The sequence below is a fragment of the Zea mays genome, chromosome 2 (genome assembly GCF_902167145.1).
Source record: "Zea mays cultivar B73 chromosome 2, Zm-B73-REFERENCE-NAM-5.0, whole genome shotgun sequence".
In the NCBI taxonomy this organism is placed as follows: Eukaryota; Viridiplantae; Streptophyta; class Magnoliopsida; order Poales; family Poaceae; genus Zea; species Zea mays.
In genome coordinates this window covers 187,904,401-187,976,489 of record NC_050097.1, presented here as the reverse complement: position 1 = coordinate 187,976,489, position 72,089 = coordinate 187,904,401, and the positions used below count along the sequence as shown (strand labels likewise).

The window sequence follows — 72,089 nt, the reverse complement described above, 5'->3', positions numbered from 1 at the left end:
GAAGGATTCTCTAAGATTGCCAAGCCTATGACATCGCTTTTGGAGAAAGGAAAAGAATTTAAGTGGGATGAGAAATGTCAAGAGAGCTTTGATCAATTGAAGGAAAAATTGATGTCACCTCCGGTATTGATTATGCCAGATCTGCAGAAGGGATTTGACATTTATTGTGATGCATGTGGCCAAGGACTTGGATGTGTGCTCATGCAAGAAGGACATGTGATTGCCTATGCATCTCGTCAGTTGCGGAAGCATGAACTGAACTACCCCACCCATGACTTGGAATTGGCAGCGGTTGTGCATGCACTGAAGATTTGGAGACACTACATTATGGGAACTAAGTGCCAAGTATACACGGATCATAAGAGTTTGAAGTACATATTCACTCAGAAGGATCTCAACCTTAGGCAACGCCGTTGATTGGAGCTCATTAAGGATTATGATTTGGAGATTCACGATCACCCAGGCAAGGCAAATTTGGTTGCAGATGCCTTGAGTCGGAAGGAACATGTTCACTCCGCTTTCGTTGTCCAGCTACCTGATGAATTAGCAAAAGATTTTGAGAGACTCAACCTGGGAATTGTTACACATACAGAAGGAATTACCATTGAATTGGAACCTACCTTGGAGCAAGAAATTCGTAAAGGTCAGATTGGTGATGCCAAAATCCAGGAGATCAAGGATCTGATAACTGAAGGTAGAGGCCCGGAGTTCACAGAGGATGAGCAAGGCACGATTTGGTTCAAGAATCGGATCTGTGTTCCCGACATTGAAAGTCTTCGGGAAACTATATTGAAGGAGGCACATGATTCAGTTTATTCTATCCACCCTGGAAGTACAAAGATGTATCAGGATTTGAAGCAAAGTATTGGTGGTATGGACTAAAGAGAGATGTGGCTGCACATGTGGCTATGTGCGATGTATGCCAAAGAGTTAAGGCTGAACACCAGAGGCCAGCCGGACTGTTGCATCCACTGAAGATACCTGAGTGGAAATGGGAAGAGATTGGCATGGACTTCATTGTTGGATTACCCCGCACGTCTGCTGGATATGATTCTAGATGGGTGATTGTGGACAGGCTAACTAAAGTAGCCCACTTTATTCCGGTGAAGACCACTTATTCAGGAGCCAAGTTGGCAGAGTTGTACATGGCACGACTTGTTTGCCTACATGGTGTGCCAAATAAGATTGTGTCAGACCGGGGATCACAGTTTACCTCTCGATATTGGAAGAAGTTGCACGAGTCATTGGATACAAGATTGAATTTTAGTTCGGCTTACCATCCCCAGACTGATGGGCAGACTGAGAGGACTAACCAAGTACTGGAAGATATGTTAAGAGCTTGTGCCCTTAAGTATGGTGGTAGTTGGGATAAGAGTCTACCGTATGCAGAGTTCTCTTACAATAATAGCTATCAGGCCAGTTTGAAGATGTCACCGTTTGAGGCTTTATATGGCAGAAAGTGCAGGACTCCCTTGTATTGGAATCAAACTGGTGAAAGGCAGTTGTTTGGGCCTGAGATTATACAAGAAGCAGAAGAACAAGTTCAGCAAATAAGGGAGAATTTGAGAACTGCACAATCCAGGCAGAAAAGTTATGCTGACACCCGGAGGAGACTACTTGAGTTTAAGGAGGGTGATTATGTCTATTTGAAGGTGTCACCACTCCGGGGTATGAGAAGATTCAAAGTCAAAGGAAAGTTGTCCCCTCGCTTTATTGGACCCTTCTTAATCTTAAAGCGAGTGGGAGAGGTTGCATATCAATTGGAGTTACCGGATCATCTTTCGGATGTTCATGATGTATTTCATGTATCTCAGCTGAAGAAATGCCTCAGGGTACCTGAAGAACAATTACCAATGGAAGACCTTAGTGTTCAAGAAGATTTGACTTATGCTGAGTACCCCATCAAGATTTTGGATACTTTGACTCGAGTTACAAGGAATAAGGTTATAAAGATGTGTAAAGTGCAATCGAGCCACCACGGTGAAGATGAAGCAACTTGGGAAAGAGAAGAAGAGCTTCGTATAGATTTTCCCCACCTTTTCCCTGGATCTTCTTAAATCTCGAGGACGAGATTATTTTTAAGGGGGGTAGGATTTGTGACACCCAATTTGTAATGTGTAAGAGATAATATAAAAGGGGACACAATTTCACTTCATCCATATGTGAGTTTGACTTTTATGCATCATCACATGTGAACACCCTATGTAAAAAAACAAATAATTAATAAGATAAAAGCCACTAAAATATGTATCATGCTGGTGTTCATTTTTTTGTGTGCATCTTGTGACCATATAAGAAATCATATGAAAGGAAAATATTAAAGTCCCAAAGTGGAATCCAGAATATAAAAGAAATTATATAAGTAGAAAAAAAGAGAAAATATACAAAGATATAAAGATAAAAATAATATATATCTAAAAATATTTCCAAAGTTGGTACTCTTGATTTTACAATACAATTTGAGGATAAATTGAGCCCCAAAGGTTTGAATTAAATTTGAATACAAATGGGATTTGAAAAGAAAGAAAAGAAATGTAGAAATAAAAGAAAAAGAGGAAGGGGTCTTACCTGGGCCCAGACCTCGTTTTCGGCCCAATGCCTGTTTCCACCCGCGCGGCCCAACTTCTACGCTTCCACACGCGCGCGCGGGATACCCACTGACACGCGGGCCCTCCGCGTCAGCCAACCCACTCCAGGTCGCGCTCGCCCTCACTGCCACTGTCTTTATGGGCCCACGCATCAGCCGCAGTCTCGCACTCGCGCTCTGCCTCTGGTACGCGGGGTCCACACGTCAGCCGTCTCCCACCTACCGCAACGAACTCCTCCGAGCATGGCGGGCGCATGGATTCCGGGATGATCGTTGAAGCGCTCCGGCCGTGGCCACGTTCTTATAGGATCTGGAACCGGTCCGCCTCCTTCCCCTCTTTATTCTGCCCTCGCGATTTCCCCACCGCACCGCCTGCGCCGCTCCAGGGATTCTCGCCGAGCCGGGTGAGTCCGCCGCCAAAACCTCGCACCACATCACTGCTTCCCCTGTTTTGTGCCCGGAGGACCTCGCGGATTCGTGCGCAACCTCATCGCCGACTATTTTGGACTTGTGGCTGGCTCGGGCCACCTCGATTGCTCACTGGTGTCCCAGCTCCGCCTCGGATCCGCTTTGCATCGTCGACTGGCCGCAACACGGTTCCAATTGCCGGTAACAACTTCCCCTATGACTCACCGTAGCTCTGCATTTGTATAGTTTACCTACAATCGGACTCTGGGGCCCTGAAATCGCCGTATCGAGTTACTCCGGCGAGGAGCGCCGCCGTAGCGCGTGCGGCAACCTCGCTGCCGTGGCGTGTGGTTGGGGATGAGAGCCTAGCCGTCGATTGAGCAATCAAGGGTGCAGGTTAGATCGGGAGGGTGGATCAGGCCAGGGTAAATGCGGATCGTCCGATCGCGATCGGACGGGTCGGGGCGTTCGCAGGAGATTTTAAATCCAAACCGTAGATTTGTAATCGTGCGGTGCCTACTGGGTACCGATTTGTTTCGAAGCCGGTCTAATCGTAGCCGTAGAACTTTAATCCAATGGCCGGGATTGGCCCGTACCTCTTCGCGGGTCAACTTTTCTAAAGAGACCCCGAGGAAAGTAGTAATCAACCCGCCATCCACTCGTACTGTGCTCTGGGTCTTAGAAATTTTACACTGCAACCCCTGATCTCTCTGGAAAATGAGGCCCAGTCCATAACTGTATTAAAATCAGACAAAATAAATTATAAATGGATTTTTAAAATGAAAATAAATACTAGAACTTGATAACTCCATAGAAAATTCATTTTAGCTCCAAATTGACCCATTCCAATTTCTAAAATTTTGTAATATTATTCTCTATCATTTAGAATCACTGTTTTGACATGAACTCTGTTAGAAAATTAATTTATCATCTAATCCTATTATAATCACCTTAAATCTTAGGAAATTCATAACTTAAATTCTATAACTCCAAATTCAGTGATTCCAGTTCCTATGATCTCATTTTAATGTGTAGAATTTTACTGTATATTTTATTCATCTGTTTGGTGTGATGTTGATTTTGGCTATACTATGTATGCATTGTGTTGATGCGAGTAGACGAGCAAGCCACTGTGGAAACTGAGGTTCAACAAGTAGAAGTAGCTGAGCAGGAGCTCATTGAAGGCAAGTTGTGCCCTTGATCACTTACTTTTCCCAGCCATGTTCTTATTAATTTTAATGATCTGCATAGGTTAATTTTGATGGGAGCCTTTATGTTACCCCAGTTTTGATTACCTCTATACCTTGTTCACCCCTGAAATATTTTTGGGTAGTACTTGCTATTGCTTTATGTGGATTGGGTATGGAGATACACTACTCATGATTATTCTGTTATTATCTTGTTATTATTACTGTTCATGTTAAGATCATTAAATTAATGGGAACATGGAGCGACCACCCGGGAAAACAGTGCTACCACAAGGGTTTAATGGGACGCCCTTGGCTGATTAACTAGGAAAGCTAGTGGAGGGCTACCTTACCCGAAAGGGGCAAGGGCAGTAGGGGAGTGGTCAGTGTAGGGAGGTCCCTGGTTGATTTTGCTGCGATGGCGGTCAGCCAGGAACCCTGCATTGGAACTTCCTATAAACTGTAGCGGGTAGTCTGAAGCTAGTGGAACTTTGTAAAGGCCTCGTAGTGTTATCCTGCCTCGCTTCCTTGGTAGAGGTGTATGGGATTCATGACCCCTTGGCAGATGGGTAACACGGCTTGTGGGTAAAGATGCGCAACCTCTGCAGAGTGTAAAACTAGTATACTAGCCGTGCTCACGGTCAAGAGCGGCTCGGACCCTCACATGATTAATTTATGGAACTTAAACTTAATCTGTCATTTCATTGCATTTGGGATTATTTTATTATTACTTTTACTTATTATTTCTAAGGGTTTGGTATTTACTTACACTTAGTAATTGCTAATAAAATTTTGACCAACTTATAAAAGCAATGCTCAGCCTCAGCCTCTATTTCATTGATCAGCCTTACACTTCATGAACTCCCACCTTTGGTGAGTTCATGTCACATTATTCCCCACGACTTGTTGAGCTATGAACGTATGTGAGCTCACCCTTGCTGTCTCACACCCCCCCCCACAGGAGAAGAACAGGTGGTCGAAGAGGAGCCGCCTAACACTGAGGAGTTCGATCTGATCTAGGTGGCGTTTCTCAGTCGACATTGGCGCCAACGATCCTTAGTTCGTTTTATATTTATCTTTATTTTGTAATAAGTCTTCCGCTATGTAATAAATACTCTGATGTTTTATGACATTTATCTCTATACACTCTGTTATTATATATGTTGTCTTCTTGGCGCATGTATGAGATGCACCCGGCTTTGTCCTTTAAAACCGGGTGTTACAGATTGGCTCAATTCCAAGCAACCTTTACACTTACATTATGCAAACTAGTTCAGTTATGCACCTCTATATTTGCTTTGGTTTGTGTTGGCATCAATCACCAAAAAGGGGGAGATTGAAAGGGAATTAGGCTTACACCTAGTCCCTAATTAATTTTGGTGGTTGAATTGCCCAACACAAATAATTGGACTAACTAGTTTGCTCAAGTGTATAGATTATACAGGTGTAAAAGGTTCACACTCAGCCGATAAAAAGATCAAGTTTTGGATTCAACAAAGGAGCAAAGAGTCAACCGAAGGCACCTCTGGTCTGGAGGCACCGGACTGTCCGGTGTACACCGGACAGTGTCCGGTGCACCACCGGACAGTGTCCGGTGCACCAGAGGACTCCAACTCGAACTCGCTACCTTCGGGAATTTCTCAGGCCGGCGCGCTATAATTCACCGGACTGTCCGGTGTACACCGGACAGTGTCCGGTGCTCCAAGGAAGCGCGGCCTCCGGAACTCGCCAGCCTCGGGAACGCGCAGCAGCCGCTCCACTATAATTCACCGGACATGTCCGGTGTGCACCGGACTGTCCGGTGCATCCTCGGAGCAACGGCTATTTCGGTGCCAACGGCTACCTGCGGTGCATTTAATGCGCGTGCAGCGCGCGCAGAAGGCAGGCACGCCCATACTGGCGCACCGGACAATGAACATGAGATGTCCGGTGTGCACCGGACATCCAGGCGGGCCCACAAGTCAGGAGCTCCAACGGTCAGAATCCAACGGCAGTGATGATGTGGCGGGGGCACCGGACATGTCCGGTGTGCACCGGACTGTCCGGTGCGCCATCGAACAGATAGCCTCCACCAACGGTCAAGTTTGGTGGTTGGGGCTATAAATACCCCAACCACCCCCACATTCATTGCATCCAAGTTTTCCACTTCTCAACCACTTACAAGAGCTAGGCATTCAATTCTAGACACACCAAAGAGATCAAATCCTCTCCAATTCCACAAAAGGCTTTAGTGATTAGCAAGAGAGATTTGCCGTGTTCTTTTGAGCTCTTGCACTTGGATTGCTTCTTTTCTTTCTCACTTGCTCTTGTGATCAACACTCAATTGTAATCAAGGCAAGAGGCACCAATTGTGTGGTGGCCCTTGCGGGGAAGTTTTATTCCCGGCTTTGATTTGAGAAGAGAAGCTCACTCGGTCCGAGGGATCGTTTGAGAGAGGGAAGGGTTGAAAGAGACCCGGCCTTTGTGGCCTCCTCAACGGGGAGTAGGTTTGAGAGAACCGAACCTCGGTAAAACAAATCCGCCTGTCTCACTTCACTATTCGCTTGCGATTTGTTTTGTGCCCTCTCTTGCGGACTTGATTATATTTCTAACGCTAACCCGGCTTGTAGTTGTGATTATTTTTGAGAATTTCAGTTTCGCCCTATTCACCCCCCCCCCTCTAGGCGACTTTCACTGGTATTGGTTTCTCAACCACCGGCAAGTCCATCAAGAGTTCACGCAACCATTCTGCCTCAACGGTTGCTGTGTCAAGTGCAGCTAGCTCGGCTTCCATGGTTGACCTCGTCAAAATGGTCTGCTTGCATGACCTCCATGACACCGCACCTCCACCAATAGTAAAGACATAACCACTGGTGGCATAAAGCTCGTCTGCATCAGATATCCAGTTCGAATCACTATATCCTTCAAGTACTGCATGCTGACCAGAATAGTGAATTCCATAACTCATTGTACCTTGCAGGTAGCGCATAACCCGCTCAAGTGCATGCCAATGATCAGTCCCGGGGTTTGACATGAACCTACTCAATTTGCTCACAGCAAACGAGATATCGGGCCTTGTTGCACCAGCAAGATACATGAGTGAACCGACAATCTGAGAGTATCTCAATTGGTCTAAACCAATTCTCTTGTTCTTTCGCAGTGTCACACTGGGATCATAAGGTGTTGGAGAAGGTTTGCACTCAGAGAAGCCAAATAGCTTCAAAACCTTTTCAACATAGTGAGATTGTGAGAGAGTAATCCCACCATCTGCCTTAATCAGCTTGATGTTTAGAATCACATCAGCTTCTCCCAGATCTTTCATATCAAAACTCTTTGATAGAAAAGACTTGACTTCATTGATCACATCAATGTTTGTGCCAAATATCAATATATCATCAACATATAAGCACAATATAACTCCTTCGCCCCCACCACAGCGATAATATACACACCTGTCTGCCTCATTAATGGCAAAGCCTGCAGACGTTAGAGTCGTGTCAAACTTCTCATGCCACTGCTTTGGTGCTTGCTTCAGACCATACAAAGATTTCAATAACTTGCACACCTTGCTTTCTTGACCCTTTACTACAAATCCATCAGGCTGTTCCATATAGATTTCCTCGTCCAACTCTCCATTAAGAAAAGCTGTCTTTACATCCATCTGATGAACAAGGAGACCATACGAGGCAGCCAAAGAAAGTAGTACTCGAATAGTGGTCATTCTAGCAACAGGTGAGTAAGTATCAAAGAAGTCTTCTCCTTCTTTCTGAGTATAGCCTTTAGCCACAAGCCTAGCCTTGTACTTTTCAATTGTACCATCAGGCTTGAGCTTCTTTTTAAACACCCACTTACAACCCACAGGTTTGCATCCATATGGTCGATCAGTGACTTCCCACGTACCATTTGAAAGAATAGAGTCCATCTCATTATGAACTGCTTCTTTCCAATCATCTGCATCTGGAGATGCAAATGCTTCTGCAATGGTAGTAGGAGTATCGTCCACAAGGTACACAATGAAATCATTACCAAAGGATTTTTCAACCCTTTGTCTCTTGCTCCTTTTAGGAGCATCATTGTCATCCTCCTCTAGGACAATTTCATGTGGCTGTTCAAAACTCTCAATAGGTGTACTATGTTCAGGAGTTATCTCAGAAGAGTATCTAGAATTGCTATGAATGTCTTTCATTGGAAATATATGTTCAAAGAAAGTAGCATCACGTGATTCCATAATAGTATCAACATACACATCAGGAACTTCAGATTTAACTACTAAAAATCTATATGCTATGCTACACGAAGCATATCCAAGAAAGACACAATCCACTGTCCTTGGACCAAGCTTGCGCTTTTTATTAATTGGTACATTGACTTTCGCCATGCACCCCCAAGTGCGCAAGTATGAAAGTGATGGTTTTCTCCCAACCCACTTCTCATAAGGGGTTTTCTCTTCTTTGCCCATAGGAATTCTATTCAGAACATGACATGAAGTCAGGACTCCCTCCCCCACCATGCCTTAGATAAACCACAAGTGTCTAACATGGCATTCACCAGGTCAGTCAACGTACGGTTTTTCCTTTCAGCAATCCCGTTTGACTCGGGTGAATAGGGAGGAGTCCTCTCATGAATAATGCCATGTTCTGCACAGAAATCGTCAAAGACTTTGGGAAAGAACTCGCCACCACGATCTGATCTAAGACGTTTGATCTTTCTCTCTAGTTGGTTTTCAACCTCAGCCTTATAGATTTTAAAGTAGTCTAAAGCCTCATCTTTAGTTTTAAGCAAGTATACATAGCAAAATCTAGACGCATCATCAATCAATGTCATGAAGTATCTCTTACCACCTTTTGTCAACACACCATTCATCTCACAAAGATCAGAATGTATGAGTTCTAGCGGTGCCAGGTGTCTCTCCTCAGCAGCCTTATGAGGCTTTCGAGGTTGCTTCGACTGCACACAACTATGGCACTTAGAACCTTTGACTATGGTGATATTCGGAATTAAACTCATGGTTGCAAGCCGAGACATAGAGCCAAAATTAATATGACACAAACGAGAATGCCAAATACTCGCAAGATCATCAACATTAGCACAAATATGGTTCACAGACTTATTATTGAAATCTAACAAAGAAAAGCGGAACAAGCCTCCGCAATCATAGCCTTTACCAATAAATTGTCCAGACCTGGACACAACTAATTTATTGGACTCCAAAACTACCTTGAACCCATCTCTACATAGAAGGGTTCCGCTAACGAGATTCTTGTGTATAGAAGGGACATGATGCACGTTCTTCAGCTGCACGATCTTTCCCGAAGTAAACTTCAGATCCACCGTGCCAGTGCCATGAACAGAAGCATGTGACCCATTCCCCATTAGCACGGAAGAATCCCGGGCGCCCTGATAAGAAGAGAACAAGTTAATGTCAGAACACACATGAACATTAGCACCAGTATCAAGCCACCAACTAGGTGATTGAAATACTGAGAAGATGAAAGGTAGATTACCATACCCTTTGTCTTCCTCATTGCTAGCGATCACTGTGTTGACATTGCCCTTTTTGCCACGGCGATCCGCTCGATCAGGACAATCCTTGGCAAAATGACCCGCCTCGCCACATGCGAAACATGTCAATTCAGCCTTGTTCTTCTTCTTCTTGAAGTTGGTAGTTTTATTGGGCTTGTTAGATTTTGGCTTCCCTTTGCCCTTGTTGTGGTTCTTCTGAACCATGTTGGCGCTGGAGTGGCCCTCGCCTCCTTTAGATCCCGTGTCCTTAGCCCAAGCTTTCTCCTCAACATCCAGAGACGCTATCAGATTTTCAACTGATATCTCTTGTCTCTTATGTTTCAGAGCTGTGGCGAAGTTCCTCCATGTAGAAGGCAACTTTGCAATAATGCACCCAGCCACAAATCGGTCAGGAAGGACTATCTTAAGGTGGTCGAGCTCCTTGGCTATACACTGTATTCCATGAGCTTGCTCTACAATAGAGCGATTATCAACCATCTTATAATCATGAAAGCTCTCCATGATATACAGGTCACTGCCAGCATCTGATGCACCATACTTAGTAGTAAGTGCATCCCACAACTCTTTCTCGTCTGTGTACTGCATGTTCGCATCAACCAGACGGTCAACAAGGGCGCTAAGAACGGCTCCCGTGAACATAGTATTGGCATGGTCGTACTCTTTCTCCTGTTCAGGAGTCAGTGGACCCTCAGGTCTGCCTTTACTAACATGGAAGACATTCATAGCAGTAAGCCAGAGCGTGGCCTTGACTTGCCATCTCTTAAAGTGCATACCATTGAACTTTTCTGGCTTGAGCGCATCGGCAAAAGCAGCCATAGAAAAACTAGGAAATTGTCTACAATAAGGTTTTTGGATTGTTGAATAATTAGACAAATTCCAGTTTAAATTCCGAATATAAATCATGACAAAATCACAAGCACTGAAACAACAAGCCAAATCAGATGATGCGTACTGATTAGACTTACTGATAGATGGCACGCGCCGGAATCAGCAGGGTCGACGATGTCGAAGTAGCGAAATCAACAGGGTCGACGAGGTCAGCAGATCACGAGCAGTCGCGTGAAGACGCTTCCCAAAAACCTTATTCGCCCTCTCCCAGTGCAGGATCTAGAAGACGAAGGGTTCCGGAGACCTGCTCTCCTGATCGCAGATGCACCTCTGTGGTCGGGACGAAGGGAACTAAAAGGCGGCTCAGATATGAAGAGAGGCGAAAGCGAAACTGGGATCTGGGATGATTTGGAGGCTGGCTGCTGGGCTCCTTTTATAGGGCCAAGTCCGTGACCCCGTGCTTATCCGCCCACGAAAATCTCGCAATCAGTTGAGATTTTATAGCGATCGGTTAGGATAAGCGTAACAGCCAAGAAACCAAAAAATCAAACGGCAAAAGGTAGCCGCGCCCCCGCAAGGCGAGGGGCCGGATTTCGGCGGACCATTCACGCGCATGTCGTGCGCCCGCGCCCTTCGGCCCGGCCAGGCGAGCGAGCGCGCGCGCGTTTTGCTCTCCACACTCTCTCCTCTCATCCATGACTTGGTGAGTGAGTGTGGCTTCCATATTTAAACTAGCTCTACTACACTAGAGCTAGCAATATGGTGCTAATGGTTCCACCTATCCTTTAGCCATCCTCTTGTATGGGCTTTTGAGATTTTCTGGGATTTATTTAAATATCTTAATTGGGCCAAGCCCATAAATCCTAACAGTCGGCAGTCAGCAATAAGTACGTACGTGTGCCGGTGTGCGGGCTGCCCTGACCCTGACGATAGCACCGCGCGCCATGCAGTCGGTGGATTGGCGCGCGTGTGTACGGAGCACAAGGAGCACGTAGTAGTATGGCAGGCAGGCTAGCTGCAGCGAAGTGATAAACTGGCAGACTGAACGAAAGCCAATGGTGTAGCCGGTCATCCCTCTTGACCTTTTTTTTTTGAAAAGAACGGCATCGTCGAAGACAGTGCACATTACTAAGAGTTTATACACTGTTTCCTAGGGTATTCATTCGAAACCACGGGTGTAACACCTCAAATCTTAATGTTAGGATTCAAGAAAATTTTCCAAAGAACTTAATGTCATTTAATACATATTTTCTTCCTTTGAAGTTATATTCTTAAAAATAAATAAAACTGATATTGAATTTCGATATTTCAAATTTAGATTTGACTTTTTAATTTGAAATGTAATTTTGAAAGTCAGAAAAATAAAAAAAATAGAAGAAGAAGAAAAAAATCTATTTAATTGATTAGAAGTTGGGGAGAAACACTGTGGATAGTTGATCCGAGAATGTATGGCCAGGATTAGGTGTAAACTTGATCAAATTAAGTCTCGGGCAACGTACAAATGATTCCATTGTACTACTACTCGTTTCTGCAAAGCACGCAGGCACTACACGCACGCAGCGACGACCACCGGCAGTAGTGGGCACCGGCACTGCGCGCGCGCGGGCGCCAGGATGCATGCCACTATTCCAGCAGCGCATTACTCCCCTGCACCAGCAGTAGACTAGTACTAGTGATGTTTCCAGACCAATAACTTCTCGATACTGTAGTTCGTTCGGTCCCGGCCAGCCGCGAGGCTCAAATTAATTAAGGCTGGACACGTACGGGGCCGGGCAGACGCAGAGGCTGTCTCGCGCTGACGACCAACACCCGAGGCTAGCATATATGTTAGTTTAGGTTTAACGGAGGGAGTACAAGATAGACATTATTCCAACTCTCTACAACTGCCATGAGAATGTGAGTAGTTCATTCTTTGGCACAAGATAGACATCTTATTGAGTACTCCTTCATTGTAAGCTGACAATATGCATGCTTCATCGGTTGGAGTATCCATTTTTGCATGCATGATTTTATGCCCGGCAATCCAGTGCCCGATGTAGGACCTGACCTTCCAGTGCCTAATGTGCAACAGTCCCAAGGAATTCTACATAATCAATCAAATGGTAAGACATCAAAATAGTAGAAGAAGTAGAAATGGAATGAAGCAATAGAGTATGTCAATAATATATACAGGGGTACATAGACCAAATCAAGCTTCACGAGAAATAACCTATATAGGAGAACCCCATGGGCTTGGTCGTGAGCGCAGGGACTCAACAATCAAAATCTAGAGGAGGCCTAAAGCCAGGAGGATTTTAGAAGCGCAAATATAACAAAGATCTTATCAAAGCAGAATATATGAAAAAGATCTCACAAACAGATAAGCAGGTGCGGATATGGGCCCTGGGTCATCTGGGCCGTGGCCCGGGTCATAGCCCAAAATCAATTTTATATATGTATAGAATTTCTGCCCAAAAGGAACCCTAACGGGCCTAACACAAAGGCCTCCTTCCCAGCCGATGTGTTGCCTGCGCATCCGCGCGACTTACGGCGCCGCCTCCAACTCCTGGCTTGGCTCTGGCTGCGATCTCCGGCGTCCGTTCGTCGTCCGCCCGTCGCATCCGCCGTTCGCCCTCCAACGTTTGTGCTGCCATGCATCGTTCACGCCCGGCGCCTCTTGTAATACCCACTTTATAAGGAAGAATAAAAGGAGAAATTGTTTCCTTTATATATGTATGTGTACCTCTAGTTATCATTACATGTGACCACTCATGTAAAAAAAGTAGATCCTTAATAAGACACAAATAAACCATTGCATCATATTGGATTTTTTGTTAAATAAAAATGATAATGAGAAGAGTATTTGAGGAAAAAAAAGAGAAAGAAAGGGATAAAATAAAATATAAAACAAAGTTTATAAATACACAAACTTAACCATACTGGTATGATTAAAAATCTAATTTGAGTACAAATTCAAAGTCATACTTGAACTTTGAAAGGGAATTAGGTTTATACCTAGTTCCTAAATAATTTTGGTGGTTGAATTGACCAACACAAATAATTGGACTAACTAGTTTGCCCAAGTGTATAGATTATACAGGTGTAAAAGGTTCACACTCAGCCAATAAAAAGACCAAGTTTTGGATTCAACAAAGGAGCAAAGGGGCAACCGAAGGCACCCCTGGTCTGGCGCACCGGACTGTCCGGTGTGTCACCGGACATGTCCGGTGCACCAAGGGGACTCAGACTCAAACTCGCCACCTTCGGGAATTTCCAGAGGCGACTCGGCTATAATTCACCGGACTGTCCGGTGTACACCGGACAGTGTCCGGTGCTCCAAGGGAGGTCGTCCTCAGGAACTCGCCAGCCTCGGGTTTTCACTCCAGCCGCTCCGCTATAATTCACCGGACTGTCCGGTGTGCACCGGACTGTCCGGTGCGTCTGCGGAGCAACGGCTACTTCAGGCGCCAACGGCTACCTGCAGCGCATTTATTGCGCGCCAGCGCGCGCAGAGGTCAGGCACGCCCATGCTGGCGCACCGGACAGTGAACAGTGCATGTCCGGTGCGCCACCGGACACCCAGGAGGGCCCAGAAGTCAGAGCTCCAACGGTCAGAATCCAACGGCAGTGATGACGTGGCAGGGGGCACCGGACTGTACGGTGTGCACCGGACTGTCCGGTGCGCCATCGAACAGACAGCCTCCCAACGGCCACTTTTGGTGGTTGGGGCTATAAATACCCCAACCACCCCACCATTCATTGCATCCAAGTTTTCCACTTCCCAACTACTACAAGAGCTCTAGTATTCAATTCTAGACACACCAAAGAGATCAAATCCTCTCCAAATTCCACACAACGCCATAGTGACTAGAGAGAGTGATTTGCTTGTGTTCTTTCGAGCTCTTGCACTTGGATTGCTTTCTTCTTTCTTGATTCTTTCATTGCGATCAAGCTCACTTGTAATTGAGGCAAGAGACACCAAACTTGTGGTGGTCCTTGTGGGAACTTTGTGTTCCAAGTGATTGAGAAGAGAAAGCTCACTCGATCCGCGGGATCGTTTGAGAGAGGGAAGGGTTGAAAGAGACCCGGCCTTTGTGGCCTCCTCAACGGGGAGTAGGTTTGAGAGAACCGAACCTTGGTAAAACAAATCCGCATGTCTCACTTCATTATTCGCTTGCGATTTGTTTTGCGCCCTCTCTCGCGGACTCCATTATATTTCTAACGCTAACCCGGCTTGTAGTTGTGATTATTTTTGAGAATTTCAGTTTCGCCCTATTCACCCCCCCTCTAGGCGACTTTCAATTGGTATCAAAGCCCGGTGCTTCATTAGAGCCTAACCGCTCGAAGTGATGTCGGGAGATCACGCCAAGAAGGAGATGGAGACCGGCGAAAAGCCCACTACAAGCCACGGGAGCACTTCATCGGAAGAGTCCCGCACCAAGAGGAAGGAGAAGAAGAAGGACTCCTCCAAACGAAAGGAGAAAAAGTCTTCCTCTTCTCACCACAAAGAGAAGAAGGAAAAATCTTCTTCCCACAAGCCGCATCGGAAAGGCGACAAGCACAAGAGGATGAGGAAAGTGGTCTACTACGAGACCGACACTTCATCAACATCGACCTCCGACTCCGATGCGCCCTCCGTCACTTCTAAGCGCCAAGAGCGCAAGAAGTATAGTAAGATCCCCCTACACTACCCTCGCATTTCCAAACATACACCTTTACTTTCCGTCCCATTAGGCAAACCACCGACTTTTGATGGTGAAGATTACGCTAGGTGGAGCGATTTAATGCGATTTCATCTAACCTCGCTCCACAAAAGTATATGGGATGTTGTTGAGTTTGGTGCACAGGTACCATCGGTAGGGGATGAGAACTATGATGAGGATGAGGTGGCCCAAATCGAGCACTTCAACTCTCAAGCAACAACAATACTCCTCGCCTCTCTAAGTAGAGAGGAGTATAACAAAGTACAAGGGTTGAAGAGCGCCAAGGAGATTTGGGATGTGCTCAAAACCGCGCACGAGGGAGACGAGCTCACCAAGATCACCAAGCGGGAAACGATCGAGGGGGAGCTCGGTCGATTCCGGCTTCGCAAAGGGGAGGAGCCACAACACATGTACAACCGGCTCAAGACCTTGGTGAATCAAGTGCGCAACCTCGGGAGCGTAAAGTGGGATGACCATGAGATGGTTAAGGTTATTCTAAGATCTCTTATTTTCCTTAACCCTACTCAAGTCCAATTAATCCGTGGTAATCCTAGATATACTAAAATGACCCCCGAGGAAGTTATCGGGAATTTTGTGAGTTTTGAGTGCATGATCGAAGGCTCGAGGAAGATCAACGAGCTTGATGATGCCACCACATCCGAAGCTCAACCCGTTGCATTCAAGGCAACGGAGGAGAAGAAGGAGGAGTCTACACCAAGTCGACAACCAATAGACACCTCCAAGCTCGACAATGAGGAAATGGCGCTCGTCATCAAGAGCTTCCGCCAAATCCTCAAGCAAAGGAAGGGGAAGGACTACAAGTCCCGCTCCAAGAAGGTTTGCTACAAGTGTGGTAAGCCCGGTCATTTTATTGCTAAATGTCCTATATCTAGTGACAGTGACCGAGGTGACGACAAGAAGGGGAGGAGAAAGGAGAAGAAGAGGTATTACAAGAAGAAGGGCGGCGATGCCCATGTTTGTCGCGAGTGGGACTCCGACGAGAGCTCAAGCGACTCCTCCGACGACGAGGACGCCGCCAACATCGCCGTCACCAAGGGACTCCTCTTCCCCAACGTCGGCCACAAGTGCCTCATGGCAAAGGACGGCAAAAGGAAGAAGGTAAAATCAAGATCCTCCACTAAATATGAAACCTCTAGTGATGAGGATGATGCTAGCAATGAGGAGGATAACTTGCGCATTCTTTTTGCCAACCTTAACATGGAACAAAAAGAAAAGTTAAATGAATTGATTAGTGCTATTCATGAAAAAGATGGCCTTTTGGATTCCCAAGAGGATTTTCTAATTAAAGAAAACAAGAAACATGTTAAGGTTAAAAATGCTTATGCTCTAGAAGTAGAAAAATGTCAAAAACTATCTAGTGAGCTAAGCACTTGCCATGACACCATTGTCAACCTTAGAAATGAAAATGCTAGTTTAATTGCTAAGGTTGAGTCTCATGTTTGTGATGCTTCAATTCCAAATCTTAGAAATAATAATGATGACTTGCTTGCTAAGATTAAGGAATTGAATGATTCTCTTGCTAGCCTTAGAGTAGAAAATGAAAATTTGATTGCCAAGGCTAAAGATTTTGATGTTTGCAATTCTATTGTTTCCGACCTTAGAACTGAGAATGATATGTTACATGCTAAGGTTGTTGAATTAAAATCTTGCAAACCCTCTACATCTAATGTTGAGCATATTTCTATTTGTACTAGATGTAGAGATGTTGATATCAATGCTATTCATGATCACATGTCTTTAATCAAACAACAAAATGATCATATAGCATTATTAGATGCAAAAATTGCCGAGCATAACTTGGAAAATGAAAAGTTTAAATTTGCTAGAAGTATGCTCTATAATGGGAGACGCCCTGGCATCAAGGATGGCATTGGCTTCCAAAGGGGAGACAATGTCAAACTTAATGCCCCTCCAAAGAACTTATCCAACTTTGTTAAGGGCAAGGCTCCCATGCCTCAGGATAACGAGGGTTACATTTTATACCCTGCCGGCTATCCTGAGAACAAAATTAGGAGAACTCATTCTAGGAAGTCTCACTCTGGCCCTAACCATGCTTTTATGTATAAGGGTGAGACATCTAGCTCTAGGCAACCAACCCATGCCAAGTTGCCTAGAAAGAAAACTCCTAATGCATCAAATGATCATGCTATTTCATTTAAAACTTTTGATGCTTCTTATGTGCTTACTAGCAAATCCGGCAAGGTAGTTGCCAAATTTGTTGGGGGCAAACACAAGGGGTCAAAGACTTGTGTTTGGGTACCCAAAGTTCTTGTGTCTAATGCCAAAGGACCCAAAACCGTTTGGGTACCTAAAGTCAAGAACTAAAATTGTTTTGTAGGTTTATGCATCCGGGGGCTCAAGTTGGATACTCGACAGCGGGTGCACAAACCACATGACAGGGGAGAAAAAGATGTTCTCCTCATATGAGAAAAATCAAGATCCCCAACGAGCTATCACATTCGGGGATGGAAATCAAGGTTTGGTCAAAGGTTTGGGTAAAATTGCTATATCTCCTGACCATTCTATTTCCAATGTTTTTCTTGTTGATTCTTTAGATTACAATTTGCTTTCCGTATCCCAATTATGTCAAATGGGCTACAACTGTCTATTTACTGATGTAGGTGTTACTGTCTTTAGAAGAAGTGATGATTCAATAGCGTTTAAGGGAGTGTTAGAGGGTCAGCTATACTTGGTAGATTTTGATAGAGCTGAACTCGACACTTGCTTGGTTGCTAAGACTAACTTGGGTTGGCTCTGGCACCGCCGACTAGCCCATGTTGGAATGAAGAATCTTCACAAGCTTCTAAAGGGAGAACACATTTTGGGACTAACCAATGTTCATTTTGAGAAAGACAGGATTTGTAGCGCATGCCAAGCCGGAAAGCAAGTTGGCACCCATCATCCACACAAGAACATCATGACGACCGACAGGCCGCTTGAGCTACTTCACATGGATCTATTCGGCCCGATTACTTACATAAGCATCGGCAGGAGTAAGTATTGTCTTGTAATAGTGGATGATTATTCTCGCTTCACTTGGGTATTCTTTTTACAGGAAAAATCTCAAACCCCAAGAGACCTTAAAGGGATTCTTGAGACGGACTCAAAATGAGTTCGGCTTAAGGATCAAGAAAATAAGAAGCGACAACGGGACGGAGTTCAAGAACTCTCAAATCGAAGGCTTTCTTGAGGAGGAGGGCATCAAGCATGAGTTCTCTTCTCCCTACACGCCACAACAAAATGGTGTAGTGGAGAGGAAGAATCGAACTCTATTGGATATGGCTAGAACCATGCTTGATGAATACAAGACTTCGGATCGGTTTTGGGCGGAGGCAGTCAACACCGCTTGCTACGCCATCAACCGGTTGTATCTACACCGAATCCTCAAGAAGACATCATATGAACTCCTAACCGGTAAAAAGCCCAACATTTCATATTTTAGAGTCTTTGGTAGCAAATGCTTTATTCTTGTTAAAAGAGCTAGAAAATCTAAATTTGCTCCTAAGACTGTAGAAGGCTTTTTACTTGGTTATGACTCAAACACAAGGGCATATAGGGTCTTTAACAAGTCCACTGGACTAGTTGAAGTCTCATGTGACGTTGTGTTTGATGAAACTAACGGCTCTCAAGTAGAGCAAGTTGATCTTGATGAGATAGGTGATGAAGAGGCTCCATGCATAGCGCTAAGGAACATGTCCATTGGGGATGTGTGTCCTAAGGAACCCGAAGTCTCCAAGAACACAAGATCAACCTTCCTCCTCCACGCAAGCATCTCCACCAACACAAAATGAGGATGAAGCTCAAGTTGATGAAGTAGAAGATCAAGCAAATGAGCCACCTCAAGATAATAGCAATGATCAAGGGGGAGATGCAAATGAGGAAGACAAGGAAGAAGAGGAACCAAGACCGCCACACCCAAGAGTCCACCAAGCAATGCAACGAGATCACCCCGTCGACACCATCCTCGGCGACATTCATAAGGGGGTAACTACTCGATCTCGGGTTGCACATTTTTGTGAGCATTACTCCTTTGTTTCCTCTATTGAGCCACACAGGGTAGAGGAAGCACTCCAAGATGCGGATTGGGTGATGGCGATGCAAGAGGAGCTCAACAATTTCACAAGGAATGAGGTATGGCATTTAGTTCCACGTCCTAATCAAAATGTTGTAGGGACCAAGTGGGTCTTCCGCAACAAGCAAGACGAGCATGGTGTGGTGACAAGGAACAAAGCTCGACTCGTGGCCAAGGGGTATTCACAAGTCGAAGGTTTGGATTTTGGTGAAACCTATGCACCCGTAGCTAGGCTTGAGTCAATTCGTATATTATTAGCCTATGCTACTTACCATGGCTTCAAGCTTTATCAAATGGACGTGAAGAGTGCCTTCCTCAATGGACCAATCAAGGAAGAGGTCTATGTTGAGCAACCTCCCGGCTTTGAAGACAGTGAGAATCCTAACCATGTCTATAGGCTCTCTAAGGCGCTTTATGGGCTCAAGCAAGCCCCAAGAGCATGGTATGAATGCCTTAGAGATTTTCTTATTGCTAATGGCTTCAAAGTCGGAAAAGCCGATCCTACACTCTTTACTAAAACTCTTGAAAATGACTTGTTTGTATGCCAAATTTATGTTGATGATATTATATTTGGGTCTACTAACAAGTCTACATGTGAGGAGTTTAGTAGGATCATGACACAGAAATTCGAGATGTCGATGATGGGGGAGTTGAAGTATTTTCTAGGATTTCAAGTCAAACAACTCCAAGAGGGCACATTCATTTGCCAAACAAAGTACACTCAAGACATTCTAAGTAAGTTTGGAATGAAGGATGCCAAGCCCATCAAGACTCCCATGGGAACGAATGGGCATCTCGACCTCGACACGGGAGGTAAGTCCGTGGATCAAAAGGTATACCGGTCGATGATAGGTTCATTGCTTTATTTATGTGCATCTCGACCGGACATTATGCTTTCTGTTTGCATGTGTGCAAGATTCCAAGCCAACCCTAAGGAATCACACCTTACGGCCGTAAAACGAATCTTGAGATATTTAGCTTATACTCCTAAGTTTGGGCTTTGGTACCCTCGGGGATCCACATTTGATTTGATTGGTTATTCGGATGCCGATTGGGCGGGGTGTAAAATTAATAGGAAGAGCACATCGGGGACTTGCCAGTTCTTGGGAAGATCCTTGGTGTCATGGGCTTCAAAGAAGCAAAATTCGGTCGCTCTTTCTACCGCCGAAGCCGAGTACATTGCCGCAGGCCATTGTTGCGCGCAATTGCTTTGGATGAGGCAAACCCTGCGGGACTACGGTTACAAATTAACCAAAGTCCCTTTGCTATGTGATAATGAGAGTGCAATCAAAATGGCCGACAATCCCGTCGAGCACAGCCGCACTAAACACATAGCCATTCGGTATCATTTTCTTCGGGATCACCAACAAAAGGGGGATATCGAGATTTCATACATTAACACTAAAGATCAATTAGCCGATATCTTTACCAAGCCACTCGATGAACAATCTTTTACCAGACTTAGGCATGAGCTTAATATTCTTGATTCTAGAAATTTCTTTTGCTAAACTTGCACACATTGCTCATAAATGTACCTTTGATCATGTCTCTTTTATATATGCTATGACTAATGTGTTTTCAAGTGTATTTCAAACCAAGTCATAGGTATATTGAAAGGGAATTGGAGTCTTCGGCGAAGACAAGGCTTCCACTCCACTCTACTACTCATCCTTCGCCGACACTCCGCTCCACTCTCCGTCTTTGGTATAATCCTCACTCCTATGTTTCATTTGCCAAAGGGGAGAAAATAGTCATCTATAGGGCTCTAATGATGCCATTTTTGGCGATTCATGCCAAAAAGGGGGAGAAATGAGCCCAAAGCAAAAGGACCGCACCACCACCCTAATTTTAACATATGATTTTGAATTGGTTGAAAATTTCAAAATTGGTATCTCTTTGTGTTCTAAAGGGGGAGCAAGTAGTATTTTCAAAACTTAATATCTTAAAACCCTCTTGAACACTAAGAGGGGAATTTATTTGAGGGGGAGTTTTGTTTAGTCAAAGGAAAAGCATTTGAAACAGGGGGAGAAAATTTCAAATCTTGAAAATGCTTTGCAACTCTTATTCATTTACCTTTGACTATTTGCAAAAGAACTTTGAAAAGAATTCACAAAAGAATTTTGCAAAAACAAAACATGTGGTGCAAGCGTGGTCCAAAATGTTATATAAGAAAGAAACAATCCATGCATATCTTGTAAGTATTAATATTGGCTCAATTCCAAGCAACCTTTGCACTTACATTATGCAAACTAGTTCAATTATGCACTTCTATATTTGCTTTGGTTTGTGTTGGCATCAATCACCAAAAAGGGGGAGATTGAAAGGGAATTAGGTTTATACCTAGTTCCTAAATAATTTTGGTGGTTGAATTGACCAACACAAATAATTGGACTAACTAGTTTGCCCAAGTGTATAGATTATACAGGTGTAAAAGGTTCACACTCAGCCAATAAAAAGACCAAGTTTTGGATTCAACAAAGGAGCAAAGGGGCAACCGAAGGCACCCCTGGTCTGGCGCACCGGACTGTCCGGTGTGTCACCGGAAATGTCCGGTGCACCAAGGGGACTCAGACTCAAACTCGCCACCTTCGGGAATTTCCAGAGGCGACTCGGCTATAATTCACCGGACTGTCCGGTGTACACCGGACAGTGTCCGGTGCTCCAAGGGAGGTCGTCCTCAGGAACTCGCCAGCCTCGGGTTTTCACTCCAGCCGCTCCGCTATAATTCACCGGACTGTCCGGTGTGCACCGGACTGTCCGGTGCGTCTGCGGAGCAACGGCTACTTCAGGCGCCAACGGCTACCTGCAGCGCATTTATTGCGCGCCAGCGCGCGCAGAGGTCAGGCACGCCCATGCTGGCGCACCGGACAGTGAACAGTGCATGTCCGGTGCGCCACCGGACACCCAGGAGGGCCCAGAAGTCAGAGCTCCAACGGTCAGAATCCAACGGCAGTGATGACGTGGCAGGGGGCACCGGACTGTCCGGTGTGCACCGGACTGTCCGGTGCGCCATCGAACAGACAGCCTCCCAACGGCCACTTTTGGTGGTTGGGGCTATAAATACCCCAACCACCCCACCATTCATTGCATCCAAGTTTTCCACTTCCCAACTACTACAAGAGCTCTAGCATTCAATTCTAGACACACCAAAGAGATCAAATCCTCTCCAAATTCCACACAACGCCATAGTGACTAGAGAGAGTGATTTGCTTGTGTTCTTTCGAGCTCTTGCACTTGGATTGCTTTCTTCTTTCTTGATTCTTTCATTGCGATCAAGCTCACTTGTAATTGAGGCAAGAGACACCAAACTTGTGGTGGTCCTTGTGGGAACTTTGTGTTCCAAGTGATTGAGAAGAGAAAGCTCACTCGATCCGCGGGATCGTTTGAGAGAGGGAAGGGTTGAAAGAGACCCGGCCTTTGTGGCCTCCTCAACGGGGAGTAGGTTTGAGAGAACCGAACCTCGGTAAAACAAATCCGCGTGTCTCACTTCATTATTCGCTTGCGATTTGTTTTGCGCCCTCTCTCGCGGACTCCATTATATTTCTAACGCTAACCCGGCTTGTAGTTGTGATTATTTTTGAGAATTTCAGTTTCGCCCTATTCACCCCCCCTCTAGGCGACTTTCAAACTTCAAATTGGGTACTAGTTTCATACTCATATTTTGAAGTTCAAATTGGGAATTGAAAAAAAATAAAAAGAAAAGAAAACAGAAAACACAAAATATAAAAAGAAAAAGATTAGACACTGAGCGGGCCGATTTCACTCAGGCCGGCCCAACAGCGGACTCTCCTGCGCGGGCCACTCGGCTCACCGCGCGCCAGCCCACTCTACGCACCTTCCTTTTCTTTTTCTTTTGAGACACTTCCATGTGGGGCCCGCGCGTCATCTCTTTCCTTCTCACCGAAACAGCCGTGCGCGCGTGGAGCTCAACAAACCTCGCAGATTTCGGAATCGCGTTGATCCCCTGCTGGCAATCTGGTGTGCCCGGGCTCGGCTCCCCTTCGCCCAGAATAAATAACCATGCCGTGGGGCCCACCGGTCGGGCTTATCCCCTAGCTCACAACAAATCCCGCGGCGCGGCAAAATCGGAGCGGCCAGCATTCGAGGCTTCACGCGGTCCTCAGCCATGTCGTTTCTTCAGCCGGAGCATGCATATATATGGAGAATCATAGGCCGCCTCGACCCATCGACTTGACTTGCAACACCTTCGACAAAGAAGCACCAGATAGGGAGAAACAGCAGAGAGGGAGAAAAGGGGATCCGCCGTCGATGATGAAGTCAATGTCATGGATATGCGCCTGCGCCGTCTTCGAGGGCTCGCCTTTGGCTCTGGGTGTTTCTCCTGATCTCCTGGAGGGTTTCTAGCGTCGCGTGGGAAGGAGGAACCATGGGGCGCCATGAATTGCTCGGAGGACAGACACATCATCGCGGCCTCGTACATCGACGTGGTCACCCGTATCTGCTTCACGAAACCTGGTAGGGATCTTCTCAATTGATTTGTCTCCCTCTATAGACCGTGTAGGACCAATCGGATTAGGGGGCATGGCTCTGGGGTGGCGGCTTGGCCAACTCCGGCGGGTCCTCCACCGCGGGGATAGAAGCGCCGCCGCCTGCTAACCATCGTGAGAAGAAGACAGGGGGGTTGATCTTCGATCTCGGTTTGAACGGCTAGGGGCGTATAGAGTTGAGAGAGGTTGAGAACCCTAGATCTTCGATCCAATGGTCATGATCTCCTATCGGCTTATAACAGCCGTATCAGATTTGGGCGGTTGGAACAAGATCCAACGGCTCAGATGGCCCCGTACCCCTTCGTCGTGGTAGAATAGCACAAGAGACCCTCCACTTTTCCAAAACCAACCCGCCGTCCTAGCGCTGGTACGCTGTGTCTTGGGAATCTTTCCCCGAGGACCCTGTGTTCTCTGGTTATTTTGTGCCCAGTCCAGAGAATTATAAATTAAGTAAAAACAATTAGAAAATGATTATTGATGCAAAAATAAATGCTAGAATTTGTTTAATTCATAGAAAATTCATATTAACTCCTTTTGAGTCCATTCCAATTTCTATAATTTTATAAGATTATTGTTTATCATATAATGTCACTGATTTGACATGAAAATCACATTAAAATTTATATCCTAAGTAATCTTATACCAAATACATAAAAACTTTGAAAATTCATAACTTCCCCATTTTAATTCCAATTTGATCCGTTCCAGTTGCGTTAGCATCATATGAATATTTACTATGCAATAACAATATTTATTATACCATATCTCATTATTTTATAATTAGGTCTTTATTTAACTTATGTTAGTTAGTCATGTTAATGTGCTCATCGTTATCTATTAAAATATGATCTATGATCAATTTATAACTTAGATTAAAGTTGAGATAATTATTTATAGAATAACTACTCATATGATTTATACTAACCAATTTATAATATAGTTTAATATTTTAATCACACAAATCTCCAGAAAATCATAACTCCTTAATCGTAACTCCGATTTTAGTGGTTCTCGATCCCGATCTCGTAGCGACGCGTAGATTATTAATACATAGTTTATTCTTATGTTTGATGTAGTGTTAATTTTGCCTATACCATGTATGTTTGTATTACTACGACTAGCAGCGAGGTCACGAGAATATGAAGATCATCCCGGTACCTGGAATCTCAAGTCCCAGGCATGTTGTGCCCTTGATCACTTCTTTTTACCCACTCATGTTCTAATTAATCATAATGATCTGCATAGGTTAATTTTGATGGGACCCAATAGGTTACCCTAGTTTGATTATCTTTATATCTTGTTTACCACTGAACTTTTTGGGTAGTACTTGCTAGTGCTCTATGTGGTTTTGGGTATGAAGATACAATATTCATGATCACATTTTTATTATCAGTTGTTATTTACTGTTCATGATAAGATCATGATCATTATGTTAATTGGAACATGGAGCGACCACCCGAGAAAACAGTGCTACCACAAGGGTTTATGGACGCCCTTGGCTGATTAATTAGGAAAGCTAGTGGAGGACTACCTTACCCGAAAGGGGCAAGGGCAGTAGGGGAGTGGTCAGTGTAGGGAGGTCCTTGGTTGATTTTGCTGCGATGGCGGTCAGGCAAGAACCCTGCATTGGAGCTTCCTATAAACTGTAGCGGGTTTTCTGAAGCTAGTGGAACTTTGTAAAGGCCTCGTAGTGTTACCCTGCCTTGCCTCCTCGGTAGAGGTGTATGGGAAGTCGTGATCCCTTGGCATATGGGTAACATGACTTGTGGGTAAAGATGTGCAACCTCTGCAGAGTGTAAAACTGGTATACTAGCCGTGCTCACGGTCATGAGCAGCTCGGACCCTCACATGATTAATTTATGGAACTAAATTCAATTTGTCATATGCATTGCATCGCAGGTGATGTTGTTGTTACTTTTGTTCTACTACTTAATTGGGTTGGTATTTACTTATACTTAGTAACTGCTAATAAAATTTTGACCAACTTTAAAAGCAATGCTCAGCTCTAACCATCTTCTTTGGTAAGCCTTACACTTCACATGAGCTCCCACCTTTGGCGAGTTCATGCACATTATTCCCCACAACTTGTTGAGCGATGAACGTATGTGAGCTCACTCTTGCTGTCTCACACCCCCCACAGGTCAAGAATAGGTACCACAGGACGAGGCGCATGGAGGATGCTGCGATGTGTTCGTGAGAGATCTAGGCCGTCGTCTCCCAGTCAACTTTGGGTTGCTGGACCGTTGTCTCCTTATAATGTAATTATTTATTTTGTATAGAATTCCTATTATATAGTAAAGATGTGACATTCGATCCTGTGCCATGATTCATCATATGTGTGAGACTTGGTCCCATCACACCTGGTGATTATGTTCGCGCCCGGGTTTTGGTGCCCCGAAACCCGGGTGTGACAGAAGTGGTATCAGAGGAATGTTGACTGTAGGACGAAACCTAGATAGAACTGGACAACCCTTACCTACTTACCTTACTCTGATTCTTTCTATACTTATCTTGATCCTGTCTCACCTTCTACTGTTCTACTCTGATTAACCTTACCTTTGCTACTCTGAATCTTTTCTAAACTTATCTTAATCATTCCTCATCTATTTCCGCTTTACTCTGATCATTCTTACCTTTTCCTTCTAAAGACAAATGTGGATTTCACACTTTGAAATCCCGTGCCTAAAGTGACCTTTAGGAATAGGAGACCTAATCTTAGGGACAAAAGCAAAACTATTTTTGTAGATATCGGTATGCTTGAGTGTTTGTTCTTATGATACTTGTCTGATTTGGATCTTTGATTGAGTGTGATGAATTGTGGAGTAATATCTACAATTGCATCTACATATACATCTAGGCATAAGGGAGAATATTTATAAAATAGACAACACAGATTATCCCCCATCAAAGTATATCTAGCTTCATAAGATCCAACTTATCTTAAAAGATTCTCTCTTATCTTAATAGATTCATCTTATCTTGAAGGATTCATCTTATCCTAACCACTTTACTTATGTCATCCTAAAGTAACAACTAGGATCTAATCCAAAATAATGATATCAGATCTAAGTTATATCCCACCATGATCATGAGCTAACCCAACCAATAGAGTCTTGATGGATTGTATAATCTATCTGTCGGGGACCATAATTAGGGGTACCCTCAAGACGCCTAATTCTCAGCTGGTAACCCCCATCAGCATAAAGCTGCAGAGGCCTGATGGGTGCGATTAAGTCAGGGATCAGTCCATACGAGCGACTCGATCACGCCTCGTCCGAGCCTAGCCTCGGGCAAGGGCAGCCGACCCCGAGGGGTTTCCGTCTCGCCCGAGGCCCCCCTTTTTAAACGGCAGACACATCTCCGGCTCGCCCGAGGCCTTGCCTTCGCTAAGAAGCAACCCTGACTAAATCACCGCGCCGACCGACCGAGTCGCAGGAGCATTTAACGCAAAGGTAGCCTGACACCTTTATCCTGACGCGCGCCCCCCGGCAGAGCCGAAGTGACCGCCGTCACTTCGCCGCTCCACTGACCGGTCTGACAGAAGGACAGCGCCGCCTGCGCCACTCCGACTGCAGTGCCACTTGACAGAGTGAGACTGACAGGCAGTCAGGCCTTGCCAAAGGCGCCATAGGAAACTCCGCTCCGCCCGACCAAGGGCTCGGACTCGGGCTAGGCCCCGGAAGACGGCGAACTCCGCTCCACCCGACCCAGGGCTCGGACTCGGGCTAGGCCCCGGAAGACGGCGAACTCCGCTCCACCCGACCCAGGGCTCGGACTCGGGCTAGGCCCCGGAAGACGGCGAACTCCGCTCCGCCCGACCCAGGGCTCGGACTCGGGCTAAGCCCCGGAAGACGGCGAACTCCGCTCCGCCCGACCCAGGGCTCGGACTCGGGCTAAGCCCCGGAAGACGGCGAACTCCGCTCCGCCCGACCCAGGGCTCGGACTCGGGCTAGGCCCCGGAAGACGGCGAACTCCACTCCGCCCGACCCAGGGCTCGGACTCGGGCTAGGCCCCGGAAGACGGCGAACTCCGCTCCGCCCGACCCAGGTCTCGGACTCGGGCTAAGCCCCGGAAGACGGCGAACTCTGCTCCACCCGACCCAGGGCTCGGACTCGGGCTAAGCCCCGGAAGACGGCGAACTCCGCTCCGCCCGACCCAGGGCTCGGACTCGGGCTAGGCCTCGGAAGACGGCGAACTCCGCTCCGCCCGACCCAGGGCTCGGACTCGGGCTAGGCCCCGGAAGACGGCGAACTCCGCTCCGCCCGACCCTAGGGCTCGGACACCGCCCTGGCCTTTGCCGACGACCTCCGCCTCGCCCGACCCAGGGACTCGGACTCGGCCTCGGCCATGGAAGACAGACTCGACCTCGACTTCGGAGGAGCCTCCACGTCGCCCGACCTAGGGCACAGGCCCGCCACGTCAACAGGAAGCGCCATCATCACCCTACCCCGAGCCGACTCGGGCCGCAGAGAACAAGACCGGTGTCCCATCTGGCTAGCTCCGCCAGATAGGCAATGATGGCGCCCCGCTAGCCCTGTGACGACGGCAGCTCTCAGCTCCCTTACGGAAGCAGGGGGACGTCAGCAAGGACCCAACCGCTCTGACAGCTGTCCCTCCGCCAGGCTCCGTTGCTCCTCCGACAGCCACGACATCACACCAGCAGGGTGCCAAGATCTCTCCGGCTGCCACATTGGCATGTACTTAGGGCGCTAGCTCTCCCCCGCTAGACACGTAGCACTCTGCTACACCCCCATTGTACACCTGGATCCTCTCCTTACGCCTATAAAAGGAAGGACCAGGGCCTTCTTAGAGAAGGTTGGACACGCGGGGACGAGGATGGGACAGGCGCTCTCTTGGGGCCGCTCGCTTCCCTCACCCGCGTGGACGCTTGTAACCCCCTACTGCAAGCGCACCCGACCTGGGCGCGGGACGAACACGAAGGCCGCGGGATTTCCACCTCTCTCACGCCCGTCTCCGGCCACCTCGCTTCCCCCCTTCGCGCTCGCCCACGCGCTCGACCCATCTGGGCTGGGGCACGCGGCACACTCACTCGTCGGCTTAGGGACCCCCCGGTCTCGAGACGCCGACAGTTGGCGCGCCAGGTAGGGGGCTGCTGCGTGTTGACGAGCAGCTTCCCGTCAAGCTCCAGATGGGCAGTCTCCAACAACCTCTCCAACCCGGGACGGTGCTCCGTTTCGGGAGTCTTGAGTTCATGTCCCTCGACGGCAGCTACGACATGATACTCCTTCCACCGCCGCGCGACAACGACAATGGCGGCCGACAACCCACCCGCCGGCGGCGGAATCGACGACATCTTCCCCGCATGGTGGAAGAACAACATTCGAGCTCGCCCCGTCCTCTCCCCCGCCAACGGAGGAGGAGGCGGGGCAACCAAGGCCAAGCGGGAGGCCGCGCTTCGTCGGCTGTCGAGCGAATCGACGTCCCCAGCGCCCCAACGGGGGGCACGTCGGGCGTCGACCTCGCGTTTGAGACGAAGGCGAGCGCCGTCCCCCCGCGACACGCCAATCCCGAGCAGGTGGACGACGCCAGCGCGCTCGCGAAGGGCCTGCAGGACGTCGCCCTCGTACCTAAGACGACGGCGCAATCAGTCCCCGACGTGACTATGTCGCTCCTCATCGACCAAAAGGTACTGACTGATTCCCATCCTACGTCATTTCGACTCGGCCTCAACCCGCCTAGCGACCTCGCTTTGGCGGGCGCTCTCGTTGAGGCGAGTGCAACCCCTCTGGGGTTTCGTATGCGGTCGCCTTGGGACCAATTGACGGACGTCTCGACCTACGGGCCCCCTGGGTCCGAGGAAGATGACGATCCCAGCATCTGTTGGGATTTCTCTGGATTTGGCAACCCCAGTGCCATGCGGGACTTTATGACCGCATGTGACTACTGCCTCTCCGACTGTTCCGACGGTAGCCGCAGCCTTGACGACGAGGACTGCGGCCCAAGCCGCGAATGCTTCCACGTCGAGCTAGGGGATCCCTCCGAAGGCAACCATCTCGGCATGCCGGAGGACGGTGATCTCCCTAGGCCGGTGCCTCGCGCCGACATCCCGCGGGAGCTAGCTGTGGTCCCCGTTCCGGCGGGGGGTCACGACCCACAGCTCGAGCAAGTCCGCGGGGCGCAGGCCAGGCTCGACGAGGGAGCAGGAGCGCTCGAGTCGATCCGCCGGGACGTCGGGCAGGTATGGGCGGGCCAACCCCCGGCCGGAGAAATACGTCACCTGCCCCAGGGTTTCCAGCACCGCGTCGCCAACGACGTCAGGGTCAGGCCGCCACCCGCATCCAGCGGGGTCGGTCAGAACCTGGCAGCCGCAGCGATGCTCCTCCGCGCGATGCCTGAGCCATCAACCACCGAGGGTCGGTGAATCCAGGGAGAGCTCAAGAATCTCCTGGAAGGCGCTGCGGCTCGACGGGCCGAGAGCTCTGCCTCCCGAAGGCAGGGATACCCCTCGGAACCTCATGTCACGACTTCTCGATTCATGCGGGAAGCCTCGGTCTACACCGGGCGCACGCGCAACACCGCGCCTGCGGCCCCGGGCCACCTCGGCAACGAGCACCATCGTCGCGACCGTCGGGCCCACCTCGGCGAAAGGGTGCGCCGAGGCTACCACCCCAGGCGTGGGGGACGCTACGACAGCGGGGAGGATCGGAGTCCCTCGCCCGAGCCACCCGGTCCGCAGGCCTTCAGCCAGGCCATCCGACGGGCACCGTTCCCGACCCGGTTCCGACCCCCGACTACTATCACAAAGTACTCGGGGGTGACGAGACCGGAACTGTGGCTCACGGACTACCGTCTGGCCTGCCAACTGGGTGGAACGGACGACGACAACCTCATCATCCGCAACCTCCCCCTGTTCCTCTCCGACACCGCTCGCGCCTGGTTGGAGCGCCTGCCTCCGGGGCAGATCTCCAACTGGGACGACCTAGTCCAAGCTTTTGCCGGCAATTTCCAGGGCACGTACGTGCGCCCCGGGAATTCCTGGGACCTCCGAAGCTGCCGGCAGCAGCCGGGAGAGTCCCTCCGGGACTACATTCGGCGATTCTCGAAGTAGCGCACCGAGCTACCCAACATCACCGACTCGGATGTCATCGGCGCGTTCCTTGCCGGCACCACCTGCCGCGACCTGGTGAGTAAGTTGGGTCGCAAGACCCCCACCAGGGCGAGCGAGCTGATGGACATCGCCACCAAGTTCGCCTCTGGCCAGGAGGCGGTCAAGGTTATCTTCCGAAAGGACAAGCAGCCCCAGGGCCGCCCATCGGAAGAGGCTCCCGAGGCGTCTACTCCGCGCGGCGCCAAGAAGAAAGGCAAGAAGAAGTCGCAAGCGAAACGCGACGCCGCCGACGCGGACCTTGTCGCCGCCGCCGAGTACAAGAACCCTCGGAAGCCCCCCGGAGGTGCTAACCTCTTCGACAAGATGCTCCAGGAGCCGTGCCCCTACCATCAGGGGCCCGTCAAGCACACCCTCGAGGAGTGCGTCATGCTTCGGCGCCACTTCCACAAGGCCGGGCCACCCGCAGAGGGTGGCAGGGCCCGCGACGACGACAAAAAGGAAGATCACCAAGCAGGAGAGTTCTCCGAGGTCCGCGACTGCTTCATGATCTACGGAGGGCAAGCAGCGAATGCCTCGGCTCGGCATCGCAAGCAAGAGCGCCGGGAGGTCTGCTCGGTGAAGGTGACGGCGCCAGTCTACCTAGACTGGTCCGACAAGCCCATCACCTTCGACCAAGCTGACCACCCCGACCACGTGCCGAGCCCGGGGAAATACCCGCTCGTCGTCGACCCCATCATCGGCGATGTCAGGCTCACCAAGGTCCTGATGGATGGGGGCAGCTGCCTCAACATCATCTACGCCGAGACCCTCAGGCTCCTGCGCGTCGATCTGTCCTCCGTCCGAGCAGGCGCTGCGCCCTTCCACAGGATCATTCCTGGGAAGCGCGTCCAGCCCCTCGGACGGCTCGACCTTCCCGTCTGCTTCGGAACGCCCTCCAACTTCCGAAGGGAGATTTTGACGTTCGAGGTGGTCGGGTTCCGAGGAACCTACCACGTGGTATTGGGGAGGCCATGCTACGAGAAGTTCATGGCCGTCCCCAACTACACCTACCTGAAGCTCAAGATGCCGGGCCCCAACGGGGTCATCACTGTCGGCCCCACGTACAAACACGCGTTCGAATGCGACGTGCAGTGCGTGGAGTACGCCGAGGCCCTCGCCGAGTCCGAGGCCCTCATCGCCGACCTGGAGAACCTCTCCAAAAAGGTGCCAGACGTGAAGCGACATGCCGGCAACTTCGAGCCAGCGGAGACGGTTAAGGCCGTCCCTCTCGACCCCAGTGGCGACACCTCCAAGCAGATCCGGATCGGTTCCGGGCTCGACCCCAAATAGGAAGCAGTGCTCGTTGACTTTCTCCGCGCAAACGCCGACGTCTTTGCGTGGAGTCCCTCGGACATGCCCGGCATACCGAGGGATGTCGCCGAGCACTCGCTGGATATTCGGGCCGGAGCCCGACCCGTCAGGCAGCCTCTGCGCCGATTCGACGAGGAGAAGCGCAAAGTGATAGGCGAGGAGTTCCACAAGCTAATGGCAGCAGGGTTCATCAAAGAGGTATTCCATCCCGAATGGCTTGCCAACCCTGTGCTTGTGAGAAAGAAAGGGGGGAAATGGCGGATGTGTGTAGACTACACTGGTCTCAACAAAGCATGTCCGAAGGTTCCCTACCCTCTACCTCGCATCGATCAAATCGTGGATTCCACTGCTGGGTGTGAAACCCTGTCCTTCCTCGATGCCTACTCAGGGTATCACCAAATCCGGATGAAAGAGTCCGACCAGCTCGCGACTTCTTTCATCACGCCCTTCGGCATGTACTGCTATGTCACCATGCCGTTCGGTTTGAGGAATGCGGGCGCGACGTACCAGCGGTGCATGAACCATGTGTTCGGCGAACACATCGGTCGCACAGTCGAGGCCTACGTCGATGACATCGTAGTCAAGACAAGGAAGGCTTCCAACCTCCTCTCCGATCTTGAAGTGACATTCCGATGTCTCAAAGCGAAAGGCGTCAAGCTCAATCCTGAGAAGTGTGTCTTCGGGGTGCCCCGGGGCATGCTCTTGGGGTTCATCGTCTCCGAGCGAGGCATCGAAGCCAACCCGGAGAAGATCGCAGCTATCACCAGCATGGGGCCCATCAAGGACTTAAAAGGCGTACAGAGGGTCATGGGATGTCTCGCGGCCCTGAGCCGCTTCATCTCATGCCTCGGCGAAAGAGGTCTGCCTCTATACCGCCTGTTAAGGAAGGCCGAGTGTTTCGCTTGGACCCCTGAGGCCGAGGAAGCTCTCGGGAACCTGAAGGCGCTCCTTACAAAGGCGCCTATCTTGGTACCCCCAGCTGATGGAGAAGCCCTCTTGGTCTACATCGCCGCGACCACTCAGGTGGTTAGCGCCGCGATTGTGGTCGAGATGCAAGAAGAGGGGCATGCATTGCCCGTTCAGAGGCCAGTTTACTTCGTCAGCGAGGTACTATCCGAAACCAAGATCCGCTACCCACAAGTTCAGAAGCTGCTGTATGCAGTGATCCTGACGAGGCGAAAGTTGCGACATTACTTCGAGTCTCATCCGATAACTGTGGTGTCATCCTTCCCCCTGGGGGAGATCATCCAGTGCCGAGAGGCCTCGGGCAGGATCGCAAAGTGGGCGGTGGAAATCATGGGCGAGACAATCTCGTTCGCCCCTCGGAAGGCCATCAAGTCCCAGGTATTGGCGGACTTCGTAGCCGAATGGGTCGACACCCAGCTGCCGACGGCTCCGATCCAACCGGAGCTCTGGACCATGTTTTTCGACGGGTCGCTGATGAAGACGGGAGCCGGCGCGGGCCTGCTCTTCATCTCGCCCCTCGGGAAACACCTACGCTACGTGCTACGCCTCCATTTCCCGGCGTCCAACAATGTGGCTGAGTACGAGGCTCTGGTCAACGGGTTGCGGATCGCCATCGAGCTAGGGGTCAGACGCCTCGACGCCCGCGGTGACTCGCAGCTCGTCATCGACCAAGTCATGAAGAACTCCCACTGCCGCGACCCGAAGATGGAGGCCTACTGCGATGAGGTTCGGCGCCTGGAAGACAAGTTCTACGGGCTCGAGCTTAACCACATCGCTCGGCGCTACAACGAGACTGCGGACGAGCTGGCAAAAATAGCCTCGGGGCGAACGACGGTTCCCCCGGACGTCTTCTCCCAGGATCTGCATCAACCCTCCGTCAAGATCAACGACACGCCCGAGCCCGAGGCACCCTCGGACCAGCCCGAGGTACCCTCGGCCCAACCTGAGGTACCCTCGGCCCAGCCCGAGGCGTCCTCGGTTCAGCCCGAGGTACCCTCGGCCCCCGAGGGCGAGGCGCTGCGCATCGAGGAGGAGTGGAGCGGGGCTACGCCTGATCGAGATTGGCAGACCCCGTACCTGCAATATCTCCGCCAAGGAGAGCTACCCCTCGACCGAGCCGAGGCTCGGCGGGTAGCGCGACGCGCCAAGTCGTTCGTCTTGCTGGGCGATGGGAAGGAGCTCTACCACCGCAGCCCCTCGGGCATCCTCCAGCGATGCATCTCCATCGCCGAAGGTCAGGAACTCCTGCAAGAAATACACTCGGGGGCTTGCGGCCATCATGCAGCGCCTCGAGCCCTCGTCGGGAATGCTTTCCGGCAAGGCTTCTACTGGCCGACGGCGGTGGCTGACGCCACTAGGATTGTACGCACCTGCGAAGGGTGCCAATTCTATGCGAAGCAGACCCACCTGCCCGCTCAGGCTCTGCAGACGATACCCATCACCTGGCCCTTTGCTGTGTGGGGTCTGGACCTCGTCGGTCCCTTGCAGAAGGCGCCCGGGGGCTACACGCACCTGCTGATCGCCATCGACAAATTCTCCAAGTGGATCGAGGTCCGACCCCTGAACAGCATCAGGTCCGAGCAGGCGGTGGCGTTCTTCACCAACATCATCCATCGCTTCGGGGTCCCAAACTCCATCATCACCGACAACGGCACCCAGTTCACCGGCAGAAAATTTTTGGATTTTTGCGAGGATCACCACATCCGGGTGGACTGGGCTGCCGTGGCTCATCCCATGTCGAATGGGCAAGTAGAGCGTGCCAACGGCATGATTCTACAAGGGCTCAAGCCTCGGATTTACAACGACCTCAACAAGTTCGGCAAGCGATGGATGAAGGAACTCCCCTCGGTGGTCTGGGGCCTGAGGACAACGCCGAGCCGAGCCACGGGTTTCACGCCGTTCTTCCTGGTCTATGGGGCCGAGGCCGTCTTGCCCACTGACCTGGAATACGGCTCCCCGAGGACGAGGGCCTACGACGACCAAAGCAAACAAGCTAGCCGAGAAGACTCGCTGGACCAGCTGGAAGAGGCTCGGGACAGGGCCTTACTACACTCGGCGCGGTATCAGCAATCCCTGCGACGCTACCACGCCCGAGGGGTCCGACCCCGGGACCTCCAGGTGGGCGACCTGGTACTTCGGCTGCGGCAAGACACCCGAGGGAGGCACAAGCTCACGCCCCCTTGGGAGGGGCCATTCGTCATCGCCAAAGTTCTGAAGCCCGGAACGTACAAGCTGGCCAACAGTCAAGGCGAGGTCTACGGCAACGCTTGGAACATCCAACAGCTACGTCGCTTCTACCCTTAAGATGTTTTCAAGTTGTTCATATACCTCACACCCACGCAAAGTTTAGTCAACAAGGAAGGGTCGGCCTCGCCTCGGCAAAGCTCGACCCTCCCTCGGGGGCTAAAAGGGGGGAAACCCCCTCTGCGTCAAAATTTTCCTCGAAAAAAGATCTCTTTTACCAGAATATCTTTCGTGCTTTTTGACTACTTCGAAAAGTGGATCCTGGAAATGACGGAGTACACGTAAGCAACCAAGGCTGACCGAGCCGAGGGACTCCTACGCCTCCGGGATACGGATACCTCACTCATCACCTTCTGCGATAAGTAACTCGCGTTCGAATACAGTGACTCCGCAGATCGGACAAGTCTTTACGTTCGGAAGCCCTTCTGCCGAAGCGATCCTTCGAGCCTTCTCGACCGAGTCGGTGACAGGGCCCCATGGACGGGTGAAAGTACGCGTAAGCGGCAAGGCCGACCGAGCCGAGGGACTCCCACGCCTCCGGGATACGGATACCTCACTCATCACCTTCCGCGAGAAGCAACTCTCGCTCGCACAAACATCCCTGTTACCGACAAAAAGTCCAGATACTCGAAACAAGAGGAAAAGAGACGCAGCTTTACAACGCAGCGAGGGTGTGTGTTCTGGCCTCGGCGGCCGCACAAGGCACATGTTACAAAACAATCTGATCCTGCAGGCAAGGGTCTTCACGCTGGAAGGGAGCTGTAGCACCCTCGGCATCGACGATACCTTCAGCGAGGTCCGACCCAGCCTCGGACGGCGATGCGGTCCAGGGACTTCCCCGGGAATCCGGCCCGAGCAGGCGGCTCGGCCGGTTACCCCAGGGGCCTCGGCCAACCATCTCCCAAGGGCGCCAGCCCGACCTGAGGCCTCGGCTGATCAACTCCGACGTCGGTCCCGCCGACGGACAACCCGGCTAGGCTCCGGCCAACCAGGTTTCATTCTCGAGCCGACTCCGCCTCTGTTCATACTGATATCGCTACCCCCGGCCTCGGCTCATCGAAGAGCGGCCGAGGGGTCCCTTTAACTAAGCTAGAGGAGCCTCGGACAGCAAGGCCGACCGAGCCGAGGGACTCCTACGCCTCCGGGATACGGATACCTCACTCGTCACCTTGACACGGGGCGACTCATGCTCGGTGAAGCGATTCAGGCAATCGACAGGCGAGTCTTAGTGCTCGAAAATGAGGAAAAAACACGGCTCTGTGCCGTAATTACATACATGTTCAGGCCCCGAAAGCCGTAATGAACAAAAACGCTAGCATTCGGAGTGCCATTTCAAACGGAGCTCCGGCTCCGTCTCCACGGGTATGGACAACCTCCACGCCGGGGAAGCCCGTGGAGCGACAAGCTCTGGGCGAATCACCAGCAAAACGCGGGTCGCCCCCAAGCACACCGGCAGATCCTCGCTGCCATCCTCGCCGCGAATGCGAGGAAGAGGGCGGAATGTTGCATCCTAGCTGGGCGGCAACAGTTCGCCTTCCCCGGCATGGCTGGAAAACGTCTCCACCGTAGGGCTAGAGGGCGATTGCCACCACCAGAAGCTGGAAGAAGAGGTGGTCCGCCGACCCGCGCAGGAGGTGGAGCCCCGGCTCGCCTCGCCCCCCGCCCCAGCGAGGATGACGAACACCCTCAACACTGAGGGCGGGGTCGGGATCATAGCTCGGTTTGCCTCTCCCCATCCAGGGGCTGGAGGTCACCGTCTTGGGTGACCACCGGCGGAGAGGAGCAACCGGGCTGAGTGATGAAAATCCTTGAAGCCGAACGATGGCTGAAAGGTACCAACTCCCACGGAGTTGCGTTCCTCCAACGGTGAGGCGAAAAGACGACGGGTTCCCCCCATCCGGGGGCTTGGAAGGTGGAAAGACGCGACGCATAAGGGAGGAAGAAGACATGGTCGCCTTCCGAAAGGGGTCGCCCTCCTTTTAAAGGCAACTCTCCCTACGTGCGCCCCCAACCGTCATGGGCTGAGTCTTCTCCAACACGCTCCAAAGCCCTCCCCTGCGGCGCGGGGGCTGGGACCCGCATGACATGCAGACCGGCTCCGAGCAGAAGAAGCCAAACCGCCGCGCGTTGTGCACGCAACCGCCCAGCGGTTACAAGTGACCCTCCACTTTTGCCCAGACCAACGGGCGAAAGAGGCGGGCAGCCATGCAGGCGGCGTGCAACCGCGCCAAGTGGACGCGCTTCTCCGACTCCCGACATGCCAGCATGGAGGCCCAGGCCCACGCGTCGCGCAACCGGCGCGCCGGATGCTGCATGCAAGCAACTGCACCGCCACTAGCGCCACCACCGCGCCTCCTCGATTGCGGAACCAATACCGCGACTCGAGGCGACCCAGCGCGCGACCCAGCAGCGCCAGCCTGACGAGGCGGTCAACGCGGCCAAAAGTGGGCCGGCAGTAATGACGGTGGCAGGCGCGCGGGAGCAGCGGTCACGTCGTCAGCCAAGCTCACGTCCCATCCGGGGGCAGCAAGAGAACCCCCTCTCACGGCGTGAAGACAACGCGCCCGTGATCCGTTCCTCGAACGGCTCGCGCACGCGCAACGTCCGCCCTACCAACAACTCACCCCGTCGCATTAACTCCGCGGCGGGACAGGCGGCGATTCTGGCAGGAGAAGCGGGCGACGCTTCGCCTTCGCCGTAATAACCGCGCCAAAAAAGGTACGCCACGTCGTTCGATTTCGAATCCTTTTCCTTTTTTCCTCTTTCTCTATCTCTTGCAACAGGGACCGGGAAAGGGGGATACCCCGAAAAGGATCCTTCCCCGTGAAGGAACCGGGCTCCGAGCCCCCCCTACTGATCAGAGGTTCGAAGGCTGGCCCTCCGAGGGGTTCAACAGTCGCCTCAGATCGCGTGGGCCCTACACCCACTACTGGTCAGAGGTTCGAAGGCCGGCCCCCCGAAGGGCTCCACGGCCGCCTCAGGCTACTCGGGCTCCGCGCCCATTACTGATCAGGGGTTCGAAGGCTGGCCCCCGAAGGGTTCACAGTCGCCTCAGACGCCGAGCGAGGGATGACCAGGGGTACGTTCGATACATAACCAAGGCTCGGGCTGCGCTCCCGAGGTACCCTAGGACATTTCCGAGACCAGCGGGAGCGATCTTGTAACGGAATCCCATCGGAGGGAGGCATCGAGCCCTCGGACCCCGTCGCCAGGGGACCGGGTCCGGCAGATCACCCGCAGGTACTTTTGGGCGTGCCTCTGGGCCCCTAGCCGACCCCCAACGAACAGGGCACGGACGTCCACTCGGATTACCCGCTTGCAGCTCACCGGAGACACCATGTTCGGTGCCCATCGAGGGTAACATGGCGCTCTCCCCCCCCTCCTCCTTGCGGAAAGGCGACGTAGGGGCGTATGTAAAAAAGCCGAGTCTGTCCCTGATCGCCCTCTCGCCCTGTGCGGAGGCTCGGGGGCTGCACTCGCAAACCCGGCTCCGGCCGAACCGTTGACAGCGTCAACATACCAGCCCGAGAACTTGGGCCCCGACCGTGCACCCGGGCTACGGCCAGTTCGCATGAGGGAACCACCAGACCAGCCGAAGCATTACGCAAGGCATTAAGACCTCGGGGGAGTGAAACCACTCCTCCGAGGCCTCGGGGGCTACACCCGGCGGGTGCGCTCGCGCGCACCCACCGGAACAAAATGCAACCGAGAAAGGCTGGTCCCCTTGCAAAAAAGTGCGACGAAAGCCTCCAAGCGAGTGTTAACACTCCCTTCGAGGCTCGGGGGCTACTGTCGGGGACCATAATTAGGGGTACCCTCAAGACGCCTAATTCTCAGCTGGTAACCCCCATCAGCATAAAGCTGCAGAGGCCTGATGGGTGCGATTAAGTCAGGGATCAGTCCATACGAGCGACTCGATCACGCCTCGCCCGAGCCTAGCCTCGGGCAAGGGCAGCCGACCCCGAGGGGTTTCCGTCTCGCCCGAGGCCCCCCTTTTTAAACGGCGGACACATCTCCGGCTCGCCCGAGGCCTTGCCTTCGCTAAGAAGCAACCCTGACTAAATCACCGCGCCGACCGACCGAGTCGCAGGAGCATTTAACGCAAAGGTAGCCTGACACCTTTATCCTGACGCGCGCCCCCCGGCAGAGCCGAAGTGACCGCCGTCACTTCGCCGCTCCACTGACCGATCTGACAGAAGGACAGCGCCGCCTGCGCCACTCCGACTGCAGTGCCACTTGACAGAGTGAGACTGACAGGCAGTCAGGCCTTGCCAAAGGCGCCATAGGAAACTCCGCTCCGCCCGACCCAGGGCTCGGACTCGGGCTAGGCCCCGGAAGACGGCGAACTCCGCTCCGCCCGACCCAGGGCTCGGACTCGGGCTAGGCCCCGGAAGACGGCGAACTCCGCTCCGCCCGACCTAGGGCTCGGACTCGGGCTAAGCCCCGGAAGATGGCGAACTCCGCTCCGCCCGACCCAGGGCTCGGACTCGGGCTAAGCCCCGGAAGACGGCGAACTCCGCTCCGCCCGACCCAGGGCTCGGACTCGGGCTAAGCCCCGGAAGACGGCGAACTCCGCTCCGCCCGACCCAGGGCTCGGACTCGGGCTAGGCCCCGGAAGACGGCGAACTCCGCTCCGCCCGACCCAGGGCTCGGACTCGGGCTAGGCCCTGGAAGACGGCGAACTCCGCTCCGCCTGACCCAGGGCTCGGACTCGGGCTAAGCCCCGGAAGACGGCGAACTCCGCTCCGCCCGACCCAGGGCTCGGACTCGGGCTAAGCCCCAGAAGACGGCGAACTCCGCTCCGCCCGACCCAGGGCTCGGACTCGGGCTAAGCCCCGAAAGACGGCGAACTCCGCTCCGCCCGACCCAGGGCTCGGACTCGGGCTAGGCCCCGGAAGACGGCGAACTCCGCTCCGCCCGACCCTAGGGCTCGGACACCGCCCTGGCCTTTGCCGACGACCTCCGCCTCGCCCGACCCAGGGACTCGGACTCGGCCTCGGCCATGGAAGACAGACTCAACCTCGGCTTCGGAGGAGCCTCCACGTCGCCCGACCTAGGGCACAGGCCCGCCACGTCAACAGGAAGCGCCATCATCACCCTACCCCGAGCCGACTCGGGCCGCAGAGAACAAGACCGGTGTCCCATCTGGCTAGCTCCGCCAGATAGGCAATGATGGCGCCCCGCTAGCCCTGTGACGACGGCGGCTTTCAGCTCCCTTACGGAAGCAGGGGGACGTCAACAAGGACCCAACCGCTCCGACAGCTGTCCCTCCGCCAGGCTCCATTGCTCCTACGACAGCCACGACATCACACCAGCAGGGTGCCAAGATCTCTCCGGCTGCCACATTGGCATGTACTTAGGGCGCTAGCTCTCCCCCGCTAGACACGTAGCACTCTGCTACACCCCCATTGTACACCTGGATCCTCTCCTTACGCCTATAAAAGGAAGGACCAGGGCCTTCTTAGAGAAGGTTGGCCGCGCGGGGACGAGGATGGGACAGGCGCTCTCTTGGGGCCGCTCGCTTCCCTCACCCGCGTGGACGCTTGTAACCCCCTACTGCAAGCGCACCCGACCTGGGCGCGGGACGAACACGAAGGCCGCGGGATTTCCACCTCTCTCACGCCCGTCTCCGGCCACCTCGCTTCCCCCCTTCGCGCTCGCCCACGCGCTCGACCCATCTGGGCTGGAGCACGCGGCACACTCACTCGTCGGCTTAGGGACCCCCCGGTCTCGAGACGCCGACACTATCAACCCCCACCTGACATCAAACCAGATTTTGACCTACATCATATAGTCCATTTCACCTATAACTGTTTCAACCATATGCCCCATCTCTACTGATATACATTAACCCCGATGCAATGAGGCAAAGACCGGAGAAGGAAAGGATCAACCTCGTAAAAAAAAGAAAGAGAGGAAGACGAACTCGATCTTCAGATGCATTACCACCCAACAAGGATTCACCATAAACCTTCTTACTCTAGGCTATTCTTGCCCTAACCTACCTATCCTTTATACTACATAATAAGTAGCTAGGTATAAAACATACCCATGCATTCCTAATCAACTCCTTAAAACTTATGGCTTTCTACATCCCTTTTCTTACAAATCTCGAGGACGAGATTATTTTTAAGGGGCGTAGGATTTGTAATACCCACTTTGTAAGGAAGAATAAAAGGAGAAATTGTTTCCTTTATATATGTATGTGTACCTCTAGTTATCATTACATGTGACCACTCATGTAAAAAAAGTAGATCCTTAATAAGACACAAATAAACCATTGCATCATATTGGATTTTTTGTTAAATAAAAATGATAATGAGAAGAGTATTTGAGGAAAAAAAGAGAAAGAAAGGGATAAAATAAAATATAAAACAAAGTTTATAAATACACAAACTTAACCATACTGGTATGATTAAAAATCTAATTTGAGTACAAATTCAAAGTCATACTTGAACTTCAAATTGGGTACTAGTTTCATACTCATATTTTGAAGTTCAAATTGGGAATTGAAAAAAAAATAAAAAGAAAAGAAAACAGAAAACAGAAAATATAAAAAGAAAAAGATTAGACACTGAGCGGGCCGATTTCACTCAGGTCGGCCCAACAGCGGACTCTCCTGCGCGGGCCACTCGGCTCACCGCGCGCCAGCCCACTCTATGCACCTTCCTTTTCTTTTTCTTTTAAGACACTTCCATGTGGGGCCCGCGCGTCATCTCTTTCCTTCTCACCGAAACAGCCGTGCGCGCGTGGAGCTCAACAAACCTTGCAGATTTCGGAATCGCGTTGATCCCCTGCTGGCAATCTGGTGTGCCCGGGCTCGGCTCCCCTTCGCCCAGGATAAATAACCATGCCGTGGGGCCCACCGGTCGGGCTTATCCCCTAGCTCACAACAAATCCCGCGGCGCGGCAAAATCGGAGCGGCTAGCATTCGAGGCTTCGCGCGGTCCTCGGCCATGCCGTTTCTTCAGCCGGAGCATGCATATATATGGAGAATCATAGGCCGCCTCGACCCATCGACTTGACTTGCAACACCTTCGACAAAGAAGCACCAGATAGGGAGAAACAGCAGAGAGGGAGAAAAGGGGATCCGCCGTCGATGATGAAGTCAATGTCATGGATATGCGCCTGCGCCGTCTTCGAGGGCTCGCCTTTGGCTCTGGGTGTTTCTCCTGATCTCCTGGAGGGTTTCTAGCGTCACGTGGGAAGGAGGAACCATGGGGCGCCATGAATTGCTCGGAGGACAGACACATCATCGCGGCCTCGTACATCGACGTGGTCACCCGTATCTGCTTCACGAAACCTGGTAGGGATCTTCTCAATTGATTTGTCTCCCTCTGTAGACCGTGTAGGACTAATCGGATTAGGGGGGCATGGCTCTGGGGTGGCGGCTTGGCCAACTCCGGCGGGTCATCCACCGCGGGGATAGAAGCGCCGCCGCCTGCTAACCATCGTGAGAAGAAGACAGGGGGGTTGATCGTCGATCTCGGTTTGAACGGCTAGGGGCGTATAGAGTTGAGAGAGGTTGAGAACCCTAGATCTTCGATCCAATGGTCATGATCTCCTATCGGCTTATAACAGCCGTATCGGATTTGGGCGGTTGGAACAAGATCCAACGGCTCAGATGGCCCCGTACCCCTTCGCCGTGGTAGAATAGCACAAGAGACCCTCCACTTTTCCAAAACCAACCCGCCGTCCTAGCGCTGGTACGCTGTGTCTTGGGAATCTTTCCCCGAGGACCCTGTGTTCTCTGGTTATCTTGTGCCCAGTCCAGAGAATTATGAAATTAAGTAAAAACAATTAGAAAATGATTATTGATGCAAAAATAAATGCTAGAATTTGTTTAATTCATAGAAAATTCATATTAACTCCTTTTGAGTCCATTCCAATTTCTATAATTTTATAAGATTATTTTTTATCATATAATATCACTGATTTGACATGAAAATCACATTAAAATTTATATCCTAAGTAATCTTATACCAAATACATAAAAACTTTGAAAATTCATAACTTCCCCATTTTAATTCCAATTTGATCTGTTACAGTTGCGTTAGCATCATATGAATATTTACTATGCAATAACAATAGTTATTATACCATATCTCATTATTTTATAATTAGGTCTTTATTTAACTTATGTTAGTTAGTCATGTTAATGTGCTCATCGTTATCTATTAAAATATGATCTATGATCAATTTATAACTTAGATTAAAGTTGAGATAATTATTTATAGAATAACTACTCATATGATTTATACTAACCAATTTATAATATAGTTTAATATTTTAATCACACAAATCTCCAGAAAATCATAACTCCTTAATCGTAACTCCGATTTTAGTGGTTCTCGATCCCGCGATCTCGTAGCGACGCGTAGATTATTGATACGTAGTTTATTCTTATGTTTGATGTAATGTTAATTTTGCCTATACCATGTATGTTTGTATTACTACGACTAGCAGCGAGGTCACGAGAATATGAAGATCATCCTGGTACCTGGAATCTCAAGTCCCAGGCAAGTTGTGCCCTTGATCACTTCTTTTTACCCACTCATGTTCTAATTAATCATAATGATCTGCATAGGTTAATTTTGATGGGACCCAATAGGTTACCCTAGTTTGATTATCTTTATATCTTGTTTACCACTGAACTTTTTGGGTAGTACTTGCTAGTGCTCTATGTGGTTTTGGGTATGAAGATACAATATTCATGATCACACTTTTATTATCAGTTGTTATTTACTGTTCATGATAAGATCATGATCATTATGTTAATTGGAACATGGAGCGACCACCCTGGAAAATAGTGCTACCACAAGGGTTTATGGACGCCCTTGGCTGATTAATTAGGAAAGCTAGTGGAGGACTACCTTACCCGAAAGGGGCAAGGGCAGTAGGGGAGTGGTCAGTGTAGGGAGTCCTTGGTTGATTTTGCTGCGATGGCGGTCAGGCAAGAACCCTGCATTGGAGCTTCCTATAAACTGTAGCGGGTTTTCTGAAGCTAGTGGAACTTTGTAAAGGCCTCGTAGTGTTACCCTGCCTCGCCTCCTCGGTAGAGGTGTATGGGAAGTCGCGATCCCTTGGCAGATGGGTAACATGACTTGTGGGTAAAGATGTGCAACCTCTGCAGAGTGTAAAACTGGTATACTAGCCGTGCTCACGGTCATGAGCAGCTCGGACCCTCACATGATTAATTTATGGAACTAAATTCAATTTGTCATATGCATTGCATCGCAGGTGATGTTGTTGTTACTTTTGTTCTACTACTTAATTGGGTTGGTATTTACTTATACTTAGTAACTGCTAATAAAATTTTGACCAACTTTAAAAGCAATGCTCAGCTCTAACCATCTTCTTTGGTAAGCCTTACACTTCACGTGAGCTCCCACCTTTGGCGAGTTCATGCACATTATTCCCCACAACTTGTTGAGCGATGAACGTATGTGAGCTCACTCTTGCTGTCTCACACCCCCCACAGGACAAGAACAGGTACCACAGGATGAGGCGCATGGAGGATGCTGCGATGTGTTCGTGAGAGATCTAGGTCGTCGTCTCCCAGTCAACTTTGGGTTGCTGGACCGTTGTCTCCTTATAATGTAATTATTTATTTTGTATAGAACTCTTATTATATAGTAAAGATGTGACATTCGATCCTATGCCATGATTCATCATATGTGTGAGACTTGGTCCCAGCACAACTGGTGATTATGTTCGCACCCGGGTTTTGGTGCCCCGAAACCCGGGTGTGACACCTCTGCAGTCCGTCGAACGCCCGTGACTCCGTGAGGCCGTGACCAGTCCGACCCTCCGCCGTCCGCACGTCCGGTCCAGCGTCCAGGTCCGGCCAGGCAGGCCAGCCAGCCAGCTGGCCAGCGGGCCAGGGGCAGCATCAGGCGTCGCTCGCCCCTCTGCGGCTCGGGCAGTAGTAGTTGGCTAGTGGCAGTCGGCCTCCCTGGCTCCCACCAATCTCCAATTATCCATTATATTTGATTTCCATCCACTGCTCCAAGCCTCCATGTCTCCAATAGTCCTACTAACTGTAAGGAGCTTCCCATTTTCTCAGCTATTTTTTTGTTACTAGTGAACAACGAGCTAGATACTAGATTGTTAAATGTTTCTGTGATAATAGATTGACATCAAAACAAGAGAATAAAGAGGACAAAAACATTGAGATTGTTTTATTGTCCGGCTCCTATACCATTTTCAAGAATTAAAGAGTTGTATGAAAAAAGCTACCTCCACAAAATTCAAGTGGTATATTTTTGTGCTCACATATATATTTTTGGATTCATTAGTTATATTTTCATGTTGTATCTCTCGTTTTATACAAATATTTAACTTGCAATGTGTAGGTTCAAATTCACGTGCTAATGTTGACGAAGTTATTAGAGGCGGAGAAGGATCAAATCGTCTCTAATTAGGTACTTTTATATTTTTTTATCAAGTTTATTATATTTTTAGATGCTAAATTGAAGTAAATACTATCTTAGTCTATGTTTGTGGTATATTTTGTTTTAGCGGTATATTTAGTCACACAATATATTAGGGGTTGTTTAAAGTAACCTTGAAAGTTTTATAGAGTGGCCCGAGGTGTTAATTTTATAGAGCTCCGCCACTGCAGATAAGGAAGGTAAACTTGTTTATGACTCCTACCATATAACCATTTTCTCTCCTTGGACTATGAAATGAGGGGCAAGGGAGGGCTCGGGGGCATCACATCTCATCGCAGAATACAATAAAAGCCATAAACATGATGTACGTTATTATCTCACATAGGGAGCCTGAACCTGTATAAATCTTTGAGCCTCCCCTGCCTTTATCATTCAACTTTCGATCACGTGACCTACCACATATAAATACTATCAACAATTTTTGATAGAGCCCACACCTCAAAGTGAAGCACGAAAAAAATAACAATGCTAGTGAGGTCTTTTAATCACACAAATGCCCCAAGAGTATCCATATGGTTGGCTCATGATAAGCCATGGTTGAAGGAAGAAACCCTAGAACCCAGGCGCCAACATCACCAGCATACATAAACAAGAATTTTAGAGGAAGTATGCTAACATGGAGACCATCAAATGATCCACAGATTGCCTAGAGGTCAATAAAAGAGGAACACATTTCCTAAATAATTAGTGTCTTCAAGTGTATCCATGCACAATGAGGATGTTCCATGATTGGTACTTGTGTGCACCTTAGACCGATGTTAATAGCATAAGCACAAGATTCGAGGAGAAGGTATTTGGAGCACAGGGTGATAGAACAATTGCCTTCAAGTTTGATGACATGCAAACAATTTTTCATCTTGGTTGAATGAAAATTAATCTAATTCATGTGTGGGGCCTCTATGTACAATAAAGTTGTATTTATATTTCTTAGGGTTGTGTGTACATATGTTTATGTATTCACCTAAGACTTTATTTGAAACATCCAAGATAAGATGCAGAAAGTTAAAGGGACATGAGTTTGGGTTCCTCTACCCATAAAGAATAGCTCAAACCACCTTTGCATTTCGTGAACAAGTGGTCACTAGACAGTAAAGAGCTAGTCACTAGGAAACTAGTGACAAGAAAGAGACAATATGTCAGAGGGACATATGTGATGGGATGCTTGAGGTTGGCTTATACATTGTGCTAGAGTTCAAGAAATTTGAAGACAAAGGTCTCATTTACTGCCTCTACAACTTTGAGTACATTTGGATTTAACATGTACCTCAATCATGGTTACTAAATACTTATTGTGTTTCACACTAAAATAAATGTATTTGTATGCTCTGGTCAATGTAGCGTTCATTACATTTTGATATTCATTGATGTCAGGGAAGGTATAGCTTGGATCCTTGGTCCAGTATATAAGAACAAGAAAATCTACAAAGACTTATTAACTATTCTCAACATGTATATATATACAACTGAATCTTCCTTATTTAAAAGGTATTAATATATGGTTGCGAAGAACAACTTTGAATATTAATTTGGATTGTTTAATACACTCAAACAGGTCGTACAAGCACTATATTAATGTAATTGGAGGGAAACATAATCCTAAATGAAACCATGCATTATAATCAAAACATAATACATGGCAAATTTCTATATACTAATTAAGTTATTTTAGATGATATATGTTTCTGACCTAGTAGATTGTATGTTCATATATAATACACGATGCATCAATATATATGTAGTGTCATAATTAAGGAACGTAGTGGAAGTGGACAATATGGATGATATTATTATATCTGCGAGTATATGAAGGTAAAATGAAGATACCAGAGACATTATTCGACCAGGGGTAAGGAATTGTATATACTTTATTTCGTCGTATTAATTAGAAGATATATATACATGTATGTGTTATACACAAAAAAAATATTTTGGATTTTGTTTCATGCGTTATATTGGTGTAAGAAGTTAAGTATTGAGAACAAGAAACTGGAAGATGACAACATGTTGGAGCTCTGTCGATGAAATACACTCCAGTACACATGAACATCTATTTCCATATGACCCAAAGTCTGATAAAGTACTATTTATTGCGTATATATATGTGTGCACAGAAAGTCAGAAATCATAAATTGAGTTTAAGTTTTGACAAGGAAATTTTCACAAAATTAACGAAGAAGTTATATAGAGGCACTTGAAAACAACGGCATCTCCACAAATGGTTGCGGCAAAGACTGCTATGCAAGCAGTGCTTCTGTGCAAGCGTGCAAGCGAACCATCTAATTCATTAGATTACGATCCAACCGCAGATACAACCATGATTTGTTAGGGTTTTTTTATAAAGATTATTGAGCTGGTGGTGGAAGGGTTCAAGTGTTAAATGTGACTTACGGTTGGATCACGATCTAATGGATCAGATAGTTTGCTTCCACGCTTGCAAAGAAGGACTGCTTGCATAGCAGTCGTTGCCAACTTATATATAAAGGCAGTTCTAGAGCCCATCCGCCTGTACAAATCACTTTGTAAATAAAATTTCTAGAGGCAGTTTGACATCCGTCTCTCTATGAATCACCGATTTTATAGAAACGAAAAATTAGAGACGACTAGGTTACCTGCTTATGTAAGTCGCCTCTCGGCACATGAAATATGTAGTAGTGTTTTAAAAATCGAATGTGAAGTAATGATATAACGTTTTTAAGTACAGCATACCATCTCCATGCATCCTAAAATAGTTGATATTATCATCATTCGAGAAGTCAACTATTTTAAATTTTTTACCAAATATATATAAGAAAATGTTAATGTTTTTAGTATATAATTAGTATCATTTTGATAGATATCTTTAAATCTATTTTTTATAATAGATTCTAACGGAAGCGCGTCACTATTAGTATCGTTTTGCCTGGCCACGCACGCCTGTTGTGAATCGCAGACTGCTCTCAAAGTCAAAGGCAAGGGACATATGGTAACAACGAAACGGAACACACGTACTTTCTAGTGCTCCGACTCCGATCCACACGGCCGGGGCCGCATGCATGCAAGCATATACGGTCATGCATGTTTAGCAGAGCCCTATATACAGTAAATACTCTAGATTTACCTAAAATTTCTGAAGTTGACTAAAATTAGCGACCATATCACTAGTGAAAAATAAACCGTTCACAGATTCTATTCTCTTTATCGACTGTCCCGCTCCCGTCCCCTCACCGCATTGGGCTCCTCGCTTCCAGCGCCTCCCGCCTCCGTGCACTGGCCACTGGCCACTGGCCCCGACCGCAGCCACAGGCGGCATTAGTGTCGCCCATGGCGCTGGCGGTGGTCTGGCACTGGCACCGCCTCACCCACGCTCTAGCTGGTCTCGTCGTAGCACCGTCAGCGCCACCACCCCTCTCTCCGCTCCACCATGCCCTGCTGTGCGTTTGCTTGCATATATTTACTGGGTTTACATCGTGGGATACAATATGCTGTTGTTTGGCTGTTATTAATTAGACTCTACACATGTGAGGTGTGTGTTTAGTTGTCTATGTATAAATGTGGAGCTAGGCTTGCACGATATTCAAAACAACTTAGATCAGGCTCTGCAGGAAATTGATCGTATCTTCAGCAGATCCAGGTCACGCAGCAAGGCTAAGGAAAGAAGCCAACCAAACAGGCCCACGTGATTGGCTCCTGGGCCTCCTTGGCAGACAGGACCAGCTGATTTGCAGCTATCATGCACGTACGCACGCATGGCTAGCTTTGGCTGTGTTTGGTTCTCGAAGAATTTTTAGAATTCAGATAGTGTATACTCTGGTAGCATTATCTAATACTTGTAAACTGTTTGGATTCACAGCTAATACGTTGGATTTTGTGCTACCTAACCTAAGGAAGTCACGAGTCAGATAGTAACTTTTGTCTTTTTGTAATGATGCCCCTCGTTCGGTTATCTTCCATTAATGAGGACTTCTCGGATAGAGAGATGTTGATACAGATACTCATTAGAATCTAACGAAACCAAACGCTACCTTTCTCTGCACCGATCGAGGATTAGCTAGATCGGCGGCCGTCTCTCGGAAGTATTTAGGTTTTGTTATTATGAGTAGGGCATATATATATATATATATATATATATATATATATATATATATATATATATATATATATATATATATATATATATATATATATATATATATATATATATATATATATATATATATATATATATATATATATATATATATATTGTGTATATAGTGGAGAGACACCAATTTAGTTCTCTAAGCATAAGAGACAACTAAAAAAACTCTACTATACAATAGAGTATCTATAAATATATGCGCTTGTATAGCATCGGATCGATAGAACAAACGACGAATTCGTACAGTAGAAATTGAGACATCTGTTAATACTTGGGTTACAAAGACAGAGACATCTTCACATTTTTTTTTTGCAAAAACCCTCTTTAGACACATCAAAAATCTCTACATTAAATACCATTGTACGTGCCCTTACATAGATGAGAAGGAATGAACAAAGGTTTTGACATGCTACGAATTTAAACCTACTTGGCCACACAGAGATCGAAGGTGATTTATAGAGATTAAATCATCTTCTATTTAATTTTGAATTGGAAGACATTTAATCCCTTCAATCCTTCTCAATACTTACAAACCCTTAACCCCTTCGATCCTCGATCCACGTGGATTGAAATTAAGGCCCTTATTATTCCATGCTTTCAGGCAGCAATAATCACCCGGCCGCTGGCGGGCCACCCCGAGTACGAGCGCCAGGCGCCAGCCGTCACTGCCGGGTAGTGACACCGGTCCAACTAACACGGATGATGCAAAGCTGGACCGAGACACTCCTGGACAAGGGGGCAGAAGCACCCAGGCCTACCCAAGCTACCCACCCAGAAATCTCTCGACTTTCGAGCGTAACAGTGCCACACCCTGGCATGACACAACAGGGACCAAACTACCAAAGAGGCAAAGAGCCCTCCAATGGAAACCTACCGCTTCCCAGATGGGTAGATGCACTGCACATGCACCTCCCAGAAGGCAGATAATGCTAGCTATGGCCTGTGGCCTATGGCATGAGGCGTCCAAGCGGGGCCCCAACGGAGTGCTCGGGCCGTTCATCGACACATATCCACTGTCCTGCCAGTCCATACTGAAGGTTCACAGAAGATAAGAGCAACTGTGCACGGCAACAGGAGGATTCTGTATCCCAGTCCCAGCATCAGGCAGCAGCAATACACTGCGCACAGTACTACTGATCGGTGAACATCTTAGCATAGACCCAAATTAGTTACCAAGGGGATTACCAATTACTGATCGGAAAACGGCACCGTGAGTGAGAGCAGGGATGCCACATGCCACCAAACCGGTCAGGACTCAGGACCATCACTGCGCGGTGGGGCGCCTCAACCGAAGGCTGGGAGGAAATCTCCAGTCCACTGTCACTTTCGCTCTGTGCATCAGAAGACATCGTACGCAGCACGCAGCCACAGCAGGTCAGGATCAAAACCTTTTTTCGCATGCACCCCTTGTCCAACTGGAGGACCATTACATGACTAGTTTGCCCGGCAACACGACGCGGAGTTGCTATAAGCTGAGCAAAAGAAACACCAAACTAGCTGTGGTTGCAGGCCTCGGCGTCTGGTTTGGGTTTTGCTGCCCGGGAGATGCCTGCGTCGGGGACATCATCTGATCCTGACGAGTAGTCGCCGGTGAAGCTCCATAGTATGGCGAGGGAGAAAACGCCCAAGGGTCTTGAGCTGGATGTGTAGCTGCCTTCGTACATGTTACCACTCTTCACCACGATCACCATCTCGGACTTGTTTCTCAGGAGGAGGTCAATGACGTGCTCCACGGTGGTTGAAGTAGGTACGCACAGAGGTGGCCCTCTAGACATTGAAATAAGAGGTGCGTCCAGCTGGAAAAAAAAAGGAAAAATGAAGTCCAGATTCAAAAGAAACTCAAATTACTGGCATGATGTTTTTCAGTGGTGGAAAGCACTTCGAATCCCTTATTGTGCATCCCTACTCTTTTATTGTAGAGGAAGATGTAAAACATCAACCCCCCCCCTAATTAACCATAGTTCCAACATGTTTTCAGTTAAAGGACACTTGGTAAAAGGATTTAGTCTTGTTTTCTTTTTATTTGTAGACATAGGTAGCATGGCCAAAATCATTAAGAAACCGAGGTTGCAAAAAAGGAATCTGCCCCTGCCGCTGAAACCAGTGCCAACCGTTTCATTAGCTTTGTGTACAAGGATCGACCATGTGTTGCTGACGCTAATTGAAGGAGACAACGCAGCATACCTTGGTACAATCATCGCGGTGAACTATGCCAATGCATCCTCCCCAATCATCCACAAGAGGAACTGCACGCTCTTTCAACAAACGCATCACAACCTTCCGCAATATTAAGTCGGCGGGTAATGGTCGAGATTCTTGAAATGGAACCATATACTTCTCAACTGGATCATTCAAGATAATCTACAATTTCAACAGACAGAACTTCAGATATTAACAAACAGAGTAAAGCAGAGAAGGGATACAAGATAAGAATGTAACAAACAAACCACCTGTGGAAATACGTGGGGCCTTAGAAGAGAGTTGGTGAATCCAGATAAGCTTTCAACTTTAACTGCGACCTTTAGCAACAGCAAAGAAACTGACTTAAAAATGATTACTTTCATTTTTATACGCTTAAACTTGTAAAACTGGTGGAAGATAAATAGTTATTTTACATATGCTCTGTTATTATGGCATTAGTCTACCGAGTTATGTTTCCAGATTATCACATTCTGATACGCAAAATACATGCACATAAGTTTCATTAGGTATTTATGAGAACTACCATGCAGTAGTGTGACAACTACATGGGTTGGGAGGGATTGATTTGAAAAATTAGTTCATTTCCAACCTCAATCCCTCACCAACCCATATGGATTGGAGTAGGCCTGTGCATGATCTGGTTATAGCAGTTTTTGGTTTGAACCCATAAAAGGCAATTTAAGTACAAAAGTTCACCATATATTCAGTTGCAGCCTGGAGTACCTGATGCTTTCCGTTGGCTACCAGGTGCTTCGGGGGAGATCTCTGCTAAAACAGCTTACCAACGTTTCTTGGTTGGTTCTGTGGAATTTGAGCCGGGTGAAAGGATATGGAGGAGTTGGGAACCCCCTAAGTGCAAATTCTTCATTTGGCTTGCTTCCCTTAATAGGTGCTGGACAGCGGATCGTCTAGCACGTAGAGGTCTTGACCACCCGGGGAAATGTGTTCTTTGTGATCAGCAGCAGGAGACAATTCAACACATCTTGATTTCATGTGTCTTCTCCAGGAATATATGGTGGCAGATCTTAAGTAGAGTGGGGCTGCAGCTTGTGTCACCAGGGCTGGACGTATCTATGTTCCAGGATTGGTGGAGTGTGGCCGAAGGTCTTGTGCCAGTTTTGCACAGAGATGGTTTCAACACATTGGTTATTCTTGTGGCTTGGTGGATCTGGAAGCACAGAAATGCTTATGTTTTTTATGGTGTTTCTCCAAACACGAGTTCCGTTCTACAGCATATCCATGAGGATGCCAGGCTTTGGGAATTGGAAGGTGCTAAGGCACTGAGAAGGTTGTGGCCTTGATTTGGGGTTTTGTCTTAGCTGTTTCTCCTTTTATTTCTCTTTCTCTTTTTTTCTTCTTTGTTTTCCTCTTCCCCCCCCCCCCCCTTTTTGTATAGTCTTTGTTCTTGGTCTTCTTTAGACCTTAATCTCTACTTAATATAATGATGCGCAGTTCTCCTGCGTATTCGAGAAAAAAAAAGTACAAAAGTTCAAGGGAGAAAAAACAACACAAGAGACCATTTTTCCAATCACTAATTTGTGGAAAGTAATTTTTCTTTGCCTTATGTGACAAGGCAAAGTCATGATTGAATTTGAACTGAACCGTCGCCAAGGTGGGAATGATATTAATAGCATATATGTTCACGTCAGAAAACCAGCATTGCATACAGTAACACTAAAGAAATGCTTCATAGCTATTTCATTCATATACCATTGTTAGCTGAAGCAAGAGATAAAGGAGCAGTAGAGGAATAAATATAAACTAAGGTGGCAAAACATGTGAGAGAGTCTACATTGTTAAGCGTTAAAAGAATGACAAATGAAAGAGGCCCTAGTTCTGCTCTATGAATAAGCATATAGTACTTACTATTTAAGAAATAAAATCCAAGGAGAAGGAACATACCAGGCCTACTCTACTTGTCCAAGAGAAACATTCTTTCTCATTTACTATTCTTCTTAGAAGCCCTCTAGCCAAATCTATCTGAAAAAAAAGCTGGGAGTTGTAAGTGCATAGGGACATGACGTATTGAAAAAAATAAAAATGTTAAGATTGAGCAGACTTAAAATTCAGTAAGGAACTATGGATAAATAAGCATAACTAGAGCATAGTGTGCTACCTTGAATATAGTAATATGGTTAAATCTGACGACATATAAGGCAGTTTAACTGAACACAGGAACAAACCTGTCCTTTCCACAACCCTTAGTTCCCCAAGATTTTTGATCTTATGTGGTACTAAGCTTCATACGATCATCAAATTCAGAAATTGTAGAACTGTACAATGAACTGCATCCATCTATCCCCATCGACATATATGGGAAAAGATATGCTTTTAGCAGCACAACGAGACCTCGTGGACCTAGAAAAAATACTTTAACAAAGAAATTTATACAATCTCATTTCTTCGTACAAGCTAGACAGTGAATTTGATACCACTTGACAATTCACTTCGGCCTTGTTCGGTTATTCCCAATACACATGGATTATATGGGATTGAAAAAAATTAAGAAGAAGTTTGACTTGTTTGGGATTCAAACTCATCCAATCTCACTCAATCCACATGGATTGAGAGCTAACCGAACAAGCCCTTCATTGAAAATGCTTAGTAATAACTCCTTCTATGCTTGTCAAGTTTACTCTTGTGCATGGTCTAAAATTGTCAAATATGTCAAGTTTACTCTTGAATATGGTCAAAATTATAGTCTCCTTCTATGCTTGTAAGTGCCTTTTCTAATGCAAATTGAGCTGGTGATATTGATGATAGGCGCACTACAGTAGGTTTTACAGTATATCTTGGTAAGAATTTGGTGTCTTGGTGTGCTCGCAAGCAGCCCAGTTTCAAGGTCAAATACTGATGCAGAATATAAAACTATAGCCAACGCCACTGGAATATTAATGCGGGTGAAGTCCCTTTTACAAAAGGTGAAGGTTTCTTGTCCTCCTGCTGCAAGGATTTGGTGTGACAATGTTGGAGCAACTTATATTACAGCAAATCCAATATTTCATAGTCGTATAAAGCATGTTGAGATTGATTTTCATTTTGTGAGAGAAAGAGTAGCTTGAAGACTTTTAGAGGTCAGAATCATATCTACAAAAAACCAGGTTGCAGGTGGCTTTACCAAGACACTAACTATGCAGAAGTTGGCTTCATTTAGAGACAATTTAACTTGTGCAAGTTATAGTTGGGGGTGTTAGAATAGAATGTGCTTGTATAACAGGCTACAGCCACATTAGATCAGGGATCCACATGGTTGTTTTCTACAATAGAGGAAGACATTAACCGACTTGATAGATAGGATAGAATCAGGATTGATCTTTCCTAGATATAGCAGAGTTAGAATATGAGTCGGTTAAGGTAGTTGTACCCGAGTTAGACTGCATGTCATGTTGTAATCCTGATGGCAGTATTCTATCATATCTCTACTACTATTAAGGCAGTAAGGGGTAGGCTGCCATTCCGTGTTCTGCCATTCGCGTTCCCTCCTTCCCGCAAAGCTCATTCTCATTCCCTCCTCCCCGCAAAGCTCATTCCCATTCCCGGCTATCATTCTGTGTTCTGTCATTCCCATTCCTCCCTCCCCGCACTGTCTTTCTCATTTCCCCTCCCCGCAAAGCTCATTCACATTCTCACGTGCATCCCACGCCTAGCTAAAATTAAATTAAAAAAACACAAATGTGGCCCTAATGGGATTCGAACCCACGACCTCTCACGCAAATGTGCTCGTAGCTACCACTACACCACATGTGTGTTTATGTCAATATCTGTTACAGTAAAAATATCTACTACATCTCTCCCAAAGCCCACATGCTACCCTTACACAATGTGTAGTAGTAGATAATTATCAACGAGATTACCGAATTATATTTTTGGATGGAGAGAGTATTATTTAAAGAAGAGCCTTGCATGCAACTTCTTTTGTTTGAATAAGTTTTCAACTTAAATTCCTTTTTTATATGTGTGACATTTATTCTCCGTAATATTTTTTCCATGGATCTGACTTATGAGTCATTTTCATAAACCAACGTCAAAGATGAATCCATGTTTCTTACTTGGAAACCCCAAACAAACACCACTGGCAGGAGACGCTTGCGTTGGCGTTGCTCATCGACGATGAGAAGAAGCTTGGCGACTGCCAGTTCGACCTCTGAAAGCAGTCCTACTTGGCCGCATGCGTCGCTATGTTCGGCAAGCTCCGGTGCAGCCGTCGCTTGGACGCGGTCCAGAGCGGCTACACCGCTGTCCATATTCAAACGGGGGACCTCATAGTCGTCGTCAACGCCGGCGACTCTCGGGTTGTTCTGGGCACCGCATCCGACGACGGCGCCGTCACGCCATCTAGCTCATCATCCACCTGAAGCTCAACCGGCCACGTAAGTCGCTACTGACCGGTCATGAATTCTTGTGCGCTGGAACGACGACTGTTGCTGATGTTATGTGAGTATCCTTGAACAAGATGTATGTAGAGGAGTAACACATCCGGAGGTGCAACGGCTAGGTGTACTACCTTACTGATGAGCCCAGGGTGCACTTCGTTTAGCAGCCCAGCCAAAAGTCATCAGTACTCGCCATGTCGCGCGCGTTCGACGACTACTATATCAAAGACTGTGGCGTCATCTTGGCGACAGAGGTGACGCAAAGGAGGACCGACAACAATGACCACTTGCCATCGCCGAGGTAGCTTTTGTGTTGGCCTGCCTTTAATTCTCTTCGCAAACGCACACACTTGCCTTTTTGTTTAAGCAAACATGTATGGTGGTGCGTGCCTGATGACTGACGATGTACGAGGGAACTTCTACCGGTAGGTGTGGCACGTGCTCTCCAATGATGAGACCATGCAAATCATGGTATATATCGAAGTCTGTATGATACTGATGGTTGCAATGTAGTAGTGGAACAGTTAAATTAAAATAATAAAATTTATGTATGGCTAGGATCACAAATAAATTATGAAACATTTTCTTATAACAATATAAGACACATTTTATATATAAGTTATCATGGTATTATATGTTTCCGTTGCAACGCACAGGGCACTCATCTAGTATAATTATATATACTTAGCCCCCTCGGCCTAATAGATTAGGGTGAACAGCTTAAACCTGGTACCGTGTTTTCTCATCGTAAACACATTAATAATGGACATTCTAGACATCCCGAGCAGGTGTTTCAATAGCAAGCATACAACATAGATCTAATAGGCATCTCGGTTTTAAAGAACATACAATTTAGCTTATCCTAGTAAAATTTAGTAAGACTAAAACCCAAGTAGCCAAGGTGTTGTACAAGTAACAAATCCAAATCACATTGACAGACAGCTAAATTCATCCTAGGCTTCATTTTACCTGATTATTATTTATGGCAGCTTCCATTAATAGCTCATGTGTCTCTTCTTTGGCGGCACGGCTAATTGATCCAACTGAATCCAGCCACATGCGCTTGTTAAATCTCATGACCATATCAACATCACCTCTGGTAGCAAAAGCTCTCATGATTGAAAGATAAAGATGAGGTTTAGGTCTCAAATCATTGTTCTTGCCAGCATGCTTTATTATATCACCAAAAATGCAAAGGGCCCCTACGATAAGCACCAATAAGGTTCAAAGCATATCAGTACAGAAATCTAGTACACATCATAAACAAGAGGTTTTTTTTTGTCTGAATAACAGCTTTCACTCTCATAACCCATGATCTCAAGAACACATGAAACAGCATTGCCATTCTCGCAACAAGGTAATTTGATTGCCTCATCCACATTTATATTCACTTAAACAAGGACAAAGAGTTTATACACTAAGATGGAAAGTAAAAATAAGTTAGTCTGTAGTTCTGTATATTCATGAACACTGAAAGATTCTCAAATTTAACACAATACTCATGTTAACATATGCATAGTTATTATCCATTTTTATTTCTTCTACAAAGTCCAAATGTGAACACATTTGTTGTCACAAATATTTGTTGGGGCTAGGGGCACACATATTACATTACAATGAAGGATATGTGTAAATTATTTGAAGATATTTTGAACAAATGTAATGAAGAAACTAAATTTAGGTAAACTGGTAACATTATCATCTCAGGACCAACTAGATTAAGAATTATGGATAATGCTGAATTGCTAGAGAGTAATCAAGACATGCGATAAATTGTCAAAACATTAGAATAGACCCAGAGGCAGATATCTAGGATACAAAACAGAGGGTCATGCTAAGCAAATAGTGCTAAAGTTGACATTCTCATTTACTATGCAAGTGAGGAAATGATAACTTAAAATATGAAAAACATTCGCCTGCATGGACCATAATATTTAAAACCAGGCATGATCCTAATAGGTTGCGAGAGGCATCAAGTATCGTCATTTGTCAAGCAATTTGCTTGTGCACAACAGTAAGGTTAAATGAACCATACTAACAAGTGATCTATAGTCTATACCTCAGAAAATGATTTTGGTGTAACTTATAGTCACTGCATGTGATGATTTGAGAAGTACAACTAGGTTATACACATCGGTGATGTAATTATAAAAAATTATGCAAACACAACTGACGAAGAACAGTTTCACCATTTTAGATACTTTAGACTGGATATGCTGCTTGGGCAACTGGGACATAAAAGGGTACAGATAAGAATGTGATATGTCACTTGTTAGCGTCAAATGGAACGCTAAATGCTGAACCACTGTAAAGTGAAAAGAGAAGTGTCAGTTTGAAAATAAATCAAATGTGAGGATGAAAAGTGGGTGCTAGGCCACTTGTTAGTTCTTAGTCAAACACCAACGTTGTTTTCCAACTTGCAAATTCATTGTATTGTTTTTTAGGAAAATTCACTGTAGTGACTAAAAAGATGGTATAGAACTTACCGTCGATGGACCCACAAGCTAGCAAAGCATCTACCATAGCAGTGTATGCAGTCCTGTCGATTGAAATTAGTGAAGATTTCATCTCCACAACAATCTTCACGACTGAATAAAGGTCACGGCTATTTCCTAAACCCTGCAGGATGCTTCCACAAATTGTAAAATTAAGAAGTAACCAAAAATGATAGCGAACACAACAGTGATCAAACTACTTGTTCAAAGAGGTCTCAAAGGCATCCTTCAGAAACCCTATCATGATTATCAATTTTAAGGTGTAACACATTTTTCAGTAGGCAGCATCTTCTTTTTCAACAATTATGAAGCATTCTCATAAAAAAGAATGTTGTGTAACAGACACTCAAATATCATTGTATGATCATGTCAAGTTGTCAACAAAAGAAGTAGAGTGTAGTCTCCACATTATCTATCGTGAAAAGAAAAATAAATTATGCAGTGTAAGAACACTACAATATCACTGCTTGACAATGTAAAATTAAAGGTGTAGCCAGAAGGCAGCAGTTGTTATCACTAACTGATGTGCGCTAGCAGGAGGCACACCTTGAGTAATGTTGTGTAGGTAACAGCATCTGGAAGAAGTTCAGGGTTACTTTCTGTATTAGCTTCTTCCTGCATTGTAATATAATCAATTCATTTTAATTACATGATACAATTATTTGTATACCAAAACAATTTTGTGGCTAAAACTGGCCTTTCCAACACTTGTGTGACACCTTCATATCTTCAAGAAATTGGATAGCTTTATCATTCTCTGCTGATTTTACACAGGCAGAAATGATGGTATTGTAGGTCAATCTATCAGGCTTCAACCCTTGACGCAATATCTCGTCTTTAACAGTCAAAGCTCCGAGAGGGAAGTTGCTCTTAATATACCCCTGGAGTATATTCAGTTGAAAAAATTATGTACCTACCATGGTGATTTACTGCAAATGAAAACTAGCAATACGTGTACCTTCATCAGTAAGTTGTATAGTAAGACAGAGTGATCCTCGTAAAGGACCATGCGGAAACGGGCGACAAGAGCATTGGCACGCCTCATATCTCCTGGATAAGTTGAAGTTCAATTCCATCAGTAAATGAGGTTGCAGAAACATGAGCGAAGATTAACAGAGTGGTTCTCAGTTTTCTCTTTAGTTGGCATGCAGCACAAAGCACCAGGTTAATAGTGCCAAGTTCTGCACCATTGGGAAAATAATGTCCAAAGGTCCAAAGAGATTCAATTCCTTAGTTGTGTTGGTGGATTTGGAATCCTAGGAATAGATGTGTTTTTTTTGGAGGGGGGGGTGGGGGGGGCTCCTAGTCCCGATGCTTTAGTGCAGGACGCCAGTGATGCAGCAAAAATGTGTTGTACGGCAGGGACCAAAGGCCTCAGTGCATTTGGCCATAACCTGGGTGTGTAGGTAGTTTGTTGTTCACCTTTTAGTATTCATTGGTGAGAGAGTTCTTACATGTAAACCCAGTCCTATTTGTCTTTACGAGTCTCTTTGACTCCTTTTTTCTTCTTAATATAATGATGCATAGCTCTCCTGCTCATTCAAGAGAGCAAATGTAGTAATATACAAATGAGCATAATTGTCCAATTCCTGTCAAGCTTGGTCCCAGCTGCACTAGATAAATTGGTAATGATGAAAACAACCATATCAAGGGAATAAGTAAACAAAAAAACTCGATCTACGGGGGTAAGACAACCTCAAGCATTGAATTAAGAAGACTTTACACAGGTCAAGAAACTCCCGAATCCCTGCCCCACCTATACACAGTGGCATCGTAGCCTATGTGAGAACGACCACGACCAGAGCCGGCCCTTAGACCTATGCTTTGCTGTTGGGTAGACGAAGGGATTTTTTTAACTTTTTGATAGAGGTAAATTTATTTGGCAGCACGAATGTAAACCAACTCTAGTATTGTGGAAGATTAAATGATCATGCACCAACCTGCTTCGATAAGGGCATTTAGAAAACCACAAATGAGATGAGGAGAGAGCCTGGGCCCCCCAATAGAAGAATCTTTCTCAATTGATTCCAGTATTTCGAATGCTTCATCAATCCTTCTTGCTATACCCAGGCCCTTCAATGAAAAGCAATGCAATACATAAAAATTCCCTTAGCTCCTATATTGGATAAATTAGCAGAATGCAAATACTTGAAAAAAAAACCTTGGTCATATATATCATGCAAACAAACAGATTACAAATATGCCCTTAAATATCGGTTTGTTCAGCAAAGGATACAACGACATTCTAAAGGACAAAATCTTGAGTAGAACAATAAGACAGTTGGTGATTAACAGTTGATGATAGGTTGAGCATTCAGACAATCAGATGAAAACGTTGTAGGGACATAAAGTGGACAACTCTACATGCGCTGGAAAATTACCACCTTACTTAAGAGAAAAATTGAAACATTGTAGGGACATAAAGTGGACAACTCTACATGCGCTGGAAAATTACCACCTTACTTAAGAGAAAAATTGAAACGTTGTAGGGACATAAAGTGGACAACTCTACGACGATGTTGCTGCCCGAGGAGGCAACGCAGCGACGGCCCTCTTGCTTGGCGAAGCATCGCGCGATGGACGACAAACGTCTCGGGAGGGTCGACGAGGATGACGACAGATGGCGATGCTGCTGCCCGAGGAGGCGATGCAGCGATGGCCCTCTTGCTTGGCGAAGCATCGCGCGATGGACGACAAACATCTCGGGAGGGTGGTTCGCCCACGATCGATTGATCAGGCCGACGGTGTGCATGGTGGAGACGACGATGGTGATGTCAATGGTGGAGCCTCCCGATCGGTGGTGGCGACGACGAGCCGACATAAATGGACGTGCAGACGAAGAGGCACGACACAGGCAGGCGTTCTAGTTACACCGCAGGCCATGCCAGTTGCACCGTCGAAGAAGATGAGGAAGCTGGTGTTGTTGAAGCCGATGTCGAGGACGTGCGAGTCGACTGGCGGTGGTCGACGCAAACCCGATCTCTAATCGGGAAAAAGGGAAAGATACACAACAGCAGCAGCAGATCTAGGTAGAAACTTTGGGTGTGCATAGCCTGCACCCATCTCCACTCATTTCTCCACATCACGTTCAGCCCCAAATAGACAAAATCAATGGAGAGTGAGTACAGATGGGATCAGCCTTATCACAACCCCACGCGAGCCATATACACCAAGGACAGGAGTGAAGACTCCTCAGGGCTCGGCCAGCAGTGGAGGAGTGATTGTCTCCACGACACGAGGAGGCAGGGCAAGGGATGGTGGCGGTCTAGCCCAGCTCCATGGCGCGGGAATGGCCGGTGGTGAGGACCCCAACGCCGCTCCATGACGAGGGGCGGCCCAGCGACGAGGAGCCGTGGCACAGCTCCGAGGCAAGGGGAGACTCGACGGCGCGGCCTCGCAGCGGGAGCTGCGGCCTGGCCCGTGGCGGAAGAGCAAAGCCACCCCATGACAGGATTCGGTGCGGCCCCGACCCGCGATGGAGGGGCGAAGCGGCCCCGCGCCCACCGCGCGCAATGAGAGGTGTGGCTCCGGTCCGACCGGTGCCGAAGTCCGCGGCCGTCACCACGGCGGCGTACGTTGAAGCCCCAATCTCGTGGATCCACATACCCTCAGGTGACACTCCCGATCTGTTGTTGTTGGATGACGTGACGCGCGGCGGGATCAGATGGATCTGCCGCGGAAGCGAGGACGACGAACACGACGGTCAGAGGGACCGGTCGCGCATCCTAGGAGGGCGCTACCCCCGGCGGAGAACGATCTCCCCAGGGGCGACGCGCCGGGGCAGCGGAAGACGCTTGTTAGATCTAAAACCTAAACTTGTGATACCATAAAGGAAGGAGAGAATGTGTATAATGTGTGAGATGATTATTCCTTGAGCCCTCGGACTGTTTATATAAGGTTACATGGTTTGGAGGGCAAGACACCTCTCCTAGAGATAAGGAAGGCTATCATGGGATTACAATCAATCCTAAACTATCCATATCCGGTGTTACCTAATATACTCTAACAACTACTACTAGATATTCTAGTAGGTCTTGTAGTGTAAAATGCCATGATGTTACCATGAACAAACTGCTTCTGGTTAGAAAGACAAAATGGATCTCTTTATTTATTTTTCATAAGGTCTGCCACTGCAATATTGCCCATTGCTCCGCTAATGACGCTTTAGCTCCACTAAACACCGCTATTGAGTTTAGCCGTGAAATATTTTTAGTGCCACTAATCCTAACCAAGGCAGATATTCATTCATTAGTCTAAGAGTCTATGCATCTCTATTAGGCTTTCGCTTAATAAACATGGGCAAATCTAGGGGGTTTATTGGGGTCAGTTGACCCCGATAAAATTTGTAAATCCTTTAATAAAGCACTGCTAAAGTCATAAAAATAGTGTAGCATATAATGAAACTGGCCCTAATGACCCCAACAGTATTTTTGGCTAGATTCGTCATTGTTAATAAACGATGTAAAAATTCACTAAATAGTTATTTTTTCGGATCACTAACTAATTATTGAGTTGTTGGTCATTGAATATTGAATATTGAATGAATATGAATATTGATCACAAAAGTGAGTATGTTGATAGATATAGCTCGGCATTGAGTGCCTACAAATCATTTTTTGTGGGGCAAACGGCAATCCTCGATGCCAAGTAACTTTGGAAGGTGCGAGCGCCAAACAATTGCAAATACTTCATGTGGCTGGCTCTTCTTGGTCGTTGTTGGACGTCGGAGAGGTTGCAAAGACATGGGCTACCTAATAGTGGGAATTGCAAACTTTGTTCACAAGAGCCTGAGACTGAGACACTCCAGCACTGCCTGTCGTGCCTTTAGCAGGGAGACTTGGTTGGCTCCAAGTAAGAAAAACCATCACCAAGCCTCGACAACGAATGTTCGGAGTGGGGGTGTAGTTTTACTTTTGTAAGAACCCCCTTTTTTATCTTCTACCTTAATACAATGATATGTAGCTCTCCAGCGTATTCAAAAAATTTAAAACATTGGAAAGCAAGCATAGGTGGCTCCTGATTCCTGAATCTACCATTATGAGTTTCCTTGTGTAGTCTGAGGTATGTACCTACATTTTAGAAAGGTGGCTATTCCTTGATTATCAAAAGTGTTTCTTAAGAAAGGAAAAGGAATAGCTGTAATAACACCCAATGAAGGCTACAACATACATTTATATATCTTATTCAAGGGCAACCCACTAAGCATCATTAACATAGGTTTCTCCCTAGCTATGTTTTTCTTGAATGTGCAGACCTGTGTCATTGCGTTTATGCATTAAGAAAAAAAAGGTTTTTTCAGATTACATCTGTTCCCTTTTAGATATAAAATGATCCCAGCCAACATATCTAGCCTCCACTGGCCTCCAGTGATTGAGTGACATCAAGCCCTGAGTGCCAGCAAGGCACCACAAGTGTATCTCCTCATCTACTTCCTGCACTAAGCATGGTATTTATTAAGTTGCATGTACCAACCAGTTCAACCCAAAAGCTTAAGCTGATGGGAGGAGGTGGACAATTCACTTATATTATATTCTAACACCCCCTCACGTCGAGCATCTTTTAGGTCTCTAACGTGGAATATAGGAGCGAGCAACAATTATTTTTATTTAATTGTGATAACTAGGATTCGAACTCAAGACTTCTGACTCTGATACCATATTAAATTGCACGCACCAACCAATTCAAGCTAAAAGCTTAAGCTGATGGGAGGAGGTGGACAATTCACTTATATTATATTCTAACAGTATTGAGGGTGGTCCATTGTTGAAGACAATGTCATTCTGTTGCCTTCATATCATCCAGGTGACGAGAAATGATGAGGGAGTTAAAACATTGTGCATGCCCTTGCTAATCATCCACTGCCCTGCACATTCAATCCACAAACACCTTGCCATCCAGACTGGGTGTTAACCATTGCAGACCAGAACGACTGAATATCTGGTGCCAAAATACGAAACTCTGGCAAAGACACACAACACGAGCAGGTGCTGGATGCCCTCATCTTCTTGATTGCATAAGAGGGCAGTGATTTCAATGTGATAAGCCAGTATGCCATGCTTGGAAAACCTGTTTGCAGTCCATCATTTGTTCAAGGTGGTCAAACATAAGAGGAATTTGCAATGCATGCATGCTCACAAATTCCAGTCTCTTTGCTGTCTGAAAACTGGGGGAACCATAGAATTAAGCCCAGTCGGTGGAACTCAAAGAGTAGTTTCCAGTGGCACATTTTCCGCGAAGGCAGCTTATGAGGGGCTCTTTATTGATTCGATAATCTTTGAACCCTTTGAGAGAATTTGGAAAACCTGGGTTCCCCCAAAGTGTAGATTTTTTCTTTGGTTGATTGCCCATGGAAGAGTTTGGAGTTTGGACAGCTAATAGGCTTCAAAAGAGAGGTTTAGATCACCAGCCGAGATGACCTCTTTGTGATCAAGATCAAGAAACTTTGAACCACCTTTTGGTTGGGTGTGTTTTTGCTAGAGAATTTTGGTTTCACATTCTTAGCCAAGTTAATCTTCAGAATTTGGCCCCTCAGTTTGATGTATGTCAGTTCATGGATTGGTGGAGAGCGATTAATAACCAAATACAGGGACCCATCCGGATGACCTTAATTCCTTCATTATTCTTGGGGTTTGGTCATTATGGAAGCATAGAAATGGATGTGATTTTTATAAGCGCCGACCCATCATGGATGATATCATCACAAGTGTTAGGCAGGAGAGGGAGATGTGGAAGAGGGCTGGAGCAAAAAGTTTATCTCTCCTTACTGCCCCTATTCCAGGGTTGTAGGTTTCCTTTTATTTTCTGGTCGGTTCTTTCAGTTAGTCAATGGATCCTTTTTTGTACTCTTGTTTTTTGCCACCATAAGGAGGCCTCTTGTTGTCTATATTGGTCCTCTTGGACCTTAATCTATTTCTTCTTAATATAATGAAGCGCAGTTCTCCTGCGTTTTCGAGAAAAAAAAATATAGTGTCAATGGTCACATCATGTACGGATGGAGCACCATTTCTTGCACCGGGTCCCAAAACATGTAGGAACTATTGAGAGCATGGAGAATGAGGGCACCCTTGACGCCTTTGATCCGAAGTCTATCTCCACAGCCATGCTAATCCTCATCACTCAAATTTATCTCAGCTAGATCATTACCTCCCTTAAGATGATCCAGTTCACCTCTGTTTTTGCTTCCAAACTCTTTAATCCATGAAATCCGTAGGGCATGCATATTGTAAGTGGTTAACTAAGTGATAATTTGTAGCCATTTGAGCTCTATTTTTAATTTATTTTTTGAAGATGCTTCGCTTGTATTTTTCAAATTGTTACTTAATTATCAGTACTAAGCCTTATTTCTCCACCACTTGTCCTCCCCCAGTTTGCTTCACACTCCAGTACTGATCCAGTCCACTCCTCTAACATTCCCTCTGACCTCTAAAGTAATGCTCCTTTGTTCGAGAAACATATTTTCTATCAAGAGCATTGTATCCGTTTGTAATTATACAGAGGTTTCATGAACCGTTTACTGGCAAATCAAGGGAAGTTCAGCAAATTGGCATCATACGAACCAACAGTAAATACAGTCAGCAAACATTTAGCGAACGATGGGTAAAAGAATTAAGTATGTGTTGGCACCGATCCGGGCGCCAATCACTGCGGTGAGAACCGGCGGCGGTGCTCTCTGCGGAGGCGTGGACGGTCCGCAGCCAGGGGCCGGACGGTCCGCGACTTGGCGTAGGGCTCGGGTTCCTGCCTGACGTACCGGACGGTCCGCGTCTGGTGGCCGGACAGTCCGCGCGTGCGCAGGGGCAGCGAAGTTCGCCGGCAACGCCTGGATCTCACTCCCGAGAGGGTCCCCGTCGGGGAGGAGAGGTCCTAGGCCAAGGCCTTGTCTTGGATCGGCAGGCCACCCTAGACACCTCTAATCGACGTAGAGCCGAAAAGAAGTGGAGAATTTGGAATGGAGAAGGGCTAAACTAGAACTACTCCTAATGTACAAGGTAAAACAAGAGATATTGATTATTGATTCGATTGTTGATCATTAATCGGCCGTAGTCCTCCATATATATATATATAGAGGGGAGATCTGGACCCGTTACAATCCGTATCCCGAGCTAAATGCGCGGTTTTAGCTAACAAATCCTGCAAAAAAACTCGGAAACCTAACTGATTCTGTGCGCGCGCGGACCGTCCGCACCACCAGTGCAGACCGTCCGGCCGTCCTTTTTTGGTGCTCAACAGTATGCATATTGTTTCCCTTTTATCAATGTTGTTTCCATTAGACTCAGTGAATATGCATACTTATCATACATTTTCAGGATAGGTTATGTTGTCGGAATCACATTGTTCTTCTTCAGTTCATCTCCACAATTCCACCATTACTCACAACCACTTAGAACAGACAACTGACCAAATGAACTTTTGTGCACGAGTTAAGGCTGTGAGCATTAACAGAAACCGCATACCTTCAGCAGGATGCCGTAGGAAACATCGTCGACTCCGCACCCCATGGGCCCGCGCATTTCCTCGAAGAGCCGGAGCGCTCGGTCGACGTCGCCGCAGCGCACACATGCCTCGAGAACCGCGTTCATGACGATGGTGTTGAGCAACCCGCCCCCACGCACACGACGCCGCGCTGCTTCCACCTCCTCCATGATCTGCGCCGCACACCTCAGGTCAGCACTCGGCACTGCAAAAAATAGAGCAATCCGACTGCCGGAGGAGTGGATTGGGAAGGAGAGCAGGCGAGGCAAACTTGGGCGAGCTGCCTGCGGCGGGTGAGGTCGACGATGCGGGCAGTGAGGCGGCGGAGATCGGTGGACGGAGAGACGAGCCGGGGGCGGGGGCGGGAACGGCGACCGGGAGGACGAGGGGAGGAGAAGATTCTGGAGGCATCGAGAGGCCGGCGAAGGCGGGGCTCGCGTGTCCCTGGCGAGGGCGAAGGGGAGAGAAACCGCGGCGGCCTTATCAGCATCATCTCTTCTCTCACGGCTGGCCGCTGCCGTTGCCGCCGAACGCTCGTTTCGCGAGCACTGTCTGCGGCGCGAATGGATAAAACTGGGGCGTCGCTGCACTTTCTATGGATGGCAGGCAGTGGTTGATCCTCTGGATCGGTTTTAGGCAAATTTGAATCCAAGCTAAAACAAACGGAGTTAGCTCTTTTTCCAAAAAAAAAAACAGTTTAGCTCCTCTTTAGAAGAACAAGTTACTGTTTTAGTCATTTTTAGGTATTTATTTATGATCTCAAAATTCTCAAAGTTAAACGTAGATAGTGTCATATATATTAAATCATGCCTTAAATTATAGAATTTGTTTTTTATAGTGTTTATTGGGATCTGATTTTATGGGCAGTTACAGACGCGCCATAGATCATGGGATCCCGTTGGGCGTGCGGAATATATGGTATCCCGTGAGTGGCATGGGTTACGGGCGCGGTGGTTAATACAAACGCACAACCAGTTCTGAACGTAAAATACTCAAGTTTAAGCGTAAGTAGTGTCAGATATAACGTAAATGTTGTTACAGTGGTCAATGCGATGTCATGTATGACCCCGCGTAACAGATGTGTGTGAATCTAGGTAGTTGCCGTAAATACCGAGCTCACGTGAGAAACGTAAATATATCTGGGACATGGTATTCATAATCGTAAATTCTTCAAGTTTGAGCATAAATAATGTTAGGTATAGTGTAAATGTTGTTACAGAAAGCCCCCCGGTCGGCTTCTCCTCATCGCGCCCATGTCCCACGCCCAGATCACGCCATATATCATGGAATTTGTTTTATAGCGTTTTATTGGGATCTATTTTTATGGCAGTTACGAATGTGCCATAAATCATGGGATCTCGTACACGCGAAATATGGTATATGGTGAGGGACGTGGGTTGCAGTGGTTACTATGGACACATGCGCACAGCCAGATTTGAGCGTAAAATCCTCAAGTTTGAGAGTAAACAATGTTAGATATAGTGTAAATGTTGTTGCAATGGTCAATTTGATGTCACGTACGACCCCCACGTAACAGGTATGTGTGACCTCATGCGGTCATCGTAAATACTAAATACCAAGTCCACATGAGAGACCTGAATATCTCTGGGGCATGGTATTCATGATCGTAAAATCTTCAAGTTTGAGCATAAGTAGTGTTAGATATAGCATAAATGTTCTTACAATGGTCATCACGATGTCACGCCAGGGGTTTTCTCCTCGCTGGAACCAACTACCACGGCCATCACTAGCCGCCTCTTCATCTAATCCTTGAGCCACGTCGCCTAATTCTGTCATCGCAGTATGCCTCCTCGCTGGATCGATCTGCCACCTCCTCGTCAAGACAATGGGGATCTAGTCGTCGTAGGATGCCATCCTTGCTAGATCGGCCTGCTACCTCCTTGTCGAGCCACCGAGGGGACTAGCTGTGACTGCTGTCGCCAGGGCCCGACTTGGTTCTCGTCATTGGTCATTGCACGCTTGCACCGTGCCACAGTTGTGACTGCCTCGCCATGAGGTCATCACAGCCTATTGTCAAGCCTCGCCGCAGCGCTGAACAACGAGCCTTGTCCTCACGTAGCCCATAGTCCAAGATTGTCTGAGGCTATCATCGAACCAAGGGCCAATCTTGAACATGTTCCAAGATCGATGTCTGGGAGTGTTCCCTTAGGGTCTTTACTTTAATATATTCAATCCTCTGAATCACGCAGTTGAACCTTGCTTATCCAAGACTTTCGTGTTGGGCCTTGAATCTAGACGAAGTCCAGACTTCCAGGTACCTATTCCGGAAGGTACTAAGTCAGCTATTCTGGGGCGGTGGAAGGTGTATACAGGACCAGGCTAAGTGGCGACCCAGCTCCGGGATGCCCTAGAGAATGTGGACTTTTCCCTTAGACCAAGTCCATAGTCATCTATTCCTCATTTGTCATCAAGTGTGGTCCCAAACCAGGTGCAAGTCATTCAGTTTCTATGATTACAATAGAAGCTTAGAGCCACAGAGGTAGATAAATACATTATTTGTAAAAAGGAAAAGAAACTAATGGATGAGAACACATTCTTCCTCTATAACTGGGTATAAGAGATCTGTGTAATGAACGCTAGAGACCGGGTTTACAAGGGCATTCACCACCGGTTTGGACCACAGATGGTGCCAGAGATCAAGCTTACGAGGCCGAGTCTTACCGGACTGGACCATAGATAAATGCTATCCTATTACAAAGGAAGAGTTCATTCTCATCAAGGATTACCAAACTGTTTTGTGTAAAAGCATCTAGGCCCCTGGTTGGTTTTAGTGATTAATGACAATGTGATGTTATATGTGACTAACGTGTGTTTTGTAGAGACAAATGGTAAGTTAGGTCGCATTACAGGTAGAAGTACTACAACGGTGAAAACAATCCCGGAGATAAGAACTCGAAGCGACGGCTAAAACGACGAAACAAACAGTGAAGGTCTACGTAGTCCGAGTGTCAAGGAGTTGCGGACACTCGTGATATAGTTAGGTCTTTTATTTTGTTTTAGCCGTCCTATAAAGAGGGGTTGTCGATGAGTAGTTTGACCAAGAGAGTTCTAGTGTAGTGTTGGTGCATATTCACACTCACATATAGTGCTAGGTGACACTCTAGAACATACTCACAAGTTAGAACAAAAACCGATTTAAAAAACAGAAGAAAATAGAAGTTAGGGTTTCTGGCCTTGGGGCACCGGACTGTCTGGTGTGCACCGGACTGTCCGGTGCGCCCTCTGTCAGGTGGGCCCAGGTTGGCCAGGGGAAGGGTTTCCCCACGTAGAAACCCGAGAGCGCAAGGTTCACGAGTTGAATTTTAGTGGTGCACCGGACAGCGCACCAGACCGTCCGGTGTGCCATCAGCCCAACGGCTAGCTATCAGAACTAGCAGTTGGAGTCGATCGGTGGCGCACCGGACTGTCCGGTGCGCCCATGCGCAGAATAGTGCTGGTAACGGCTAGTTGGTGGGTGAGGGCTATTTATACCCCCTCCACCCACCATATTCAATGTCTTGTTGCCCACATTTATTCCTGCACATTGGTAGAGCATTGCAAGCACCAAAAGCCTAGTGAGGTGATTAGAGAATCTTAATCCCGCATTTGGACCTCATTAGCGCTAGCGAGAGCCACCTAGAGCACACACCACTTGCATTAGGCTTCTCTTGGTCAAGCGAAAGTCTACAACTTGTTACTCTTGGTGATCGGCATCACCTAGACGGCTTGGTGGCGTTGGGAGCTTGGTGATCACCGTGGAGATCTTATTGGTGACCTAACTCAAGTTTGTAAGCGGTCGTGAGGGATCCACCGCGCCGGAGTGGCAAAGGATCATCTCGTAGTGAGCACTTGGTTCTTGCGAGGACCAAGGGGGAGCGATACCCTTGTGCGGGTGCTCCAACGAGGACTAGTGGAGAGTGCCAACTCTTCGATACCTCAGGAAAAATTGGAGGAGTCTTCTAAACCTTGCTTTACATTCTGCACTTAATTCAAGCATTTTACATTGTGTATTTGTTTAGCAAGTATTTGAAGTATTGTCTTAAGCATTGTTGTATTTCTAGTATTATTCTCTTAGTGCTAGTTGTTGGGGTGAAGTTGGGCTCTTGCTTAGGTTTTAATTAGTGTTGATTTTTAGAAAAGCCTAATTCACCCCCCCCCCCTCTTAGGCATCGTGATCCTTTCAATTGGTATCGGAGCCTTGTTGCTCTTAGATTAGCTTAACCACTAGAGTAACGATGCCCGGTGGGGATGGACCTCCTCCCGTTTTTTATGGTGACGATTTTCCATAGTGGAAAATTCATATGGAAGCATATTTATAGGCTATAGACATTGGTGTCTACAAAGCCGCCACACAAGGATTCCCCGAACCTAGAGATCCCACAAATCTTGTAGGTGAAGAGTTTAATTATGAGAAATGGAATGCTAAGGCCAAAAACACCCTTTTTAGAGGCCTTTTGCAAAGGTGTGTTTAATAGAGTTAGAAATCATAAAAATGCTCATAATTTGTGGATGGACATATGTGCTCTACATGAAGGAACTAGAAGTGAGTGTG

The 72,089-nt window shown here is 47.6% G+C and overlaps 1 protein-coding gene across 1 annotated transcript; it reads right to left on the bottom strand.

Moving 5' to 3' along the window:
- Nucleotides 1-51,373: 51,373 nt before the first annotated feature.
- Nucleotides 51,374-68,081, bottom strand: LOC100278924 (uncharacterized). Its single transcript, NM_001279411.1, has 12 exons — nucleotides 67,809-68,081; nucleotides 67,519-67,710; nucleotides 61,006-61,138; nucleotides 60,024-60,115; nucleotides 59,785-59,946; nucleotides 59,612-59,680; nucleotides 59,057-59,189; nucleotides 57,540-57,772; nucleotides 54,100-54,177; nucleotides 52,446-52,514; nucleotides 52,180-52,356; nucleotides 51,374-51,791 (listed from the first exon to the last, which is right to left on the bottom strand). Exons 1-12 carry the CDS (start codon nucleotides 68,028-68,030, stop codon nucleotides 51,489-51,491), a joined length of 1,863 nt encoding a protein of 620 aa, NP_001266340.1. The 5' UTR covers nucleotides 68,031-68,081; the 3' UTR covers nucleotides 51,374-51,488.
- Between the last annotated feature and the right edge of the window lie 4,008 nt (nucleotides 68,082-72,089).

Excerpts from the sequence above, each read along its gene's own strand:
- LOC100278924 (NM_001279411.1), bottom strand. The coding sequence starts at position 68,030 with ATGATGCTGATAAGGCCGCCGCGGTTTCTCTCCCCTTCGCCCTCGCCA. Across the intron at positions 60,116-61,005 it reads AAATGCCCTTATCGAAGCAG|GAGATATGAGGCGTGCCAAT; the intron begins GTTGGTGCATGA and ends CAACTTATCCAG. Across the intron at positions 54,178-57,539 it reads CTGCCATAAATAATAATCAG|ATAGATTTGGCTAGAGGGCT; the intron begins GTAAAATGAAGC and ends CTTTTTTTTCAG.